Source organism: Pseudophryne corroboree, chromosome 4 (assembly GCF_028390025.1).
Source record: "Pseudophryne corroboree isolate aPseCor3 chromosome 4, aPseCor3.hap2, whole genome shotgun sequence".
NCBI classification, from domain to species: domain Eukaryota; kingdom Metazoa; phylum Chordata; class Amphibia; order Anura; family Myobatrachidae; genus Pseudophryne; species Pseudophryne corroboree.
The window spans coordinates 289,479,966-289,552,054 of NC_086447.1; positions in this window are offsets into that span (position 1 = coordinate 289,479,966).

Genomic DNA, 72,089 nt, shown 5'->3' on the forward strand with positions numbered 1-72,089 from the left:
TTGGACTCCTCTGTATGTGAATGCAAACAAATATTGGCTGTCAGGGTGCAGAGGTACCAAAAAGAAAGCGGAGCAGAGGTCAATAACAGTGAAAAATTTGGCAGTGGGAGGAATTTGCATTAGGATGACAGCTGGATTAGGCACTACGGGGAACTGACTCTCAACTATTTTGTTAATCCCCCTTAGATCCTGCACTAGCCTGTAACCCCTCCCCCCACTCTTTTTAACAGGGAAGATGGGACTATTTGCTGTGCTGGACGTTCTTACTAGAATGCCCTGTTGTAGCAAGCGCTCTATTACGGGAAAAACTCCTAACTCCACCTCTGGCTTCAGAGGATACTGTGGGATTTTTGGAGCTATCCTACCATCTTTTACTTGTACAATTACTGGAGCTACGTTTGCCATTAATCCAGTGTCCTGTCCATCTTTTGTCCAAAGTGACTCTGGTATCTGAGATGTCATCTCTTCTACTTGGGATGGATTCCTATTTGTCATAATGGAATGTGACATTAATTTTGATGGGGAGTCTAACATGTCTCGTACCTCCTGAGCGTGATTCTCAGGAATGTCCAAGAATACACCTTCAGGAGTACAATAAATGACGCAACCCATTTTACATAGTAAGTCTCTACCCAGGAGATTAGTTGGTGCCGATGCAGCCAGCAAAAAGGAATGCTTGGTATGCAAAGGCCCTATTGTAATCTCGGCTGGTTTGCTAACAGGGTAGTGCTGGACTACTCCTGTTACTCCCATGGCTGGAATTGTCCTACCAGTGGTTCTCATGCCCACTGTCGAATTTATCACTGACTTGGCCGCCCCTGTGTCTACAAGAAAGTTTAAAGTTTTACCAGCTACATTGATTGCAATCTCTGGTTCACTTCCAAGACTGGCAATCAACTTAACTGGCTGCAGATTACAGGTATGGCCACACCCCTAGTGGGTATGCTGACCTCCCTGAATCCCGCTGGCAGCGACTACTTGTGAGGGGGTTAGCTGGGAACTACCAGAGGCATGCCAATCTCTGTTCGGGGGATATCTTTTTGTTTCCCCTGTATGTGGCTCGAAACTCCGCCTCTGTGGACCCTGCTCCCAATGTCGTGTGTCGTGTCGTTGTCTAGGGGGTTGAAAAGATCTTTGTACACTCTTTGTTCTACATTCTCGTGCATAGTGTCCCGGTCTGTTACAAGAAAAACATGTTATTACACTTGCCTTACCCACAGGATTCGGTGGTACATACGCAGGCTGCCTTGTGGTCAGCGCCTGTATACTTACTGACATCAACTTATCACTTTGCGACTCCCTGTGCCTAGTGATGTTTCTGTCGTGATCAATAGCAGCCTCTCTCAATGTGGACACTGACAGACCTCGCCAACATGGTTGTGTGGTCTGTACCCTAGCTTTTAATGTTTCTTTCAAACCATCCATCAGTACAGATACTGCTACTTCTCGATGGTTTGGGTTGGTCTTAATGTCTTCTATACCAGTGTACTTTGCCATTTCTAATAGTGCCCGGTGAAAATATTCTGTTGCCGTTTCGGACTCCTTTTGCTTAATGGAGAATATCTTGTTCCATTTAACAACGGCTGGGAAATACTCTTTTAGCTGTAAATTTATCCTTTTTACATTATCCTTGTTGTACACGTCTGTAAGCGGTACATCTTTATCCAATGCGCAGTCAACTAAGAATTGAGTTGCGTCGACATTGGAAGGTAAACAAGCTCTTAGCAGTATCTGCCAATCCTTGTTGTTGGGTTCTACAGTGTTACCTAGATCCCTGATGTATTTTTGGCTAGCAACTAAGTCTTTCCTGGGGTCAGGAAATTCGGACACTATTGTTCTTAATTCCATTCGGGAAAATGGAGTGTACATGGCAATGTTCCTTATGGGAGTGGCTCCAGACACATCTGTTTTTCCATTGGGAACTGCTATTACCCTTACAGGAGCAATTCTAACAGCCTCATTCTGCGTAGATTCTACAACTTGTGGTACAATTGTTTCAGTGTAGTGCATGGTGCCGTACTTACCCGTTGACACGACCTCACCTATCCCTCCGCTAGGGGCTTTCACTAATCTCGTGGGTGTCGCTGTGCCTACTGTGGTCTCTGCTATGGTGGCCGCAAGAGAGAGAGCTGAAATTGTTGCCGAATCTTCTTCTTGATCACACTCCCGAGGAAGGTTCAAAACAGGGTACAACTTGCACGGGTTAATAATTGCATGAGTTACTTGGTTAACATCATTTACATTTACAGGGTTACTAAGTGTTTGTGTTTTACAACCCAGTGCGTTTCTCTCCGCAATCAACTTCTCTCCTGCAATGTATGGTGGAGGAGGGGCTGTGGCTATCAGCTTACTGACTGCCCCAGATCCTGCCGCCAGAGCCAAACCTCTCTGTATCTCACCTTCCTGGTGCCATAACTGTAAATAATCATGATGCTGAATTCGTCTCTTTGTTGATTTTACGAGACATATCCTCCTCCTTAAATTTTGTAACACGTCTGGACTGAAGCTACCTATTCTTGGGAATTTGTCCCTGTCTTGTACAGTCATTCTCTCCCATTCATCACATAAAACCTCTGTGTGACTTCCGTATTTTTCACACATGATGTACCTTGCCGACCCAACGGGTCGGTTCTCTGAATCAACCCGAACCGAGGTTGATCGCCCCCTACCTGAACAACTGGCCCCCATAATCTGCAGGTGTTGCTTATTCCTCCTTGGATCTTTATATCAAGGTTTTCAGCGAACCCTTACAGCAAACCAAATTATTCAAAAATAGGCCGGCGGTGGCGGTTTACCGAGTACCCCACTCACTCGCCCACCTCGACCAATACGACCTGATCACACCGACGTGGTGCTGGCGTACTCGATACAGGGCCCTACCAAAAGAACCTTCGGTTTACTGGAACATATGAGGGTTACCCGCAGGACACTTACTCTTTCCAGTAAAGGTGGGGTTGTTAGATAGTTCCTGAGTGACCAGCGAACTTCCCTTTAAAAATAAAAAATTACACAAATCACGTCAGAATGTACAAATAGCGTTTGTGACCACTTTACTCTAATGGTATTAGGTCAGATTACTAACTACTGCACACAATTACGTGCGGTCCAATCGTTCAGTACATAAGCACTACCTGTTATGTACTGAGAGATTTAATGGAATCGATGTTTCCGGCCGCGATTCCTTCAGCAAGAGCTTATGGCCTATATGGGTTCTGCACCAACACCCCAGGCGTTGTGCCTCTTGTACCTTTATAGCGGACCTCTTTGTCTATTTTACCTGTTACCTTATGACCTCCTGGTCTGTTACCGTCTGTTAATGACCTCCTGGTCTGTTACCTTATGACCTCCTGGTCTGTTACCTTATGGTCCGCTATACTCTAATGCTCAAATATTATTTAACCAAGGATGCCTCCCTAGCCACCGTATATGTCACTTACACGTGTGTCCCTTGACGAGTACCCGACTTTCCTTTTGGTTCAACCTCTAAGTTATATAAACTTATGTGATAAAAACACACTCACTCAACACATGTACACTTTGTTTCTATATCTATTTCTGCGCAGAAATTGTCTTCAGTCCAACTGTGTTACCAATTAGGAGCAGGATCTGTTAAACTAAATTTCAGATTTTTCCAAAAATAGATTTGCGTTATTTACCGCGTCGCGTTATTTACCGCTGTGCGTTAATTATCGCTTTGCGCTAATTCAACTTTTCGTGACTTGAGCTACGTGGGCGTAACCAGACGCTACGTTGCGTAATGTACGCTGCGTGCGTCTGCCGTTTGGATTGCGTACGCAAGTCTTTTGTTAGGGACACGTGTACGCAAAACAAAGATCCACCGTAACACAATTTCTACCTTTATCAATGTAGATGATCCCTGATCATCTACCGCACACCACACTGACTGCCTTATCTCCCAGACAAGCCGTGTGTTGGTCTATACTTTAACTATTACCTCTACTATGAAATAACAGCAAATCTCTTTTAGCACTTTCTATCAACTATAAAACTTGGCAAACAGGAATAGTGATATACGAAATTTGAAAAAGAAATGCAGATAAATGTATGCGTGCGTGTATACGCAAGACAGAAGAGAAATAAAACAGTTTTAAAAGACACAAGCGTTTTGTTCTTACTTCCGGTTCCCGGATTCCTTCAGCACTCTTTATCTAAGCGAAGCAGACGCTTATCCCGTCAGCACTGCGAGACAACCTCCCACCCTTTGCTGGGGGGATAATGTCTGCTGATCTACCTAGTGCAGATATGAGAAGGATAGGACGAGTCCCCAATTGACAATGCTAAATTCCTTTGTCGTATAAACAACCCTTTATGAAGTCTAAGAACACTGTACGCTGTTTGCTTAAGAAGTACCGTAATGGTACGCTAGTTGCGTAACGATCGCTCAGCCGTAGGCGAGACGCTCAAGCGTCACGTTCGCTCACGGCTCAGTGATCACAGGACACGTTATTGGCTATGACTAGAGTAATGATTCGCTATGGCGTAGCTTACGCTCGAGACCACGAGGAGGTCACCAGCGGCGCAGACGCTCACAATGCTATACCTTTATGTCTAAACCTTATACCAGTGGTGGCCAAACAGTCGATCGCGATCGACTGGTCGATCGCGGACATGCGACCAGTCGATCGCGATCCGCCGCCCAGCCACCCGAAGCCGCGCCTCTCCTGCCCTCCGCTCCCGCTCTGTCTCCTCACAGTCTGACGGCCGAGTGTATAGCTCAAATCAGGTGCCGGTTCGTTAGCCAATGAGAGCTCGCGGACCGGCACCTGATTTGAGCCATACACGCTGCCGTCAGACTGAGGAGGCAGAACGGGAGCAGCAGGCAGGAGAGGCGCGCGCTGCGCTCACCACACACCAACGGTGAGCTGTTCTATAATCTATACATGTCTGGCACTGGGGGAATATCTGGCTCTGCAGACACATGGCACTGTGGGGGCATATCTGGTACTGTTGGGGCATATCTGGCACTGTGGGGCATGTCTGGCACTGTGGGGTCATGTGTGGCACTGGGGGCATATCTGGCTCTGCGGGCACATGGCACTGTGGGGGCATATCTGGCACTGGGGGCATATCTGGCACTGTGGGGCATGTCTGGCACTGTGGGGTCATGTGTGGCACTGGGGGAATATCTGGCTCTGCGGGCACATAGCACTGTGGGGGCATATCTGGCACTGGGGGCATATCTGGCACTGGGGCATGTCTGGCACTGCGGGGTCATGTGTGGCACTGGGGGCATATCTGGCTCTGTGGGCACATGGCACTGTGGGGGCATGTCTGGCACTGTGGGGTCATGTGTGGCACTGGGGGAATATCTGTCTCTGCGGGCACATGGCACTGTGGGGGCATATCTGGCACTGTGGGGCATATCTGGCACTGTGGGGCATGTCTGGCACTGTGGGGTCATGTTTGGCACTGGGGGCATATCCGGCTCTGCGGGCACATGGCACTGTGGGGGCATGTGTGGCACTGTGGGGTCATGTGTGGCACTGGGGGAATATCTGGCTCTGCGGGCACATGGCACTGTGGGGGCATATATGGCACTGGGGGCATATCTGGCACTGTGGGGCATGTCTGGCACTGTGGGGTCATGTGTGGCACTGGGGGCATATCTGGCTCTGCGGGCACATGGCACTGTGGGGGCATGTCTGGCACTGTGGGGTCATGTGTGGCACTGGGGGAATATCTGGCTCTGCGGGCACATGGCACTGTGGGGGCATATCTGGCACTGGGGGCATATCTGGCACTGTGGGGCATGTCTGGCACTGTGGGGTCATGTGTGGCACTGGGGGCATATCTGGCTCTGCGGGCACATGGCACTGTGGGGGCATATCTGGTACTGTGGGGGCATGTCTGGCACTGTGGGGTCATGTGTGGCACTGGGGGAATATCTGGCTCTGCGGGCACATGGCACTGTGGGGGCATATCTGGCACTGGGGGCATATCTGGCACTGTGGGGGCATGTCTGGCACTTTGGGGTCGTGTGTGGCACTGGGGGCATATCTGTCTCTGCGGGCACATGACACTGTGGGGGCATGTCTGGCACTGTGGGGTCATGTGTGGCACTGGGGGAATATCTGGCACTGCGGGCACATGGCACTGTGGGGGCATATCTGGCACTGTGGGGGCATATCTGTAATCTGGCGCTGTGGGGGCATATCTGTATCTGGCACTGTGGGGTCATATGTGGCACTGGGCATATCTGGCTCTGTGGGCACATGGCACTGTGGGGGCATATCTGTATCTGGCAGTGTGGGGGCATATCTGGCACTGTGGGGTCATATGTGGCACTGGGCATATCTGGCTCTGCGGGCACATGGCACTGTGGGGGCATATCTGGCACTGTGGGCACATGGCACTGTGGGGGCATGTGTATCTGGCACTGTGGGGGCATATCTGGCACTGTGGGGGCATGTGTATCTGGCACTGGGGGCATATGTGTTTGAGGTTTTTACCTGTGGGGGCCAATGTGTTATTTTGCGTGAGGTAGTCATTACACTCTGCGCAGCAAGGCTACGTCCCTTTTTTTTTGTTATACCACGCCCATTTTTAGTTATAGCACGCCCACTTTTTGTTATGCCACGCCCCTTTTTTTGCGCGCGCGCCTGCGGCGCGCGCTATTATTCCTCCTAGGTAGATCACAAAAGCTTTTTAGCTTTCACAGTAGATCACCGACTCCAAAAGTCTGGCCACCCCTGCCTTATACCAATGAAATACACAGAATACCTTAATGTGAATACAGGGTGTAAGTGCAACCTTGTGTAACCTGACTAACTACAAAGCTGCTTGAGCGTCACCGATGCTCAAGTGAACACTTAACACTATAGGAAATACACAGATACTGGTTTAGGGTCCAAAGCCTATTAACTGTATTATATCTAGTATACTTGTAAAAAGGGGATAACAGTACAAATGATACACTACAATATAACAAAGACTTCCTAACCACAGAACTAAACAATAAATACAAAAAGACAATACTACACTGACCTAAATGCAATACAATACAATACTAGTCTAGTCTAGGGGAGATATGAGAGAAAAGAAAAGGGAGAGAGAGAGAGAGAGAGACGGAGAGAGATGAGAGAAATTGGCTCACAGAAAGACAATGATTACGGAGAGAAAACTTACGCACAAAGGGTATGATCGCATGCGCCTCGATATCCAGCTCCCGGCTATCAGCAGATAACCGTTGATGAGAGAGTGAAGTTGGATATGGTCGGCCTGCCTATTTATGCCCCACACACAATGCAATCTCATAGTCCCTACAATCCCATTGTCCATTGGATGAAGGAATTCGACCCTGTATCACAACAAAAGGTCATAGGTTGATTCATACAGGTGGGCTGTGACGATTTCAAACAGCTCAGGTGGGTGGGGAACTAGGTTTCCCGCCGCATACCTGAGTATGAGTAAATAGTAGAAATGGACATAAACTTCTTATGTCCATAACTATTCGCATGAGCGATTAATACGCTCCAAACCAACACCGGAATATTGCTAATTAAATACTCTTCCGATGGGTACCAAACACTGCTGTATGATTCCTGTTAGACCCTTCGTACAATACAAAGAGGGATTACTTTAAACAGGGACCTTCTATATTAACCAAACTTTCAGAAACTATCAAAGGGATCATGATCTATAAACTACATTAATTGTGAAAATATGTAACGAATGAGTCGCACGCTACGACTACATAAACTCTACCGTAAATACGCATACCGCGCCTGCGAGTGCACGCTATTGCGGATATGCGCCTTCACGGGAGAGCGTACGCATGCGCAGCGCGGACCAGTGTGCGGTGCAAATATGGCAACGTGCATAGAGACATTTTTCTGACTTTGACAGCTGGTTACCAGAGACTGTAGTATAGAAGCCATAACCAGCCTGCTTCAACCGTGCACCTGTTTCCTGCTTACCTGCCACTTGTTAATGCTAACGCTGGTTACCAGAGACTGTAGTATAGAAGCCATAACCAGCCTGCTTCAATGGTGCACCTGTTTCCTGCTTACCTGCCACTTGTATTGCTAATGCTGGTTACCAGAGACTGTAGTATAGAAGCCATAACCAGCCTGCTTCAACGGTGCACCTGTTTCCTGCTTACCTGCCACTTGTATTGCTAATGCTGGTTACCAGAGACTGTAGTATAGAAGCAATAACCAGTCTGCTTCAACGGTGCACCTGTTTCCTGCTTACCTTCCATTTGTATTGCTTACACTGGTTACCTGAGACTGTAGTATAGAAGCCATAACCAGCCTGCTTCAACTGTGCACCTGTTTCCTGCTTACCTGCCACTTGTATTGCTAACGCTGGTTACCTGAGACTGTAGTATAGAAGACATAACCAGCCTGCATCAACTGTGCACCTATTTCCTGCTTACCTGCCACTTGTTGTTGCTAATGCTGGTTACCTGAGACTGTAGTATAGAAGCCATAACCAACCTGCTTCAACTGTGCACCTGTTTCCTGCTTACCTGCCACTTGTATTGCTAACGCTGGTTACCAGAGACTGTAGTATAGAAGCCATAACCAGCCTGCTTCAACTGTGCACCTGTTTCCTGCTTACCTGCCACTTGTATTGCTATCGCTGGTTACCTGAGACTGTAGTATAGAAGCCATATCCAGCCTGCTTCAACTGGGCACCTGTTTCCTGCTTACCTGCCATTTGTATTGCTAACGCTGGTTACCTGAGACTGTAGTATAGAAGCCATAACCAGCCTGCTTCAACTGTGCACCTGTTTCCTGCTTACCTGCCACTTGTTATTGCTAACGCTGGTTACCTGAGACTGTAGTATAGAAGCCATAACCAGCCTGCTTCAATGGTGCACCTGTTTCATGCTTACCTGCCACTTGTATTGCTAACGCTGGTTACCTGAGAGTGTAGTATAGAAGCCATAACCAGCCTGCGTCAACTGTGCACCTGTTTCCTGCTTACCTGCCACTTGTTGTTGCTAACGCTGGTTACCTGATACTGTAGTATAGAAGCCATAACCAGCCTGCGTCAACTGTGCACCTGTTTCCTGCTTACCTGCCACTTGTTGTTGCTAACGCTGGTTACCTGAGACTGTAGTATAGAAGCCATAACCAGCCTGCTTCAACTGTGCACCTGTTTCCTACTTCCCTGCCACTTGTATTGCTAACGCTGGTAACCTGAGACTGTAGTATAGAAGACATAACCAGCCTGCGTCAACTGTGCACCTGTTTCCTGCATACCTGCCACTTGTTGTTGCTAACGCTGGTTACCTGAGACTGTAGTATAGAAGCCATAACCAACCTGCTTCAACTGTGCACCTGTTTCCTTCTTACCTGCCACTTGTATTGCTAACGCTGGTTACCAGAGACTGTAGTATAGAAGCCATAACCAGCCTGCTTCAACTGTGCACCTGTTTCCTGCTTACCTGCCATTTGTATTGCTTACACTGGTTACCTGAGACCAGGGCCGAAACTAGGGTTGCTCTCACCCGGGGCAAGATAGTAAATTTGCGCCCCCCCGCAAAGTAAAAAAAAAAGTATAATTAAAATACAATTTTATATATATATATATATATATATATATATATAAAATCCCACACGTTACACCACAGAGGAGCCTCTGCCACACTACAGCCGCTTATGCACGTTACACCACAGAGGAGCTGCGTATACACATTAGATAGATTATATAGGGGGCACACTATCACACATATGGTGCAGGTCCCAGGGGAACTCTGACACCCACACACAGACCAGGGGCACCCTGACACAAAAACAGATTGTATATGACCACATTGACACACACACGGTATAGGGACCAGATGTACACTGACACACACACAAAATATATAGGGACCAGATGTACACACACACACACACACACACACACACACTGTATAGGGACCAGACGCACACTGACACACACTGTATAGGGACAAGATGTACACTGACACACACAAAATGTGTAGGGACCAGATACACACTGACACAACACACACACACACACTGTATAGGGAATCGGATCAGACGCACACTAACACACACACACTGTATAGGGACCACAGGAACACTGACACACACACACACACACACACACACACACACACACACACACTGTATAGGGACCAGAGGGACAATGACACACACACAAACACATACACATTGTAGAGGGGGAGCTGTCTGCCAGGTAGAGAAACATACCTCATAATAAATCTCTCTCTGTCACAGCTGCCCCTCGTTCACAGTCCACGCTGCTGCGTTGTGTGCCTCCCCCTGTTCCCAGGCATGGGGGAGGGCTGTGGGCTCAGGGCTGCTGGAGACATGCTGTCTCCGTGAAAGCTCCCCTGTCAGAGGAGCCTGCAGAGTCCAGTGCGGAATGCTGCAGCGTCAGTGACAGTGACTCATTCACTGTCACTGACTGACTGCAGCCGCCAGCCAGTGTGCTCTCATCAGTCCCAGGCTCGGCTCTGCTCAACCGCGCCGGCCAGACTACTGTCTCCGTCCTCTCTCCCTCACCTCCGCGGCAACCAGAGATTTTGGCTGCAGAAACAGCCTCCCTAGCGCCCCCACATTCCAGCGCCCGGGGCACGTGACCCCCTAGCCCCCCCTTAGTTACGGCCCTGCCTGAGACTGTAGTATAGAAGCCATAACCAGCCTGCTTCAACTGTGCACCTGTTTCCTGCTTACCTGCCACTTGTATTGCTAACGCTGGTTACCTGAGACTGTAGTATAGAAGATATAACCAGCCTGCGTCAACTGTGCACCTGTTTCCTGCCTACCTGCCACTTGTTGTTGCTAACGCTGGTTACCTGAGACTGTAGTATAGAAGCCATAACCAACCTGCTTCAACTGTGCACCTGTTTCCTGCTTACCTGCCACTTGTATCGCTAACGCTGGTTACCAGAGACTGTAGTATAGAAGCCATAACCAGCCTGCTTCAACTGTGCACCTGTTTCCTGCTTACCTGCCACTTGCTATTGCTAACGCTGGTTACCTGAGACTGTAGTATAGAAGCCATAACCAGCCTGCTTCAACTGTGCACCTGTTTCCTGCTTACCTGCCACTTGTATTGCTAACGCTGGTTACCAGAGACTGTAGTATAGAAGCCATAACCAGCCTGCTTCAACTGTGCACCTGTTTCCTGCTTACCTGCCACTTGTATTGCTATCGCTGGTTACCTGAGACTGTAGTATAGAAGCCATATCCAGCCTGCTTCAACTGGGCACCTGTTTCCTGCTTACCTGCCATTTGTATTGCTAACGCTGGTTACCTGAGACTGTAGTATAGAAGCCATAACCAGCCTGCTTCAACTGTGCACCTGTTTCCTGCTTACCTGCCACTTGTTATTGCTAACGCTGGTTACCTGAGACTGTAGTATAGAAGCCATAACCAGCCTGCTTCAATGGTGCACCTGTTTCATGCTTACCTGCCACTTGTATTGCTAACGCTGGTTACCTGAGACTGTAGTATAGAAGCCATAACCAGCCTGCGTCAACTGTGCACCTGTTTCCTGCTTACCTGCCACTTGTTGTTGCTAACGCTGGTTACCTGATACTGTAGTATAGAAGCCATAACCAGCCTGCGTCAACTGTGCACCTGTTTCCTGCTTACCTGCCACTTGTTGTTGCTAACGCTGGTTACCTGAGACTGTAGTATAGAAGCCATAACCAGCCTGCTTCAACTGTGCACCTGTTTCCTACTTCCCTGCCACTTGTATTGCTAACGCTGGTAACCTGAGACTGTAGTATAGAAGACATAACCAGCCTGCGTCAACTGTGCACCTGTTTCCTGCATACCTGCCACTTGTTGTTGCTAACGCTGGTTACCTGAGACTGTAGTATAGAAGCCATAACCAACCTGCTTCAACTGTGCACCTGTTTCCTTCTTACCTGCCACTTGTATTGCTAACGCTGGTTACCAGAGACTGTAGTATAGAAGCCATAACCAGCCTGCTTCAACTGTGCACCTGTTTCCTGCTTACCTGCCATTTGTATTGCTTACACTGGTTACCTGAGACCAGGGCCGAAACTAGGGTTGCTCTCACCCGGGGCAAGATAGTAAATTTGCGCCCCCCCCCCCCCGCAAAGTAAAAAAAAAAAGTATAATTAAAATACAATTTTATATATATATATATATATATATATATAAAATCCCACACGTTACACCACAGAGGAGCCTCTGCCACACTACAGCCGCTTATGCACGTTACACCACAGAGGAGCTGCGTATACACATTAGATAGATTATATAGGGGGCACACTATCACACATATGGTGCAGGTCCCAGGGGAACTCTGACACCCACACACAGACCAGGGGCACCCTGACACAAAAACAGATTGTATATGACCACATTGACACACACACGGTATAGGGACCAGATGTACACTGACACACACACAAAATATATAGGGACCAGATGTACACACACACACACACACACACACACACACACACACACACACACTGTATAGGGACCAGACGCACACTGACACACACTGTATAGGGACAAGATGTACACTGACACACACAAAATGTGTAGGGACCAGATACACACTGACACAACACACACACACACACACACACACACACACACACTGTATAGGGAATCGGATCAGACGCACACTAACACACACACACTGTATAGGGACCACAGGAACACTGACACACACACACACACACACACACACACACTGTATAGGGACCAGAGGGACAATGACACACACACAAACACATACACATTGTAGAGGGGGAGCTGTCTGCCAGGTAGAGAAACATACCTCATAATAAATCTCTCTCTGTCACAGCTGCCCCTCGTTCACAGTCCACGCTGCTGCGTTGTGTGCCTCCCCCTGTTCCCAGGCATGGGGGAGGGCTGTGGGCTCAGGGCTGCTGGAGACATGCTGTCTCCGTGAAAGCTCCCCTGTCAGAGGAGCCTGCAGAGTCCAGTGCGGAATGCTGCAGCGTCAGTGACAGTGACTCATTCACTGTCACTGACTGACTGCAGCCGCCAGCCAGTGTGCTCTCATCAGTCCCAGGCTCGGCTCTGCTCAACCGCGCCGGCCAGACTACTGTCTCCGTCCTCTCTCCCTCACCTCCGCGGCAACCAGAGATTTTGGCTGCAGAAACAGCCTCCCTAGCGCCCCCACATTCCAGCGCCCGGGGCACGTGACCCCCTAGCCCCCCCTTAGTTACGGCCCTGCCTGAGACTGTAGTATAGAAGCCATAACCAGCCTGCTTCAACTGTGCACCTGTTTCCTGCTTACCTGCCACTTGTATTGCTAACGCTGGTTACCTGAGACTGTAGTATAGAAGATATAACCAGCCTGCGTCAACTGTGCACCTGTTTCCTGCCTACCTGCCACTTGTTGTTGCTAACGCTGGTTACCTGAGACTGTAGTATAGAAGCCATAACCAACCTGCTTCAACTGTGCACCTGTTTCCTGCTTACCTGCCACTTGTATCGCTAACGCTGGTTACCAGAGACTGTAGTATAGAAGCCATAACCAGCCTGCTTCAACTGTGCACCTGTTTCCTGCTTACCTGCCACTTGTTATTGCTAACGCTGGTTACCTGAGACTGTAGTATAGAAGCCATAACCAGCCTGCTTCAACTGTGCACCTGTTTCCTGCTTACCTGCTATTTGTATTGCTAACGCTGGTTACCTGAGACTGTAGTATAGAAGCCATAACCAGCCTGCTTCAATGGTGCACCTGTTTCCTGCTTACCTGCCACTTGTTATCGCTAATGCTGGTTACCTGAGACTGTAGTATAGAAGCCATAACCAGCCTGCTTCAACTGTGCACCTGTTTCCTGCTTACCTGCTATTTGTATTGCTAACGCTGGTTACCTGAGACTGTAGTATAGAAGCCATAACCAGCCTGCTTCAACTGTGCACCTGTTTCCTGCTTACCTGCTATTTGTATTGCTAACGCTGGTTACCTGAGACTGTAGTATAGAAGCCATAACCAGCCTGCTTCAACTGTGCACCTGTTTCCTGCTTACCTGCCACTTGTTGCTAACGCTGGTTACCTGAGACTGTAGTATAGAAGCCATAACCAGCCTGCGTCAACTGTGCACCTGTTTCCTGCTTACCTGCCACTTGTTGTTGCTAACACTGGTTACCTGAGACTGTAGTATAGAAGCCATAACCAGCCTGCTTCAATGGTGCACCTGTTTCCTGCTTACCTGCCATTTGTATTGCTAACGCTGGTTACCTGAGACTGTAGTATAGAAGCCATAACCAGCCTGCTTCAATGGTGCATCTACTTCCTGCTTACCTGCCACTTGTTATTGCTAACGCTGGTTACCTGAGACTGTAGTATAGAAGCCATAACCAACCTGCTTCAACTGTGCACCTGTTTCCTGCTTACCTGCCACTTGTTATTGCTAACGCTGGTTACCTGAGACTGTAGTATAGCAGCCATAACCAGCCTGCTTCAACTGTGCACCTGTTTCCTGCTTACCTGCCATTTGCATTGCTAACGCTGGTTACCTGAGACTGTAGTATAGAAGCCATAACCAGCCTGCTTCAATGGTGCACCTGTTTCCTGCTTACCTGCCACTTGTTATTGCTAACGCTGGTTACCTGAGACTGTAGTATAGAAGCCATAACCAGCCTGCTTCAACTGTGCACCTCTTTCCTGCTTAATATATTTAAACAAGGGAGCGCTAAGAACTTAATTAATTAATTTTTATTATTAGGTTTTCACACCTCCATCATCCACTACAAATATCTCTTCAATAATTCAATAGATACCTGATGATATTTGTATCTCATCATTCCATTGTTATAATGTTAAGAGATTATTCACCTTTTTTTTTTTTTTTTTTTTTTTATTTAAAGTTATAATTAGGGAATTATTGAATCAAGGTAAAACAGAAATATAATTATCACTATCTGCAAACTAAAGTACATTTTAGTATACAGTTTTCTCCTATTGGCAGAGATTTTAACCATAAAGGAGCCGGAGTCTATTGGAACGGAAGAAGGAAAGAGAGGGGAAAAAGGAAGGAGAGGGGAAAAAAATAATAACAATACCCCCAAAAAATTATGCATGGAGTCTAACAGCCTCCAATGTTATTCAATTTGATATTCTCGTTGAGGCCATCTGGGGTGAGGGTCCCCAACGAGAAAATCCAGAATGCCTCTCTTGTGCACAGGCGATTAAATCTATCACCTCCTCTTGTGGTAGGTGCTATAAATTCAATGCCCTGCACCTTAAGTACATTAACGTCCCCAGCATGACAACATACTACATGTTTTGAGAGGCTGTGCTTGTCATTTTTCTTTATTACATTTCTTCTATGTTCAAGGAACCTTGTGTTATCAAGACAGCATGGTTACAATTGGACACAATTAATGCGTACCAGTGGAGATTGTACGGATCTATCTGTGTGAATAGACAATTACTAATTCGAGCTCAGGGCATGGGACTAAATAAAGAGTGCACTATATTGTTTTTATTATCCGGATATTATCCTTGATTTTATTTGCTGTTTATATGTGGATTGTAATAAATGTGTGATTTAAACTGACCCTGTTCTTAGCGCTCCCTTGTTTAAATATATTTTGTGGTTTTTGGTAATTGGTGGAACAGTACCACCGGTGGGAGCAGTAGAGATTAGGTGTGTTTTTTAATAAATTATGGGTCGTAATTAATTAACAGATTTCTTGGTGGTATTATCATAAAGCGCTGTGTATTTTAGAAATATTTAGACTGTTTCCTGCTTACCTGCCACTTGTATTGCTAACGCTGGTTACCTGAGACTGTAGTATAGAAGACATAACCAGCCTGCTTCAATGGTGCACCTGTTTCCTGCTTACCTGCCACTTGTTATTGCTAACGCTGGTTACCTGAGACTGTAGTATAGAAGCCATAACCAGCCTGCTTCAATGGTGCACCTGTTTCCTGCTTACCTGCCACTTATTATTGCTAACGCTGGTTACCTGAGACTGTAGTATAGAAGCCATAACCAGCCTGCTTCAATGGTGCACCTGTTTCATGCTTACCTGCCACTTGTATTGCTAACGCTGGTTACCAGAGACTGTAGTATAGAAGCCATAACCAGCCTGCTTCTACCGTGCACCTGTTTCCTGCTTACCTGCCACTTGTTATTGTTAACGCTGGTTACCAGAGACTGTAGTATAGAAGCCATAACCAGCCTGCTTCAACTGTGCACCTGTTTCCTGCTTACCTGCCACTTGTATTGCTAATGCTGGTTACCAGAGACTGTAGTATAGTAGCCATAACCAGCCTGCTTCAACGGTGCACCTGTTTCCTGCTTACCTGCCATTTGTATTGCTTATGCTGGTTACCTGGGACTGTAGTATAGAAGCCATAACCAACCTGCTTCAACTGTGCACCTGTTTCCTGCTTACCTGCCACTTGTATTGCTAACGCTGGTTACCTGAGACAGTAGTATAGAAGATATAACTAGCCTGCGTCAACTGTGCACCTGTTTCCTTCTTACCTGCCACTTGTTGTTGCTAAAGCTGGTTACCTGAGACTGTAGTATAGAAGCCATAACCAACCTGCTTCAACTGTGCACGTGTTTCCTGCTTACCTGCCACTTGTATTGCTAACACTGGTTACCTGAGACTGTAGTATAGAAACCATAACCAGCCTGCGTCAACTGTGCACCTGTTTCCTGCTTACCTGCCATTTTTATTGCTTACGCTGGTTACCTGAGACTGTAGTATAGAAGCCATAACCAGCCTGCGTCAACTGTGCACCTGTTTCCTGCTTACCTGCCACTTGTTGTTACTAACGCTGGTTACCTGAGACTGTAGTATAGAAGCCATAACCAGCCTGCTTCAACTGTGCACGTGTTTCCTGCTTACCTGCCACTTGTATTGCTAACACTGGTTACCTGAGACTGTAGTATAGAAACCATAACCAGCCTGCGTCAACTGTGCACCTGTTTCCTGCTTACCTGCCACTTGTTATTGCTAACGCTGGTTACCTGAGACTGTAGTATAGAAGCCATAACCAGCCTGCTTCAACTGTGCACCTGTTTCCTGCTTACCTGCCACTTGTATTGCTAACGCTGGTTACCAGAGACTGTAGTATAGAAGCCATAACCAGCCTGCTTCAACCGTGCACCTGTTTCCTGCTTACCTGCCACTTGTTGTTGCTAATTCTGGTTACCTGAGACTGTAGTATAGAAGCCATAACCAACCTGCTTCAACTGTGCACCTGTTTCCTGCTTACCTGCCACTTGTATTGCTAACGCTGGTTACCAGAGACTGTAGTATAGAAGCCATAACCAGCCTGCTTCAATGGTGCACCTGTTTCCTGCTTACCTGCCACTTGTATTGCTAATGCTGGTTACCAGAGACTGTAGTATAGAAGCCATAACCAGCCTGCTTCAACGGTGCACCTGTTTCCTGCTTACCTGCCACTTGTATTGCTAATGCTGGTTACCAGAGACTGTAGTATAGAAGCCATAACCAGCCTGCTTCAACTGTGCACCTGTTTCCTGCTTACCTGCTATTTGTATTGCTAACGCTGGTTACCTGAGACTGTAGTATAGAAGCCATAACCAGCCTGCTTCAACTGTGCACCTGTTTCCTGCTTACCTGCTATTTGTATTGCTAACGCTGGTTACCTGAGACTGTAGTATAGAAGCCATAACCAGCCTGCTTCAACTGTGCACCTGTTTCCTGCTTACCTGCCACTTGTTGCTAACGCTGGTTACCTGAGACTGTAGTATAGAAGCCATAACCAGCCTGCGTCAACTGTGCACCTGTTTCCTGCTTACCTGCCACTTGTTGTTGCTAACACTGGTTACCTGAGACTGTAGTATAGAAGCCATAACCAGCCTGCTTCAATGGTGCACCTGTTTCCTGCTTACCTGCCATTTGTATTGCTAACGCTGGTTACCTGAGACTGTAGTATAGAAGCCATAACCAGCCTGCTTCAATGGTGCATCTACTTCCTGCTTACCTGCCACTTGTTATTGCTAACGCTGGTTACCTGAGACTGTAGTATAGAAGCCATAACCAACCTGCTTCAACTGTGCACCTGTTTCCTGCTTACCTGCCACTTGTTATTGCTAACGCTGGTTACCTGAGACTGTAGTATAGCAGCCATAACCAGCCTGCTTCAACTGTGCACCTGTTTCCTGCTTACCTGCCATTTGCATTGCTAACGCTGGTTACCTGAGACTGTAGTATAGAAGCCATAACCAGCCTGCTTCAATGGTGCACCTGTTTCCTGCTTACCTGCCACTTGTTATTGCTAACGCTGGTTACCTGAGACTGTAGTATAGAAGCCATAACCAGCCTGCTTCAACTGTGCACCTCTTTCCTGCTTAATATATTTAAACAAGGGAGCGCTAAGAACTTAATTAATTAATTTTTATTATTAGGTTTTCACACCTCCATCATCCACTACAAATATCTCTTCAATAATTCAATAGATACCTGATGATATTTGTATCTCATCATTCCATTGTTATAATGTTAAGAGATTATTCACCTTTTTTTTTTTTTTTTTTTTTTTTTTTTTAAAGTTATAATTAGGGAATTATTGAATCAAGGTAAAACAGAAATATAATTATCACTATCTGCAAACTAAAGTACATTTTAGTATACAGTTTTCTCCTATTGGCAGAGATTTTAACCATAAAGGAGCCGGAGTCTATTGGAACGGAAGAAGGAAAGAGAGGGGAAAAAGGAAGGAGAGGGGAAAAAAATAATAACAATACCCCCAAAAAATTATGCATGGAGTCTAACAGCCTCCAATGTTATTCAATTTGATATTCTCGTTGAGGCCATCTGGGGTGAGGGTCCCCAACGAGAAAATCCAGAATGCCTCTCTTGTGCACAGGCGATTAAATCTATCACCTCCTCTTGTGGTAGGTGCTATAAATTCAATGCCCTGCACCTTAAGTACATTAACGTCCCCAGCATGACAACATACTACATGTTTTGAGAGGCTGTGCTTGTCATTTTTCTTTATTACATTTCTTCTATGTTCAAGGAACCTTGTGTTATCAAGACAGCATGGTTACAATTGGACACAATTAATGCGTACCAGTGGAGATTGTACGGATCTATCTGTGTGAATAGACAATTACTAATTCGAGCTCAGGGCATGGGACTAAATAAAGAGTGCACTATATTGTTTTTATTATCCGGATATTATCCTTGATTTTATTTGCTGTTTATATGTGGATTGTAATAAATGTGTGATTTAAACTGACCCTGTTCTTAGCGCTCCCTTGTTTAAATATATTTTGTGGTTTTTGGTAATTGGTGGAACAGTACCACCGGTGGGAGCAGTAGAGATTAGGTGTGTTTTTTAATAAATTATGGGTCGTAATTAATTAACAGATTTCTTGGTGGTATTATCATAAAGCGCTGTGTATTTTAGAAATATTTAGACTGTTTCCTGCTTACCTGCCACTTGTATTGCTAACGCTGGTTACCTGAGACTGTAGTATAGAAGACATAACCAGCCTGCTTCAATGGTGCACCTGTTTCCTGCTTACCTGCCACTTGTTATTGCTAACGCTGGTTACCTGAGACTGTAGTATAGAAGCCATAACCAGCCTGCTTCAATGGTGCACCTGTTTCCTGCTTACCTGCCACTTATTATTGCTAACGCTGGTTACCTGAGACTGTAGTATAGAAGCCATAACCAGCCTGCTTCAATGGTGCACCTGTTTCATGCTTACCTGCCACTTGTATTGCTAACGCTGGTTACCAGAGACTGTAGTATAGAAGCCATAACCAGCCTGCTTCTACCGTGCACCTGTTTCCTGCTTACCTGCCACTTGTTATTGTTAACGCTGGTTACCAGAGACTGTAGTATAGAAGCCATAACCAGCCTGCTTCAACTGTGCACCTGTTTCCTGCTTACCTGCCACTTGTATTGCTAATGCTGGTTACCAGAGACTGTAGTATAGTAGCCATAACCAGCCTGCTTCAACGGTGCACCTGTTTCCTGCTTACCTGCCATTTGTATTGCTTATGCTGGTTACCTGGGACTGTAGTATAGAAGCCATAACCAACCTGCTTCAACTGTGCACCTGTTTCCTGCTTACCTGCCACTTGTATTGCTAACGCTGGTTACCTGAGACAGTAGTATAGAAGATATAACTAGCCTGCGTCAACTGTGCACCTGTTTCCTTCTTACCTGCCACTTGTTGTTGCTAAAGCTGGTTACCTGAGACTGTAGTATAGAAGCCATAACCAACCTGCTTCAACTGTGCACCTGTTTCCTGCTTACCTGCCACTTGTATTGCTAACGCTGGTTACCAGAGACTGTAGTATAGAAGCCATAACCAGCCTGCTTCAATGGTGCACCTGTTTCCTGCTTACCTGCCACTTGTATTGCTAATGCTGGTTACCAGAGACTGTAGTATAGAAGCCATAACCAGCCTGCTTCAACGGTGCACCTGTTTCCTGCTTACCTGCCACTTGTATTGCTAATGCTGGTTACCAGAGACTGTAGTATAGAAGCCATAACCAGCCTGCTTCAACTGTGCACCTGTTTCCTGCTTACCTGCCACTTGTATTGCTAACGCTGGTTACCTGAGACTGTAGTGTAGAAGACATAACCAGCCTGCATCAACTGTGCACCTATTTCCTGCTTACCTGCCACTTGTTGTTGCTAATGCTGGTTACCTGAGACTGTAGTATAGAAGCCATAACCAACCTGCTTCAACTGTGCACCTGTTTCCTGCTTACCTGCCACTTGTATTGCTAACGCTGGTTACCTGAGACTGTAGTATAGAAGCCATAACCAGCCTGCTTCAACTGTGCACCTGTTTCCTGCTTACCTGCCACTTGTATTGCTATCGCTGGTTACCTGAGACTGTAGTATAGAAGCCATAACCAGCCTGCTTCAACTGGGCACCTGTTTCCTGCTTACCTGCCATTTGTATTGCTAACGCTGGTTACCTGAGACTGTAGTATAGAAGCCATAACCAGCCTGCTTCAACTGTGCACCTGTTTCCTGCTTACCTGCCACTTTTTGGTTTTGCTAACGCTGGTTACCTGAGACTGTAGTATAGAAGCCATAACCAGCCTGCTTCAATGGTGCACCTGTTTCATGCTTACCTGCCACTTGTATTGCTAACGCTGGTTACCTGAGATTGTAGTATAGAAGCCATAACCAGCCTGCGTCAACTGTGCACCTGTTTCCTGCTTACCTGCCACTTGTTGTTGCTAACGCTGGTTACCTGATACTGTAGTATAGAAGCCATAACCAGCCTGCGTCAACTGTGCACCTGTTTCCTGCTTACCTGCCACTTGTTGTTGCTAACGCTGGTTACCTGAGACTGTAGTATAGAAGCCATAACCAGCCTGCTTCAACTGTGCACCTGTTTCCTACTTCCCTGCCACTTGTATTGCTAACGCTGGTAACCTGAGACTGTAGTATAGAAGACATAACCAGCCTGCGTCAACTGTGCACCTGTTTCCTGCTTACCTGCCACTTGTTGTTGCTAACGCTGGTTACCTGAGACTGTAGTATAGAAGCCATAACCAACCTGCTTCAACTGTGCACCTGTTTCCTGCTTACCTGCCACTTGTATTGCTAACGCTGGTTACCAGAGACTGTAGTATAGAAGCCATAACCAGCCTGCTTCAACTGTGCACCTGTTTCCTGCTTACCTGCCACTTGTATTGCTAACGCTGGTTACCAGAGACTGTAGTATAGAAGCCATAACCAGCCTGCTTCAACTGTGCACCTGTTTCCTGCTTACCTGCCACTTGTTATTGCTAACGCTGGTTACCTGAGACTGTAGTATAGAAGCCATAACCAGCCTGCTTCAACTGTGCACCTGTTTCCTGCTTACCTGCCATTTGTATTGCTAACGCTGGTTACCTGAGACTGTAGTATAGAAGCCATAACCAGCCTGCTTCAATGGTGCACCTGTTTCCTGCTTACCTGCCACTTGTTATTGCTAACGCTGGTTACCTGAGACTGTAGTATAGAAGCCATAACCAGCCTGCTTCAACTGTGCACCTGTTTCCTGCTTACCTGCCACTTGTATTGCTAACGCTGGTTACCTGAGACTTTAGTATAGAAGCCATAACCAGCCTGCTTCAACGGTGCACCTGTTTCCTGCTTACCTGCCACTTGTTATTGCTAACGCTGGTTACCTGAGACTGTAGTATAGAAGCCATAACCAGCCTGCTTCAACTGTGCACCTGTTTCCTGCTTACCTGCCACTTGTTATTGCTAACGCTGGTTACCTGAGACTGTAGTATAGAAGCCATAACCAGCCTGCTTCAACGGTGCACCTGTTTCCTGCTTACCTGCCACTTGTTATTGCTAACGCTGGTTACCTGAGACTGTAGTATAGAAGCCATAACCAGCCTGCTTCAACCGTGCACCTGTTTCCTGCTTACCTGCCACTTGTTAATGCTAACGCTGGTTACCAGAGACTGTAATTTAGAAGCCATAACCAGCCTGCTTCAACTGTGCACCTGTTTCCTGCTTGCCTGCCACTTGTATTGCTAATGCTGGTTACCAGAGACTGTAGCATAGAAGCCATAACCAGCCTGCTTCAACGGTGCACCTGTTATCTGCTTACCTGTCATTTGTATTGCTTATTCTGGTTTCCTGAGACTGTAGTATAGAAGCCATAACCAGCCTGCTTCAACTGTGCACCTGTTTCCTGCCACTTGTATTGCTAACGCTGGTTACCTGAGACTGTAGTATAGAAGACATAACTAGCCTGCGTCAACTGTGCACCTGTTTCCTGCTTACCTGCCACTTGTTGTTGCTAAAGCTGCTTACCTGAGACTGTAGTATAGAAGCCATAACCAGCCTGCGTCAACTGTGCACCTGTTTCCTGCTTACCTGCCACTTGTTGTTGCTAACGCTGGTTACCTGAGACTGTAGTATAGAAGCCATAACCAGCCTGCTTCAACTGTGCACCTGTTTCCTGCTTACCTGCCATTTGTATTGCTAACGCTGGTTACCTGAGACTGTAGTATAGAAGCCATAACCAGCCTACTTCAACTGTGCACCTGTTTCCTACTTACCTGCCACTTGTTATTGCTAACGCTGGTTACCTGAGACTGTAGTAAAGAAGCCATAACCAGCCTGCTTCAATGTTGAAACTGTTTCCTGCTTACCTGCCACTTGTTATTGCTAATGCTGGTTACCTGAGACTGTAGTATAGAAGCCATAACCAGCCTGCGTCAACTGTGCACCTGTTTCCTGCTTACCTGCCACTTGTTGTTGCCAACGCTGGTTACCTGAGACTGTAGTATAGAAGCCATAACCAGCCTGCGTCAACTGTGCACCTGTTTCCTGCTTACCTGCCACTTGTTGTTGCTAACGCTGGTTACCTGAAACTGTAGTATAGAAGCCATAACCAGCCTGCTTCAACTGTGCACCTGTTTCCTGCTTACCTGACACTTGTATTGCTAACGCTGGTTACCTGAGACTGTAGTATAGAAGACATAACCAGGCTGCGTCAACTGTGCACCTGTTTCCTGCTTACCTGCCACCTGTTGTTGCTAACGCTGGTTACCTGAGACTGTAGTATAGAAGCCATAACCAGCCTGCTTCAATGGTGCACCTGTTTCCTGCTTACCTGCCACTTGTATTGCTAACGCTGGTTACCAGAGACTGTAGTATAGAAGCCATAACCAGCCTGCTTCAACTGTGCACCTGTTCCCTGCTTACCTGCCACTTGTTATTGCTAACGCTGGTTACCTGAGACTGTAGTATAGAAGCCATAACCAGCCTGCTTCAACTGTGCACCTGTTTTCTGCTTACCTGCCATTTGTATTACTAACGCTGGTTACCTGAGACTGTAGTATAGAAGTCATAACCAGCCTGCTTCAATGGTGCACCTGTTTCCTGCTTACCTGCCACTTGTTATTGCTAACGCTGGTTACCTGAGACTGTAGTATAGAAGCCATAACCAGCCTGCTTCAATGGTGCACCTGTTTCCTGCTTACCTGCCACTTGTTATTGCTAACGCTGGTTACCTGAGACTGTAGTATAGAAGCCATAACCAGCCTGCTTCAACTGTGCACCTGTTTCCTGTTTACCTGCCACTTGTAAATTTTGTTAGAATAATAAAATGGAGTTGGATCCTGTAAGTTGTGTTTTGTCTTTGTGTCTGAGGGGTAAAGCAGGTCTGCCGCTCTGATCACACGAACCTGATTCACATTAGAACCCCCCAATTTAGTTCAAGTTTTCGGCACCGTATTTGTGGGTGTTAGTTTGTTACATTACATATACACACAGGGGACTCAAACTGAAGATCTCCTAGGAACTTTTTGTTTTATTAGACTACATGTAAATAAGTTTTCTGAGCACCAAATTGCCTTTATTTGTAAATGAAATCATGTTTGATGGTTTAAGTACCATATGTTTCTTCTCTAGCAGTTCACATGAGGTGCAGCAATCTCAGTATAACCCTGGCTTTTACACAATAACCCACAGCACACAGCCCCCGGCATGGCCAGCCATCTCCCTGCCCTGCACACATACACCCGCTGTGTGGAGGCCCCTGGACCGTTACCTGGATGCAAGGACTGTGGAGCAGTGGAACCAGTGGTTGAGGTCGCACATGGTCTGGTATCCGTGGTCCCTTTCCTTCTCCCTATCCCTGTGTAAGGCGAAGAGAGACAGAACGATGATGCAGACTGAGTACCGGGCCCTGCTCTCCCACCATGGCACAGACACACTCAGCACGGGTGCCATTATCTTACCCCCAGCCTGCTCTCTCTAATCTCGTGCGGGAGGAGCAAGACACACACGCAGCATGCACCCAGCTGCAGCGGTGACATCTACGTTGGCTGATGGAGGTGGTGGACAGAGGGTTGGCCGGAGGAGAGCAAAAAGCAGGTGTCTGGCGGCCACGACAGCGCATGTGCCAGGTCACGCAGAGCAGCCATTACCGGCTTTGACTATGAGTACCTCTGTGCAGTCCGGCGTGTACCCCCGGGGGTACGCGTCCCACCCGTTGGGAACTGCTGTTCTAAACCATAGTAGTGCCCTTTTTCACATTATGTGACATAGTACAGCTACTTTTATGCAACACAGTACCCCCAATTCATATTACAACATACAATGTCTCCAGTTTATATTACCATATTATGCTACGTAATGTAGTGCCTCCAGTTCATATTATATAACATTACAATGCCCCCCAATTCATTTCATACCTCATTACAATGAGCAGGTCCAGGGGAAAACCTAGATATGTTGCAGGCCCCAAGGCAAATGTTCGTAAAGGTCCATATGTATAATAATAATAATTATTATTATTATTATCATACCTCCAGTCCCAACACGACCCTCTCCAGAAGGGACAGAGCGCTCTGCTCCTGGACTTCCCTCTTCATTTTTGAATGCCATCACCTGTGCTGAAACACCTTTCTTATCCACTAACCTGTTCATCACAGGTGTTGGCAATCATACATTAAGAGGAAAGTGCAGAGGCAGAGCATTTTGTCCCTCCTGTAGAGGGTCATGTTGGGAGGTATATTATTATTATTATTATTATTATTATTATTATCCTTTATTTATATGGTTCAAAAATGGATCTGCAGCACCCAATTATAGAGTACATAAATAAGTTAGCAAAACAACAAAACAGTGACTTACAGTTCAAGACAATATAGAACAAGTACAGGGTATATAACATGACAGGGAAGGTGGGCCCCTCTGCTCTGGAACCCAAAGCAGCTGCACTCCCTGCACCCATGGTAGCTATGCCCTTGTCTGCAGCTATTACTGAGTCATAGTACAGTGCTAACCATGACTGGGACATTTATATCAGGTTATACCCTGTTTAAAATAGACATAGTAGTAAAAATGGAGGCACAGTTGCTGTATATGTAAAGAATGAGATAAAGGCAACTTTAGTGCTGGACACTGCAGACAGAATTGAGACTATTTGAGTAAAACTAGAAAAATGGTCATACTTTATAGGTATTTGGAATAGGAACAATATATAAACTACTAGAACAAAATTAGCTATTGGACAGATAATTATTAGAAGAAAACACTGAGAAGCCGTGAAGGGAGAGGTGATAGTCAGTGGGAGATTTTATGATGTATAATGTCGGCTGGAAACTTCCATCTGCTACAACAGCCAGACAAAGTGACATTATGGCTTGCTTACCCAAGGTCACTTTCAGGCAGTAAAGGCACATACCCACTTGCTGATAAATGAGCGACTTTGCTCATTTTCCCACTTCCTGAGGGACGTTGCTCATTTTCTCGGCAAGTGTACATGACGCCAGCGACAATCGATGCGTGGCCCCGCGGGCCAGCAACGATCGTCACTGTCGGCAGTGCATGCATGCTCGATCTGGACTGTCATCCAGGAGCTGCATGCATGGCCAGCGGCTACATGATGTCACTGAGCGATATGAGCGGTCATATCGCTCAGTGTGTACGGGCGGCAGACGACCGCCCGGCCAGGGAGGGGAAACACTAGACGACATCGCTCATAGAGCGATGTCGTCTTGTGTGTATGGACCTTAAGTTAGAGAGTTAGCACACCAGTATATTTACTTCTCACAGATGACGATGTACAGTAATACTGTATCAACGGTGTCTGCATTCAGTATGGCTACTGTACAGGTACATTAGCAGTAAAGCAGAACTGCGCCTATAGTTTAGACTCTTATAACCACTTAACTGGCTAATATTTTTTACACAAAAACACTCAGATATTGATTTTTTATTAGTGATGAGCGGGTTCGGTTTCTCGGAAACCGAACCCCCCCGAACTTCAGCCTTTTTACACGGGTCCGAGGCAGGTTCGAACCTTCCCGCCTTGCTCGGCTAACCCGAGCGCGCCCGAACGTCATCATCCCGCTGTCTGATTCTCGCGAGGCTCGGATTCTATCGCGAGACTCGGATTCTATATAAGGAGCCGCGCGTCGCCGCCATTTTCACACGTGCATTGAGATTGATAGGGAGAGGACGTGGCTGGCGTCCTCTCCATTTATAGAGAAGAGAGTAGAGAGTTAGAGACACTATTTGGTATTTACTAATTTTGGGGAGCATATTAGGACTGGAGTACTACTACTTGCTGATAGTGTGACCATTGACCACCAGTTTAATTAATCCGTTCTCTGCCTGAAAAAAAACGATACACAGTGTGACACAGTCACATACCATATCTGTGCTCAGCCTCAGTGTACTGCATCATCATATGTAATACTGTATATCTGACTGTGCTGAGTGCTCACTGCTCACACAGCTTAATTGTGGGGGAGACTGGGGAGCAGTTAGAGCAGGAGTGCATAAATAAATAATATATTTTAAGTATAGTGCACACTTTTGCTGCCAGAGTGCCACACTGCCAGTGTGACTGACCAGTGACCACACTGACCACCAGTATATTGTGATTGTCTGCTTAGGACGGAGTACTACTTGCTGATAGTGTGACCAGTGACCAGTGACCACCACCAGTTTAATTAATCCGTTCTCTGCCTGAAAAAAAAACGATACACAGTGTGACACAGTCACATACCATATCTGTGCTCAGCCCAGTGTGCTGCATCATATGTAATACTGTATATCATTATCTGACTGTGCTGAGTGCTCACTGCTCACACAGCTTAATTGTGGGGGAGACTGGGGAGCAGTTATAGCAGGAGTACATATTTTAAGTACAGTGCACACTTTTGCTGCCAGAGTGCCACTGCCAGTGTGACTGACCACTGACCACCAGTATATTGTGATTGTCTGCTGACCACCAGTATATTGTGATTGTCTGCCTGAAAAAGTTAAACACTCGTCGTGTGGTGTTTTTATAAACGCATTCTGCAGACAGTGTCCAGCAGGTTCGTCATTACATAATATATATACCTGTCCGGCTGCAGTACTAGTGTGATATATATATATATTTTATTTTTATCTCATTATCATCCAGTCTATATTAGCAGCAGACACAGTACGGTAGTCCACGGCTGTAGCTACCTCTGTGTCGGCAGTCGCTCGTCCATCCATAATTGTATACCACCTACCCGTGGTTTTTTTTTCTATATTCTTGATACTAGTAGCTTACTTTAGGAGTCTGCAGTGCTGACAGACAGTGTCCAGCAGGTCTGTCATTACATAATATATATATACCTGTCCGGCTGCAGTACTAGTGTGATATATATATATTTTTTATTTTTATCTCATTATCATCCAGTCTATATTAGCAGCAGGCACAGTACGGTAGTTCACGGCTGTAGCTACCTCTGTGTCGGCAGTCGCTCGTCCATCCATAATTGTATACCACCCACCCGTGTTTTTTTTTTTCTATCTTCTTGATACTAGTAGCTTACTTTAGGAGTCTGCAGTGCTGACAGACAGTGTCCAGCAGGTCCGTCATTACATAATATATATATACCTGTCCGGCTGCAGTACTAGTGTGATATATATATATATATATATTTTATTTTTATCTCATTATCATCCAGTCTATATTAGCAGCAGACACAGTACGGTAGTCCACGGCTGTAGCTACCTCTGTGTCGGCAGTCGCTGGTCCATCCATAATTGTATACCACCTACCCGTGGTTTTTTTTTTCTATCTTCTTGATACTAGTAGCTTACTTTAGGAGTGTGCAGTGCTGACAGACAGTGTCCAGCAGGTCCGTCATTACATAATATATATATACCTGTCCGGCTGCCGTACTAGTGTGATATATATATATATTTTATTTTTATCTCATTATCATCCAGTCTATATTAGCAGCAGACACAGTACGGTAGTCCACGGCTGTAGCTACCTCTGTGTCGGCAGTCGCTCGTCCATCCATAATTGTTTACCACCTACCCGTGGTTTTTTTTTTCTATCTTCTTGATACTAGTAGCTTACTTTAGGAGTCTGCAGTGCTGACAGACAGTGTCCAGCAGGTCCATCATTACATAATATATATATACCTGTCCGGCTGCAGTACTAGTGTGATATATATATATATTTTATTTTTATCTCATTATCATCCAGTCTATATTAGCAGCAGACACAGTACGGTAGTCCACGGCTGTAGCTACCTCTGTGTCGGCAGTCGCTCGTCCATCCATAATTGTATACCACCTACCCGTGGTTTTTTTTTCTATCTTTTTGATACTAGTAGCTTACTTTAGGAGTCTGCAGTGCTGACAGACAGTGTCCAGCAGGTCCGTCATTACATATTATATATATACCTGTCCGGCTGCAGTACTAGTGTGATATATATATATTTTTTATTTTTATCTCATTATCATCCAGTCTATATTAGCAGCAGACACAGTACGGTAGTCCACGGCTGTAGCTACCTCTGTGTCGGCAGTCGCTGGTCCATCCATAATTGTATACCACCTACCCGTGGTTTTTTTTTCTATCTTCTTGATACTAGTAGCTTACTTTAGGAGTCTGCAGTGCTGACAGACAGTGTCCAGCAGGTCCGTCATTACATAATATATATATACCTGTCCGGCTGCAGTACTAGTGTGATATATATATATATATATATTATTTTTATCTCATTATCATCCAGTCTATATTAGCAGCAGACACAGTACGGTAGTCCACGGCTGTAGCTACCTCTGTGTCGGCAGTCGCTCATCCATCCATAATTGTATACCACCTACCCGTGGTTTTTTTTTCCTATCTTCTTGATACTAGTAGCTTAGGAGTCTGCAGTGCTGACAGACAGTGTCCAGCAGGTCCGTCATTACATAATATATATATACCTGTCCGGCTGCAGTACTAGTGTGATATATATATATATATATTATTTTTATCTCATTATCATCCAGTATATATTAGCAGCAGACACAGTACGGTAGTCCACGGCTGTAGCTACCTCTGTGTCGGCAGTCGCTCGTCCATCCATAATTGTATACCACCTACCCGTGGTTTTTTTTTCTATCTTCTTGATACTAGTAGCTTACTTTAGGAGTCTGCAGTGCTGACAGACAGTGTCCAGCAGGTCCGTCATTACATAATATATATATACCTGTCCGGCTGCAGTACTAGTGTGATATATATATATATATATATTTTTTATTTTTATCTCATTATCATCCAGTCTATATTAGCAGCAGACACAGTACGGAAGTCCACGGCTGTAGCTACCTCTGTGTCGGCAGTCGCTCGTCCATCCATAAGTATACTAGTATCCATCCATCTCCATTGTTTACCTGAGGTGCCTTTTAGTTGTGCCTATTAAAATATGGAGAACAAAAATGTTGAGGTTCCAAAAATAGGGAAAGATCAAGATCGACTTCCACCTCGTGCTGAAGCTGCTGCCACTAGTCATGGCCGAGACGATGAAATGCCAGCAACGTCGTCTGCCAAGGCCGATGCCCAATGTCATAGTACAGAGCATGTAAAATCCAAAACACCAAATATCAGTAAAAAAAGGACTCAAAAATCTAAAATAAAATTGTCGGAGGAGAAGCGTAAACTTGCCAATATGCCATTTACCACACGGAGTGGCAAGGAACGGCTGAGGCCCTGGCCTATGTTCATGGCTAGTGGTTCAGCTTCACATGAGGATGGAAGCACTCAGCCTCTCGCTAGAAAAAAGAAAAGACTCAAGCTGGCAAAAGCACAGCAAAGAACTGTGCGTTCTTCGAAATCCCAAATCCACAAGGAGAGTCCAATTGTGTCGGTTGCGATGCCTGACCTTCCCAACACTGGACGTGAAGAGCATGCGCCTTCCACCATTTGCACGCCCCCTGCAAGTGCTGGAAGGAGCACCCGCAGTCCAGTTCCTGATAGTCAGATTGAAGATGTCAGTGTTGAAGTACACCAGGATGAGGAGGATATGGGTGTTGCTGGCGCTGGGGAGGAAATTGACAAGGAGGATTCTGATGGTGAGGTGGTTTGTTTAAGTCAGGCACCCGGGGAGACACCTGTTGTCCGTGGGAGGAATAGGGCCATTGACATGCCTGGTGAAAATACCAAAAAAATCAGCTCTTCTGTGTGGAAGTATTTCAACAGAAATGCGGACAACATTTGTCAAGCCGTGTGTTGCCTTTGTCAAGCTGTAATAAGTAGGGGTAAGGACGTTAACCACCTCGGAACATCCTCCCTTATACGTCACCTGCAGCGCATTCATCATAAGTCAATGACAAGTTCAAAAACTTTGGGCGACAGCGGAAGCAGTCCACTGACCACTAAATCCCTTCCTCTTGTAACCAAGCTCACGCAAACCACCCCACCAACTCCCTCAGTGTCAATTTCCTCCTTCCCCAGGAATGCCAATAGTCCTGCAGGCCATGCCACTGGCAATTCTGACGAGTCCTCTCCTGCCTGTGATTCCTCCGATGCATCCTTGCGTGTAACGCCTACTGCTGCTGGCGCTGCTGTTGTTGCTGCTGGGAGTCGATGGTCATCCCAGAGGGGAAGTCGTAAGACCACTTTTACTACTTCCACCAAGCAATTGACTGTCCAACAGTCCTTTGCGAGGAAGATGAAATATCACAGCAGTCATCCTGCTGCAAAGCGGATAAATGAGGCCTTGGCTTCCTGGGTGGTGATAAACATGGTTCCGGTATCCATCATTACTGCAGAGCCAACTAGAGACTTGTTGGAGGTACTGTGTCCCCGGTACCAAATACCATCTAGGTTCCATTTCTCTAGGCAGGCGATACCGAAAATGTACACAGACCTCAGAAAAAGACTCACCAGTGTCCTAAAAAATGCAGCTGTACCCAATGTCCACTTAACCACGGACATGTGGACAAGTGGAGCAGGGCAGGGTCAGGACTATATGACTGTGACAGCCCACTGGGTAGATGTATGGACTCCCGCCGCAAGAACAGCAGCGGCGGCACCAGTAGCAGCATCTCGCAAATGCCAACTCTTTCCTAGGCAGGCTACGCTTTGTATCACCGGTTTCCAGAATACGCACACAGCTGAAAACCTCTTACGGCAACTGAGGAAGATCATCGCGGAATTGCTTACCCCAATTGGACTCTCCTGTGGATTTGTGGCATCGGACAACGCCAGCAATATTGTGTGTGCATTAAATATGGGCAAATTCCAGCACGTCCCATGTTTTGCACATACCTTGAATTTGGTGGTGCAGAATTTTTTTTAAAACGACAGGGGCGTGCAAGAGATGCTGTCGGTGGCCAGAAGAATTGCGGGACACTTTCGGAGGACAGGCACCACGTACAGAAGACTGGAGCACCACCAAAAACGCCTGAACCTGCCCTGCCATCATCTGAAGCAAGAAGTGGTAACGAGGTGGAATTCAACCCTATATATGCTTCAGAGGTTGGAGGAGCAGCAAAAGGCCATTCAAGCCTATACAATTGAGCACGATATAGGAGGTGGAATGTACCTGTCTCAAGCGCAGTGGAGAATGATTTCAACGTTGTGCAAGGTTCTGCAACCTTTTGAACTTGCCACACAAGTCTGCTGGGGTTCAAAGACCTGCTGGTGAGAAAATTGTCAAGTCAAGCGGAACGCGACCTGTCAACATCTCCTCCTTCACATTCTCCCGCAACTGGGGGTGCGAGGAAAAGGCTCAGAATTCCGAGCCCACCCGCTGGCGGTGATGCAGGGCAGTCTGGAGCGACTGCTGATGCTGACATCTGGTCCGGACTGAAGGACCTGCCAACGATTACGGACATGTCGTCTACTGGCACTGCATATGATTCTTTCCCCATTGAAAGAATGGTGGAGGATTATATGAGTGACCGCATCCAAGTAGGCACGTCAGACAGTCCGTACTTATACTGGCAGGAAAAAGAGGCAATTTGGAGGCCCTTGCACAAACTGGCTTTATTCTACCTAAGTTGCCCTCCCACAAGTGTGTACTCCGAAAGAGTGTTTAGTGCCGCCGCTCACCTTGTCAGCAATCGGCGTACGAGGTTACTTCTAGAAAATGTGGAGAAGATGATGTTCATTAAAATGAATTATAATCAATTCCTCCGTGGAGACATTGACCAGCAGCAATTGCCTCCACAAAGTACACAGGGACCTGAGATGGTGGATTCCAGTGGGGACAAATTGATAATCTGTGAGGAGGGGGATGTACACGGTGATATATCGGAGGATGATGATGAGGTGGACATCTTGCCTCTGTAGAGCCAGTTTGTGCAAGGAGAGATTAATTGCTTCTTTTTTGGTGGGGGTCCAAACCAACCCGTCATTTCAGTCACAGTCGTGTGGCAGACCCTGTCACTGAAATGATGGGTTGGTTAAAGTGTGCATGTCCTGTTTATACAACATAAGGGTGGGTGGGAGGGCCCAAGGACAATTCCATCTTGCACCTTTTTTTTCTTCATTTTTCTTTGCGTCATGTGCTGTTTGGGGAGTGTTTTTTGGAAGGGCCATCCTGCGTGACACTGCAGTGCCACTCCTAGATGGGCCAGGTGTTTGTGTCGGCCACTAGGGTCGCTTATCTTACTCACACAGCTACCTCATTGCGCCTCTTTTTTTCTTTGCGTCATGTGCTGTTTGGGGAGTGTTTTTTGGAAGGGCCATCCTGCGTGACACTGCAGTGCCACTCCTAGATGGGCCAGGTGTTTGTGTCGGCCACTAGGGTCGCTTATCTTACACAGCTACCTCATTGCGCCTCTTTTTTTCTTTGCGTCATGTGCTGTTTGGGGAGTGTTTTTTGGAAGGGCCATCCTGCGTGACACTGCAGTGCCACTCCTAGATGGGCCAGGTGTTTGTGTCGGCCACTAGGGTCGCTTAGCTTACTCACACAGCTACCTCATTGCACCTCTTTTTTTCTTTGCGTCATGTGCTGTTTGGGGGGTGTTTTTTGGAAGGGCCATCCTGCGTGACACTGCAGTGCCACTCCTAGATGGGCCAGGTGTTTGTGTCGGCCACTAGGGTCGCTTAGCTTACTCACACAGCTACCTCATTGCGCCTCTTTTTTTCTTTGCGTCATGTGCTGTTTGGGGAGTGTTTTTTGGAAGGGCCATCCTGCGTGACACTGCAGTGCCACTCCTAGATGGGCCAGGTGTTTGTGTCGGCCACTAGGGTCGCTTAGCTTACTCACACAGCTACCTCATTGCGCCTTTTTTTTTCTTTGCGTCATGTGCTATTTGGGGAGTGTTTTTTGGAAGGGCCATCCTGCGTGACACTGCAGTGCCACTCCTAGATGGGCCAGGTGTTTGTGTCGGCCACTAGGGTCGCTTAGCTTACTCACACAGCTACCTCATTGCGCCTCTTTTTTTCTTTGCGTCATGTGCTGTTTGGGGAGTGTTTTTTGGAAGGGCCATCCTGCGTGACACTGCAGTGCCACTCCTAGATGGGCCAGGTGTTTGTGTCGGCCACTAGGGTCGCTTAGCTTACTCACACAGCTACCTCATTGCGCCTCTTTTTTTCTTTGCGTCATGTGCTGTTTGGGGAGTGTTTTTTGGAAGGGCCATCCTGCGTGACACTGCAGTGCCACTCCTAGATGGGCCAGGTGTTTGTGTCGGCCACTAGGGTCGCTTAGCTTACTCACACAGCTACCTCATTGTGCCTCTTTTTTTCTTTGCGTCATGTGCTGTTTGGGGAGTGTTTTTTGGAAGGGCCATCCTGCGTGACACTGCAGTGCCACTCCTAGATGGGCCAGGTGTTTGTGTCGGCCACTAGGGTCGCTTAGCTTACTCACACAGCTACCTCATTGCGCCTCTTTTTTTCTTTGCGTCATGTGCTGCTGTTTGGGGAGTGTTTTTTGGAAGGGCCATCCTGTGTGACACTGCAGTGCCACTCCTAGATGGGCCAGGTGTTTGTGTCGGCCACTAGGGTCGCTTAGCTTACTCACACAGCTACCTCATTGCGCCTCTTTTTTTCTTTGCGTCATGTGCTGCTGTTTGGGGAGTGTTTTTTGGAAGGGCCATCCTGCGTGACACTGCAGTGCCACTCCTAGATGGGCCAGGTGTTTGTGTCGGCCACTAGGGTCGCTTATCTTACACAGCTACCTCATTGCGCCTCTTTTTTTCTTTGCGTCATGTGCTGTTTGGGGAGTGTTTTTTGGAAGGGCCATCCTGCGTGACACTGCAGTGCCACTCCTAGATGGGCCAGGTGTTTGTGTCGGCCACTAGGGTCGCTTAGCTTACTCACACAGCTACCTCATTGCACCTCTTTTTTTCTTTGCGTCATGTGCTGTTTGGGGGGTGTTTTTTGGAAGGGCCATCCTGCGTGACACTGCAGTGCCACTCCTAGATGGGCCAGGTGTTTGTGTCGGCCACTAGGGTCGCTTAGCTTACTCACACAGCTACCTCATTGCGCCTCTTTTTTTCTTTGCGTCATGTGCTGTTTGGGGAGTGTTTTTTGGAAGGGCCATCCTGCGTGACACTGCAGTGCCACTCCTAGATGGGCCAGGTGTTTGTGTCGGCCACTAGGGTCGCTTAGCTTACTCACACAGCTACCTCATTGCGCCTTTTTTTTTCTTTGCGTCATGTGCTATTTGGGGAGTGTTTTTTGGAAGGGCCATCCTGCGTGACACTGCAGTGCCACTCCTAGATGGGCCAGGTGTTTGTGTCGGCCACTAGGGTCGCTTAGCTTACTCACACAGCTACCTCATTGCGCCTCTTTTTTTCTTTGCGTCATGTGCTGTTTGGGGAGTGTTTTTTGGAAGGGCCATCCTGCGTGACACTGCAGTGCCACTCCTAGATGGGCCAGGTGTTTGTGTCGGCCACTAGGGTCGCTTAGCTTACTCACACAGCTACCTCATTGCGCCTCTTTTTTTCTTTGCGTCATGTGCTGTTTGGGGAGTGTTTTTTGGAAGGGCCATCCTGCGTGACACTGCAGTGCCACTCCTAGATGGGCCAGGTGTTTGTGTCGGCCACTAGGGTCGCTTAGCTTACTCACACAGCTACCTCATTGTGCCTCTTTTTTTCTTTGCGTCATGTGCTGTTTGGGGAGTGTTTTTTGGAAGGGCCATCCTGCGTGACACTGCAGTGCCACTCCTAGATGGGCCAGGTGTTTGTGTCGGCCACTAGGGTCGCTTAGCTTACTCACACAGCTACCTCATTGCGCCTCTTTTTTTCTTTGCGTCATGTGCTGCTGTTTGGGGAGTGTTTTTTGGAAGGGCCATCCTGTGTGACACTGCAGTGCCACTCCTAGATGGGCCAGGTGTTTGTGTCGGCCACTAGGGTCGCTTAGCTTACTCACACAGCTACCTCATTGCGCCTCTTTTTTTCTTTGCGTCATGTGCTGCTGTTTGGGGAGTGTTTTTTGGAAGGGCCATCCTGCGTGACACTGCAGTGCCACTCCTAGATGGGCCAGGTGTTTGTGTCGGCCACTTGGGTCGCTTAGCTTAGTCATCCAGCGACCTCGGTGCAAATTTTAGGACTAAAAATAATATTGTGAGGTGTGAGGTGTTCAGAATAGACTGAAAATGAGTGGAAATTATGGTTTTTGAGGTTAATAATACTTTGGGATCAAAATGACCCCCAAATTCTATGATTTAAGCTGTTTTTTAGGGTTTTTTGAAAAAAACACCCGAATCCAAAACACACCCGAATCCGACAAAAAAAATTCGGTGAGGTTTTGCCAAAACGCGGTCGAACCCAAAACACGGCCTCGGAACCGAACCCAAAACCAAAACACAAAACCCGAAAAATTTCAAGTGCACATCTCTATTTTATATATGATTGAATTAGATTAAGAAGACTTATTTAAAACATAAAACAAACACAAATCCCTGGCACTAAATATAATCACCTGTTATACTCGGTTAATTAAAATCCTCTAATTTGTTAAGCAGCTCCCAGTGACACCACTGTAGTGTCAAGAAATGAAAACAAAAAATATAAGATATTGAAAATATCAAAAGGAGCGCTAGTAATGGTTAAATTAATAATTTATTAGTTACATCTAAAAGGATATAACCAGTAAAATCAACACAACATAGTACAATATAAAAGTTGACACATATAACATGCAATATTATAGCACACACATAAATGTCTCTGGGTGACCTGTTATATTGCACTTTAGTTAAAACTGTCTTGAATCATCCTTTGTGGTAACTTAAAGGTTATGAAAACTTCAGCAGGTGCACAGTAACAGTTAAAAGTTATGTCCAGTAGTGAACCCAAATTATACTCAGCTCAATTGATCATGTCCTTTAATGCAGTAATATTGTGGAGGTAGGGCATAGAATTATAAAAGAACATTAGCAGCCGTTTAAGCTGTCTCCTCCATTTGTAGTGTATGAATACTGCTCACGGCCGGGGCAGAGGGAGGGCGCTGCGGTTCTTCTATAGCGCGGCAGCGCTGTGCTCAACCTGTGCCCTGTGTGTTCACTGAATGTCCAGGAAGCCGTGTTAGGAGAGTGTGTGTGTATAAATAAATAAATCTAATAATATAATGGTAACGAGCAATTATCTTCACTCTTATATGCATTTATGTGTGTGCTATAATATTGCATGTTATATGTGTCAACTTTTATATTGTACTATGTTGTGTTGATTTTACTGGTTATATCCTTTTAGGTGTAACTAATAAATTATTCATTAAACCATTACTAGTGCTCCTTTTGATATTTTCAATATCTTATATTTTTTATTTAAAACATATCCAGGCTAGCCTGTGCCAGATAAGAGAGCTATGCCACCGCCAACTTTCAACATCTACGTGAACACTACGCAAAATAATGGACAAGACACCAGTATTAATGTTACTAAGGTTTTTCAGTATCTGAACCCCCAAATATGCAATGGCCTTAGTCGCCCATACAATAGAAGTCTCCCTGAAACACACTGGGCGAGCATATCCACTGCGACAGATTAAAGCAGTAGACTTTTCAAAATTAACTATGAAGCCTGATAGTGATCCAATCTCAGTTATTCATGCCATCAAAGATCCAAGGGTGCCCCTCAGGTCCAAGATGTATGAGAGTACATCGTCCGCAAAGGTCAAAATCTTAAAAACCTTAACTCTAATACGAATACCCTGAAACGCTGATCAATTTTGTAAGACTCTGAGTGGGTGATTCAATTGTTTCGGGTGTCTAAACAAATGGATCTATAGGAGCAATTCAATTGTTGCTCCTATCAGAAAAAAAATGTAATCAAGGATTGAAAACATGGACCAAATGCCTGCCTATTCAAAATTTGGTAAATTTGGTAAAGTTAGGACCAGGACACCTTATCAAATGCCTCAGTGGCATCAAGGCTTAAGAGAATACCCCAGAGGCTTGCAGCCATTACTGCTGCAATGGCCATACGAATGCCTTTCACAGAATGTCTGCCCCTAACAAAGACCAATTGATACTCCATTAGCAAGGAAGATAAAACAACTGCAGTCTGTCAGCCAATACTTTAAACATGATCTTAAAATAAACATTAAGCAGAGCAATGATGCATTATGTAAGAAGGCTGAGTTGGGGTTTTAGTATAAGTGTAATAAAGGCTTGGGTACAGTGGAAAAGCTTGCAAACAGCCGAATGTCATGTTTTAAAAGTTAGTAATATTCAGCTGAGTATCCATCAGGACCTAGAGATTTGTTTGATTGTAGGGCCAAAATGGCACTAGCTACAGTATCTCATCATCGATCTTATCGGCTCCCAGGGCATCTCTCTGCATCGGAGAAAGATGGGAAGGGAAGCCTCATCCAACAATTAGTCATTAAGGCAGGGTCATGTGGGGCAGCCATATACAGGAGACGATAATAGTCTCTTTTTGTGTGTATCATGCTTCAATAAGGAAAAAAAAATGAACGTTATGGTAAGAACTTACCGTTGATAACGTGATTTCTCTTATGTCCACAGGTATCCACAGGATAACATTGGGATATTGTCGAACGACAGCGAAAATGGCACCAACACGGTCACGAGCTTTCTGGCCTCCCAGGATGCATTGGGGCCTCCACTATATAGTCCCGCCCACTGACTCAGTCAGATCAGTTCTTTCCACAGCGATTATAGGCAGGAACATTAGGTAGAGACCTGTACAGGCGATAAGAACACACATGCACACCCTTCCATACAAGAAGGAAGAGGTTTAGTGATTGTCTAGATCCTCAAATCAGATGCGTCCGGGTGGGATCCCTGTGGATACCTGTGGACATAAGAGAAATCACGTTATCAACGGTAAGTTCTTACCATAACGTTCATTTCTCTGGCTGGGTCCACAGGATTATCCACAGGATAACATTGGGATTCCCAAAGCCATTTTAGTGGTGGGGACGCTCCTGATTGCACAGGAGGGCCTTTCGCCCGAAGTCTGCGTCATGAGAGGCAAAAGTATCCAAGGCATAATGTCTGATGAATGTGTTTATGGAAGACCATGTGGCTGCCTTACATATCTGTTCTGCTGAAGGACCCTGTTGTGCTGCCCAAGAAGGACCTACCTTACGTGTAGAGTGTGCAGAGACATTAGCCGGAATAGGGAGATCTGCATGAGAATAAGCTTCTGATATTACCATTCGGAGCCATCTCGCCAGCGTCTGTTTACTAGCAGGCCAACCTCTCCTATGGAATCCGTAGAGGATGAAGAGGGAATCTGTTTTCCTGATGGCACTAGTACGATCTATGTAGATTTTTAAAGACCGGACCACGTCCAGTGACGCTTCTCCCGCAGATAGTCCCGATACCTGAAAAGCTGGGACTACAATCTCTTCATTCAGGTGAAACTTTGACACCACCTTTGGAAGATAACTAGATCTCGTTCTGAGAACTGCTCTGTCTGGAAAAAAACTTAGGAAAGGAGACTTACATGATAATGCTCCTAAATCTGACACTCTTCTGGCTGACGCCATTGCCAGTAAAAAAAGAACTTTAACCGTTAACCACTTAAGATCTGCTCTCTCAAGTGGTTCAAACAAAGGACCCTGGAGAAATGTAAGAACTAAATTCAAATCCCAGGGAGCTGCAGGAGGAACAAATGGAGGTTGAATATGTACTACTCCTTGGAAAAAAGTACGTACATCCTGTAGGTCAGCAATCTTCTGCTGAAACCATACAGTCAACGCTGAGACTTGCACCCTCAAGGAAGCAACCTTCAACCCCTTATCCAATCCTGCCTGCAGAAAATCCAAAATTCTAGCTACTTTAAAGGCTCTTGGATTGTAATTTTTTCCAGAACACCAATGAATATAGGCTTGCCATATTCTATGATATACACGGGCCGAAGAAGGCTTTCTTGCTCTAAGCATGGTTTGGATTACTTGCTTTGAAAATCCTTTAGCCTCTAAGATAGAGGTTTCAACAGCCACGCCGTCAAAGACAGGCGATCCAGATGACTGTGACAACAAGGACACTGCATTAACAGATCTGAACGTTGAGGGAGCAGTATCGGTGCTTCCACGGACATTCTCCACAGATCTGTGTACCAATGCCTTCTTGGCCAAGCTGGAGCTATTAGAATGATTGCTCCTTTTGCCTGTTTTATCTTTCTCACTACTCTGGGTAACAGAGATATTGGAGGGAACAGATATGCCAGCTGAAACCTCCATTCTACTGACAGTGCGTCTACCAGGACTGCTCCTGGGTCCCTTGTTCTTGATCCGTACCTCGGAACTTTGTTGTTTAGACGAGACGCCATAAGGTCTATCTCTGGTAGACCCCATCTGTTCACCAGTGTTTGAAACACTTCTGGGTGTAGTGCCCATTCGGTTTCCTGAATGGTGTGCCGACTGAGAAAATCCGCTTCCCAATTTAGTACACCCGGGACAAATACTGCTGACAATGCTGGGAGATGGAGTTCTGCCCACTTTAGAATGGGAGTTACTTCCTCCATCAGACTCTTGCTGTGAGTCCCTCCTTGATGATTTAGGTATGCTACTGCCGTCGCATTGTCTGAGCGGATCTGGACTGGTCTTCCTTGTAGATTGTCCTTTGCCTGAACTAGGGCCAAGTAAATGGCTCTTATTTCTAACAGATTTATCGGCAGGCGACTTTCCCTTGCGGTCCATTTTCCCTGGAACCATAGGCTTCCGAGTACCGCCCCCCAACCTTGCAGGCTGGCATCTGTCGTCAGGACTTGCCACTCTTTTATCCAAAAGGGTCTCCCCTTGTTTAAATGGTCTGTCTGTAGCCACCATGCTAGAGACCTTTTTACATTTACTGGAATCTTTATCAACTGCTTCTTTATTGTTTGATGATTTCCGTTCCATTTTGTCAAAATGAGATGCTGCAATGGTCTGGAGTGGAATTGCGCATATTCCACCATGTCGAACGTTGATACCATCAGACCCAACAGTCGCATTGCTGCATGGACTGACATTGTCTGAGCTTGCAACGCTTCCTGAGCCATGACCTGCACCTTGACTATTTTCTTCTCTGGTAAGAGAACTCTCTGTAGGTCTGAATCCAATATGGCTCCCAAATGAACCATCCGCTGTGATGGATTCAGGGACGACTTCTCCCAATTTATGAGCCACCCGTGTCTCTGTAAACAAACTATCGTCTGTTGGAGATGGCTCAACAGTAAATCTTGCGACTGTGCTAAGATTAATAGGTCGTCTAGGTATGGGAATATCCTTATCCCTTGTTTGCGCAGACAAGCTGCCATAACCACCATGATCTTGGTAAACACCCTGGGTGCTGTAGCTAGCCCAAAGGGCAGAGCTTGGAACTGGAAGTGTTCCTTGAGGATGGCAAACCTGAGGTAACACTGACGTGATAGTGCTATAGGCACATGTAGGTAAGCATCCCGCACATCCAGAGATACCATATAGTCTCCCGGTTCCATAGCCAACATTATGGAGCGTAACGTCTCCATGTGGAGCTTCGGGATCCATATGTAATTGTTCAACATCTTCAGATTTAGAATTGGTCGATATGACCCATTTGGTTTCTGGATTAGAAACAGATTGGAGTAATACCCCTGTCCCTTTTGTGATCGAGGTACTGGGACAATCACACCTGACTGCAGTAATTTTTGGACTGCTTCTTGCAGGGCATTGGCCTTCGACTCTATACGAGACGGGCTGGTGCAAAAAAATCTTTGAGGAGGCTGCCTCCTGAATGGGAACCCATACCCCTGAGATACTACCTTCTGCACCCAGGCATCTGTTGTTGACTGTTGCCATGTGTGTGCAAATTGCAGGAGTCGGCCCCCAACCCTGGAATCCTCCAGGCGGAGGCCCGTCTCTTCAGGCTGAGGGCTTTGTTCAGGTTTGGAAGCTGGCTTTTTGCTAGCCCACTGCTTCTTACCCCTGGATTTAAACTGGGGTTGTTTAGGCTCCTCTTTACCTTTCGCTTTGCTTTGCCAGCGAAATGAGCGAAATTTTAAACCCTTGGACTTAGGGTTGTAGGTAGCCGGAAATCTGACCTTCTTCGATTCAGCCTCTGACTCTAGGATATCCGATAAAGGTTTTCCAAATAATATATTACCCATGAAAGGCAATGCTTCCAATTCATTCTTGGACTCCGCATCTGCCTTCCAGGTCCGTAGCCAGACTGCTCTGCGAGCGACTACTGCCAGGGCTGAAGCTTTAGAAGCAACAGTGCCTACATCAATGGCTGCTTCTTCTAAATACTGGGCAGATTGTCTTAAACGGCAAAGACGATCCTCTTGCTCCCTAGTAGGAGAGGGGATGTCATTCTCTAGTTCCTCTATCCATTCGCCCATTGCCTTTGCTACCCAGGCCGAAGCCATAGCAGGTCTTACCACTGCACCCACAAGAGAAAAAATATTTTTCAATAGGCTCTCTACCCTCCTGTCTGTGACATCATTCAAAGAGGTAGATAACAGTGGCAAAGCAGATTTGTGCACGAGTCGCAGAACATGTGCATCTACTTTTGGAGGAACTTCTCTCTTCGAACAATCTCCAGCAGGAAATGGATAATAAGAATCCCATCTCCTAGGAATCTTATACTTTTTACCGGGCGCTGCCCAAGACTCATCCATCATTTCCGTCAACTCCTCTGACGCTGGAAATTCAGCTTTCACTGACTTTGTTCGTTTGAATACAGGTGCTTTTGCTTTTAACGCTGTCTTGGCTGGTTCCAGAGAAAGCACAGCCTTTACTGCATTAATGAGTTCAGCTACATCATCTGAACTAAAGCTCTGCGACTGATCATCATACGGAGTTGAATCTATTGTTTCCGCATCATCATCCGATGTATCCTCTTGTGTAGTCTGCCATACAGACGTATCTGTCTTAGTCTTACCTACCCCTTGGTTGCTTGTAGAGGCTACTGGAACCAAACCATAGGAAGGGAGCTGCATGTATGGGTTCATAGTGTAACCTAACCCCTGAGGTGGTGCTACTGGAGCTAACCTGTCCGCTATTGAAGACAGAGTCTTTGCGAACATATTCCATGGTGGCTCTACTGGAGGTTGAACTAACTCCTGTTTTTTACTTCGCTGAAAAGCGAAACAGTTTGCACACAAACCCTCATAAGTGACCAATTGAATCATATCAATTACCCCTGACTTACAAGATAAGCATGTTAGGGCTGTAGGAGTGCTTGACAAATTCTCCTCATCACTTTTGCCGCTCACAGACATTTTTTCTGATATTGACTACACAATTTTGTGACTGAACCACACCCTATAATCAGTATATAGAGGTGAAATCAATCTGACCACAGTGCACCTGATTTGAGGGTCAGAACAGGACTGACATTACACAGAAAAGTCAGCACACATACTAGCAGTCAGTCACATGTTAAAGCATTAGACATTGTCATATGAGAATACAACCTCCATAATAACTTATACATAAGTAGGAAATTTGTACTTCTGTTTAACTGGTTCTTTTTCAACATAACATGCAGAAAACACAGTAATATACAGGTCTCATATGCAATAGGTACTAAAAATTAACAGTGCACACTAAGAAGTAGAAGGAATTTTTAGTACTGTATACCCTGCCTCCAGGGAGCGGGATACAGGGAGACTCACCACACTTCCATATCCAAGCAAAGACGCTCGAAAGACGCTGAGTGGATTCAGACGCTACTGGTGTACACTGCCGCTCTTGGTAACTGATAACGGACACGGACGCTCACCAACGGACACGGACGCTGAGCGACTCCACGTGCATGCAGACACTAAAGGCCTGCGACTCGGTCTGGGCGGGTTTATATCCAGTGTACACAACCGCAGCGTCTAAGCTGCGACCGAGTACCCTCGTGGTAGCGTCTGAGCCGGAAGTGAGGTCATTCAGTTCATGAAACGAGAGACCCGCGGGAACTGGCCATGAACTCGGAGGAGGGACGGCCAGGAGAGCGTCTGAAACCCCCTGTTGACTTAAACTCCCAGGATCGCGGCCTCACCTAGTCCTGGCGCCTATGATCCCCGGAGCGTAGCGCTGTCACATTCGAGATGTTCGGTGCATCAACACGCTGTTTGTAGTCTCCACCAAATCAGCGTAGCTGTGTCCTGACCCCTCTAGTAAGAGGAAGTCCATATACTCACTGTCTCCCCATGCTCCGGCCACAGCCTGGTAACGTCTGCTGGACCTGCTAGAACATCCGACACAGACGCCCGTCGAGACAGCACTGTACCGCGAAGGTAAGCGTTGTTGCGACCCGGTGGGTAGTTGCTGGAGCGACTCTTTCTAATACACGTTTAAGACGCTGTTAAGAGAAGTCGCTCAAACAAAAACAGTAAGTCTATAAAAATAAAGTAATGAAAACTTGAGGCTGCTTTCACAGCAGCCCTGTGACCATGCGGCTTCCTGCCGCACCAAGCAAAAAACTGATCTGACTGAGTCAGTGGGCGGGACTATATAGTGGAGGCCCCAATGCATCCTGGGAGGCCAGAAAGCTCGTGACCGTGTTGGTGCCATTTTCGCTGTCGCTCGACAATATCCCAATGTTATCCTGTGGATAATCCTGTGGACCCAGCCAGAGAAAAAGTGTTTAAATAAAAACATATACAGAATGATACTAGTTAAAAAAAAAATGTAAACATTTTTTTATAAACATCGGTTTAAATATCAATGGTCAATATATTGGTCCATAGATCAGATCATTGTGACTTTACATTTTTCCAATGGCTGCTAATCTCTGCACCCACGAGGTTGGAGGTGCCGCCGGACTGCCCGATCAGCAGTGAATGGATGGGGGAACCCGGAAGCTGAAGGGTTGAGAGGTCCCCATGAGATTGGCAGCTGCACAGCGGATGTTTCTGACTGGTGGCATCAAATTCAAATAGCATGTGGTTAAATTACACTCTCATTTGGGGTAAAATTGAAAGGTGGACTGCAGGAATAGGGGGAAAAACTATAAAGTACTGTAGGTTATTAACTGCAACAGAACATTGTGCTAGATATGTTAGTAAAATAAAAAGTAAAACAAAGCAAAAATGGTTCTGCAAGTTAGTGGCAGTTGTTATAAATGCTGAGAAACTGCATATAAGAATTATTGATAGACCCAAAAGTAGGCTGAAAAATAACACATTCTGTACAAAGCTGGTTTAAAAATAAACCCTAGTGTGTAAGTGTGTGCATGAACATGTGTTTAGGACAGACAAGAGGGACCAAGTGGTTCTTATCTGCCGTCACATTCAATGTTTCTGTAACCATATCACCATAGAAGTGTAGTATGGTTTGCCGGCGGTCAGGGTCCTGGCGACCATCATACCGGCGCCGGAATCCTGACCGCCAGCATACCGACAGCTGGGCGAGTGCAAATAAGGCCCTTGCGGGCACGGTGGTGCGCAACACGTGCACGCTATCTATTCTCCCTCCAGGGGGGTCGTGGACCCCCAAGAGGGAGGAAAGATGTCGGTGTGCGGCAGTCGGGATTCCGGCGCCGGTATGGTGGTCGCCGGGAGCCCAGCCGCTGGCAACCTGAAGACCACCCCACCATAGAATACACTACAAATGGAAAAGAAGATTGCCCAGTCAGTTAATAAGGGTAGCAAAATGTTCTTTAACTATTTGGGAAAAATAAAACAAAAGGAGAAATAGACAGCTGAACACTGAAGATGGGTGTTTATGTTGTTGGAAATCATGTAACTTCAGACTCCCAAGCTAACTATGATGGGGTTGGGTACGTGATCCCAACAATGAGGATGCCCGCGGTCATAAAACTGACAGTGACATCCCGACGGTCAGGATCCCGCCTCTTTTTCCAAAATAACCTAAACCTACCCCTATCGCTCAATACCTTTAGCCTAGCCCTAACCCTCCCCTCCCACCGTGTAACCCTACCCTCCTGCAGCCAAACCCTAACCTTCCCGGTAGTACGTAGCCTTCCCCTGCAACCTAACCCTAATCCTCCCAGGTATACTTATGTTCGGGATTCCGACATCAGGATTTTCGTTGTTGTCGGGATTCCAGAGCCGGTATGCTGAACATTAAGATTCCAACTACATCCCGTATTATGCTCTGTATTTACTGCTAACAATTCAAAGAGGTCACGCACAGAGATAGTCATATATACAGTACTCTACAGAATTGTGTACAGAAAAGTATTAAAAGATGTGTTACTTGTACGATCAAAATTCAAAACAGATAAATCAATCGTTACAGCCAAGAAAATTAAAAGATATTATATTCTGCAGTGTCACTAATCCCAAAAAATGTTTGTTGACTGGATAACAAAAGCGAAAGATTATGGCAGTTTAATGGAAATAGATTATTAAAATTCTAGGAAGGCATTTAATACAGTATCCTACAACAATCTAATTTACACCAAATATGCTTGTATTTGACTCAAATATACAGTAGCGCAATTTATAAAATATTTGTATTGTTTTTCAACTGAACCTCCAACAAAAACCTTGCAAGAAGTCTGGAGATAATTTACATTGCACACAGTTGCAGTGGCAACGCTTGGAGATGACATTATCTACTGTACAAATGCCGGAAATGAGGCTCTCCCTATGCTGAGAACAGAACCCAGCTCAGGATGACCCAGTTTACCCATTCACACTACCCCATAACCCGCATTCTTCACGGGACCAACCCTGCAAGCTACCTGGGTTGGCTTCCGTGGTAACTGGACCTGGGTTATTTTTGGGGGGACATTTTAACACTGAGCCATGATCAACTGTAGGTTAACCCAGGTCAAAAGCTCAGTGTTAAAGGGGTAGTAATAAGTTCTATAAAGAGCAGGAGTACCAAGTGTGGGCAACCAAGATGGTGTAACCACACCCCATTCAGCAAAGGATGAGCATTTAAAAAGGGCCCTAGAAATTCCCTCACATGATGCCCACTAGTGATCAGAAGTGATCGGCAGCAGGGCAGCCACTGGGGAAGGGTGCAGGAATGCAGAGAGGTCGGGAGGTCCCTCTGTGATTGGTGGCTGCTAGAAGATTATCATCCAGCAGCCGCCCACTCTGTGTATCTGTATTATTTACAACCAGGTCAGATAAACCACAGCCTGGTATGGTCACAAATGATGCCACGCAAGTGGTTAATACAGAAAATTCAATTTAAACAGTTAAATACAAATTATTGCCAAATCATTAACCTTTTGACCTTATCCTGGAATACTCTGAATTTAGCTTGTTTTGTTTTAGCAGCTCCTTTTAAACTCAGGCAAAGTTATTAGGGCTGTTTTACACCATTTATTGTGTGCTGAAGCAGAAATTTAAAATCACTGAAGATTATGTTGGTTTTCTTCAGACTCGGCCACCCAGAACTCTCAAATTCCTGATTAGGTTTTCATCATGCAGTCTAATAATAGAGCTTTATTATCCTTCGTTATTGATACAAATTTTTTTTCAGGATGAAAGCCAATTCTTCTGTATGGTTTTGACTTCAAATGCCAAGCTTGAAATGCCAAGAGTAGGAAAAGGACTGACAGCATCTGTGCCAATTTTAATGATGATCACACTGTGATCCCTTTCATTTTAAAATGTGTTGATAGCCTTTTTATGTATCTGCTCAGAGTAAAAGGGCAATAACCACCCAAAACTTTTATTGCCAACACTTATATTTCACAAAATGTACCAGACCTGGTGATAAAATTGCTGTCTTCATTGCAGATTATGCAAACACATTTTAGTGTATAATATGTATGATCAGGAATAACAGCCTCTCATAGTCAGGTTAATTCTCTAAGCAGATCAAATTATTATTGCAGAAACTGATTTTTTCCCTACTGCTACAGTAGTTCAATCACAGTTTCTCATAAATGCAAGCAAACATTAAAAGACAAGTTGGACTTTTATGAGAACTTTCCCTAACATACTGTACATGCAAAAGACATTAAAAGAAAATTGTACTGATGCTATAAAGGCAATTAACGCTCTACTGTAACTTTTTAAAGTAAAACAAGGCTACTCACATTTCTGTCAGATGCTTTATTTAAACGTTGTTATGATTTGCCAAAGGCTGAGGAAGGACCTGCCAACTCCAAGAATAATTAGCCGTTATGGTGTACCATTTTCAGCGATATGGCCGCATTCAGAATTAGCAGTAAATCAATGTGACGCATGTGGAGAAATGCAACTTGTGTTTTTTTCATGCAAGGAAAATACTGGCTTCTTTTGCAGATAGCATACACATCAAGCAGGCTTTATTTCAGCACTGTGATTTAGAATTGAGCTAGGGTTTGTCCGCACATTCTGAGGTTGCCCAGGGATGGATTTAGGGTTCATGCCATCCCTAAGCACATTATCCTGATCTCCACCCCCATTACATCACTGCTCCATTCATTTTTGGGCCAGTCTAAATGCCTCAAGACAGTCAGAGCAACCCCAGCCTCACCCGACTACCATCTCTCGGACCACAATTTGCTGCTCATTGTCCCACTCTCACCAGTTGCAAAATAAAAAAAATAAAGAAAATTATACTGACAGACAAAAAAGAATTACCTCATCAGCCCCTCGGCAAGTGTCACTCCTAGGCACGTGTCTCCCATACCTAGTGGGCAATTCACCACTGAGGCTGCCAAGGTGTAAAACTGTTGTTTCTAAATCAAATTTAACTCTAATTAAGACGCAAGTTTTATGGTCAGGAAATATATACGAAAAATGCTTACTTGTGTGCATATTATAGATAAAGTTGTTTAATATTAAAAAATCATTTATTTTTTGGTAAAATACTGGGAATGCCTTTCTGTCTTTTAAAATATTTATTCCCCGCCCAGATTACTACAATTATGCATTATATTACAATTATTGGGTCCCAATGTAAAGTGGAGGGAATTTCGCATAAAAGCTGCATACTAGATTCTCTAGTCCTAACTCTACAATTCACTTATTACTGTACATCTTTTCTTTATCAGTCTTATACTGTTGTTTGTTTGCCACCTATCCAGACCCTGGTGTTTGTTTGAACACAATCTACAGACCTTGTAGGCCTCTTGTGGACACATAGCTTCTCACAAGTCTATTAATAGTGGAGATAAACCAAGTGGTCAAAGTGGGCCAGTATGCAGCGGTATGGCACTTTTTCCACTGATCCGGAAGTGTGTTTTTTGTTTTGTTTTTATTGTAGAAAGAGTGTGCACTGAGCAGCAGGGAAGTGGCCAGTCTGCTACACTTAAAGGATGCTGCTGCTCTCGTCCCTGCCCGACTCATGCAGACTAGGCGGCTGTGTAGTGTGGACCTGTGAGACTCTAGGCTCACAGCCACCCGCCACTCACCGCTGACCATCGCCCACCGCTGACCGCTCACCGCCGCTAAGAAAAAATTGTTGACGGTCAGATGGACCTCACCACTGATGCACCGAAGGCCTCCTTCTCACCACCACCGCTGCCCATGGGCTCCTCCACCGCCGACCACAACCCCTTCCACACCTCCGTTGCTCATCGCATTAGGTAGGGTTCCCCTGAATCCCTATGTCCCTCTTTCACTCTCCCTGTCACTGCTGTCACTCTTCCTGTCCCTGCTGTCCCTGCTGTCACTTTCTCTGTCCCTGTTTTCACTCTCCAAGTCCCTGCTTTCACTCTCCAAGTCCTTGCTGTCACTCTCTCTGTCCCTGCTGTCACTCTCTATGTCCCTGCTGTCATACTCCCTGTCCCTGCTGTCACTCTCTCTGTCCCTGCTGTCACTTTCTCTGCCCTTGCTGTCACTCTCCCTGTCACTGCTGTCACTCTCTCTCCCTGTCCCTGAATTTTGGCTTATACTGTGTGGCATAATGTGAATTTTGGCTCATTCCGTGTAGCATATTGTGAATTTTGGCTCATGCCATATGGCATATAGTGAATTTTGGCTCATATTGTGTGGCATATTGTCAATTTTGGCTCATACTGTGTGGCATATTGTGACATTTGGCTTATATTGTGTGGCATATTGTAAATTTTGGCTCATACTGTGTGGCGTAATGTAACTTTTGGCTCATTCTGTGGGAAATTTGGCTCATTCAGTATGGCATAATGTGAATTTTGGCTCATTCCGTGTGGCATATTGTGAATTTTGGCTCATTCTGTGTGGAATATTGTGAATTTTGGCTCATATTGTGTGGCATATTGTGAATTTTGGCTAATACTGTGTGGCATATTGTGAATTTTGGCTCATTCCATGTGGCGTAATGTGAATTTTGGTTCATTCTGTGAGAATATTGGCTCATTCAGTGTGGCATAATGTATAAGGGGCACCAGTACTAGACAGTATAAGGGGTCCTACTATTGTGGTGCATAATGTGTATATGGTGTGGTACACTACACTTATGGACATGCCCCCTTTTGAGTGGCCATGCCCCCTTCATTAAAACCTTCACTTTTCCATACTCCCACTTCAAAATTTCCACTTCGACCACTGGATAAACCACACAGCTACACAACTACATATTTTTTCTCCATTAGTCAGGACATCAAACGCCATTGGGCAACCATACAGCCTCTGTATGGTGGATTGCGCAGTTTGTATGGAGTTGTAATGTATTGTTGCATCGCCATGACACTGGGTTGCACCGTTGTCAGGTGTGTACCTTGCTTTAGGTAACTTTCATGAAATTTCAATTGGGAAAAACCCAACATTTTGGTTAAATCTTATTTTACGTGTTAGAATGAGCAATATAACTAATGGTATTTTCTGAAAATACAAAGTCTTCTGAAAAAAAGCAATATATCATTTGTGTGGGTTCTGCACAGAAAACTCAGTGATGTTGATGTTGGAATGTAGCAAGTGTAAATACAAAAATCACAGGGGTTAGAAATTCTCAACAGCAAAGGGCTTAAAATCACTAAGTTTTCTTTTTTGCAGCCAAGCTAGCTATAATTGAATATTAGGGAAAGAAGAAAAAAATATGTCTTCCAAATTGAGGGCTTGGAGGACATAGTTTTTTCTTCTTTCCCTAACATGACTACTGTATGTTGGCATGTTAGTTCCTAAATCAAACATATACTTACCTTATATATGAATGGTGTCTCTCATTTAGCAAAGTGTTTCTATATTTGTTGTCCATTACCTATACATTTATTTATTTAATTAAATTTTTTCATATTATTTACATAGTGCACACATATTACTCTTAACAGAGAATATTTGGCCATTTACATCAGCCCTTGTCCTAGTGGTGCTTACTAGAGATGAGCAGGTTCGGTTCTCAGAGAACCGAAACCTCCCCCGGACATCACACCACAAGCCCGGATCCGAGTCAGGCTCGGGTTTTCCCGCCTGACTCGGAAACCAGAACGAGGCAAAATGTCATCATCCCACTGTTGGATTCTTGCAGGGTTTGGATTACATATAAGGAGCCGTGCGTTGCCGCCATTTTCACTCCGGCATGTCTCTGTCCTCAGTGCCCTCAGCGGTAGTGTCTTGTGCTGCATTTGTCCAGTCACAGTGGTGGTGTCCTCTGCTGCCATATGTCCAGTGCTGCTGTATAAGTCCAGTCCATTGCAGTGGTGCTGTGTTGTCCTGCATCAGTCCAGTGGTGGTGTCCCTGTGCTGCCGTATATGTCCAGTGATACTGCCGTATACGGCCAGCGGTACTGCCGTATAAGTCCAGTGATCCTGCCGTATAATTCCAGTGATCCTGCCATATAATTCCAGTGGTACTGGCATATAAGTCCAGTCCAGTGGCACTGCCGTATATGTCCAGTGATACTGCCGTATAAATCCAGTGATCCTGCCGTATAATTCCAGTGATCCTGCCGTATAATTCCAGTGGTGCTGGCGTATAAGTCCAGTCCAGTGATCCTGCCGTATATGTCCAGTGGTACTGACATATAATTCCAGTGATACTGCCGTATATATATATATATATATATATATATATATACTCTGTTGCAAAGCAGATTACTGAGGCCATAACATCTATGCTGGTGTTAGACGTGGATCCAGTATCCGCCATTAGTGCAGTGGGACTGCAGTGCCAACCCTAGATGGGCCAGGTGTTTGTGCCGCACACTTGTGTCGCTTAGCTTAGTCATACAGCTACCTCATTGCCCTCTTTTACTTCTTGGCATGATGTGCTGTTTGGGGCCTTTTTTCTATATCTGCACTCCTGTCTGACACTGACGTGCCACTCCTAGATGGGCCAATTGTTTGTGTCGCTTAGCTTAGTCATACAGCTACCTCATTACACCTATTTTTCTTCTTTGCATGATGTGCTGTTTGGGGCCTAGTTTTTTTAAATGCCATCCTGTCTGCCACTGCAGTGCCACTCCTAGATGGGCCAGGTGTTTGTGCCGCACACTTGTGTCGCTTAGCTTAGTCATACAGCAGCCTTGGAGCACCTCTTTTACATCATTGCATGATGTGCTGATTGGGGCCTATTTTTTTATATCTGCCATCCGGTCAGCCACTGCAATGCCACTCCTAGATGGGCCAGGTGTTTGTGCCGCACACTTGTGTCGCTTAGCTTAGTCATTCAGTAAACTCTTTGCAATTCTTTTTCTTCTTTGCATGATGTGCTGTTTGGGGCCTATTTTTAAAATCTGCCTTCCTGTTTGCCACTGCAGTGCCACTCCTAGATGGGCCAGGTGTTTGTGCCGCACACTTGTGTCGCTTAGCTTAGTCATACAGCAACCTCATTGCACCTCTTTTTTTTTCTTTGCATGATGTGCTGTTTGGGGCCTATTTTTTAAATCTGCCATCCTGTCTGCCACTGCAGTGTCACTCCTAGATGGGCCAGGTGTTTGTGCCGCACACTTGTGTCGCTTAGCTTAGTCATACAGCCACCTCAGTGCAAACTTTTGGCCTAAAAACAATATTGTGAGGTGTTCAGAATAGACTGGAAATGAGTGGAAATGAATGTTATTGAGGTTAATAATACCGTAGGCTCAAACTTACCCCCAAATTCTGTGATTTTAGCTGTTTTTATGGGGGGGTTTTCAAAAATCATCCAGATCCACAACCAAAACCAATACACGAAAGGGTGGTTTTGGCAAAACCAATCCAAAACCAAAATACGATCGGGGAATCAGAACCAAAACCAAAACACAAAATATGAATATTGGCCGCCGCACATCTCTAGTGCTTAAAATCCATATGCCCTACTACATATACACACTATGGTTCAATATCATTAGCCAGTTAGCCTACCAGCATATTTTTGGATTGTGGGAGAAAACTGGAGTATACAAATGCCACACAGTTAGGGCTATGGTAGGAATTGAACCCAGGACCTCAGTGATATGAGGCAGTAATGCTAACCATTACACCAACCATGCTGTAATCTGTTGTAATATATAACATTAATACACGCTGTAAACAGTACATTATTTTCAAAACATTTTTATACAAGATTTAATATTAGAGGAGTATGTTAAACTTAGTTTCCTAATTAATTTTGAATAGTTCTTCAGAATTCAATATATAAGTCCACTTGATTTAGTCTAGTATGCAGCACTTATTAATGTGCCTTATATGAGGCACTTAACAATGCTTCAATAAGCACCTCTTACAATGTGAAACCAAATGAATAACGTTAATGTAATATTATTGCCAGGAGTATTCACGGAGCTTATTGGGAGCCCATTATTATTATTATTATTATTATTATTATTATTATTTTTCACACAATGGACTTTTTCATGTGTACAGTCTTCTCAGTGAGATACAGTAAATATATACTGTTTTTTTGCAAAGAACCTCAGTCTGTGTACATTGTTAGCTTTTAGCCTTTTAGCCTTGATATCCACCTTTTGTATTTTATCATTCATTGTTGAAGCCACTGGGAAATCTTGTTAAGAAATATTTTAGTACTATTTTATTTATTTGTGCACTACCATGTCTATTTTTAAATTCCATGTGAATAATTAATACAGTGTTAATAATGGAATAACATTCACCTACATATATATATATATATATATATATATATATTTTTTTTTTTTTATTTATTTTTTTGCTTGAGTGCTATGTTTATGCCTTACTTTTTAATATTATATATTTTTTTAAGTTTGTTTGCAGATCCACATAATGCCCTCTTTGAAAAATAGAAATATATCAAATTTAGCTCACTCAAGGGACAGATGCATAAACATATTTTCATTGTATTCCTTAATGCAAATAAAATATGTATTAAAAGTTTAAATGAAGATTTCATACGGTTTTAGTTTTTTCTTACATTTGTGTGTCTGAAATGTTCCAGTAATTATCTGGAATGAGCAATTGGAATGTTGAGAAACTTTCTGTTATCAGAATGTTTAAGGGTCAAGATTTACAAAGTGTTGTGTAATTGTTCATGTCAATTTTTTCAAATAATTTCCCTAATATTCAGTAATTACCGTATATTTCACAGTTTATGATGCGTTACTGTCTACAATATTACATATGTATTAGTGATGTTCAAGCAAAACAAAATTATCTAAATAGAAGACAATTTACTGTGTGACACAGTCTGCTAATTAGCTGCCTGATCTCTGCTTGAAAAGAAGTGTCCTTTTCTACTTAATTTCCCACTAGATGTGATGTTATTTCACTGTCACTAATAAAGAAAATGTTCATTCTATCTATTCAATTTACATATTTTAAATGTGTCTCAAACAACATTGAAGAAAATGTAGTTTCAATCACGAAAACTTTATTTCTCTAGTACCTTAGATGACTGATAAATTAATCTTTACAAAAGAGGGAAAAAATAGATGTATTTTTCTTTAACCTGTAGTAGTTCAAACACAATGAATATTAACAGGACAGAGAGTGAATTAGACATATTTTTATTTAATTTATTTTTTGTATTTGAAAAGTATCTTGCCAATGTCATACTTCATCACAATTCCCTTATTCCTAATATGGGTCTGTATTGGGCAACAACTTTCATCTAAGCTAGAAATGTGAAATTTGATAGAAAATGTCATTCAATCTTTAGAAATAATTTGAAATTAACATTGTTTTATTTATGAAACAAAAAAATATGGAGACATGCAATAAAACTGCTCCAAACCCAAATGCAGCTCCAGATAAATCCCCAAAAATTATAAAAAATACCAAAAATCAGAAGATGAAATGATACAACACAAGATAAACCTTAAAGCCAAAATGGTACCAATATAATATAAAATCATACCATCAACCTTTTGATATAAATTAGAGTATTATTATTATTATTATTATTACTATTATTCTATTTTATTTATAGGGCACCACAGTTGGTTTGCAGCGCATTACATACAGCACACATTACTAAAATGGAGAATAAGTTACAGTTACACCACAAATATCAATGCACAATACAGCTGGAATGTAAGGTAAGCGGAAGAGTAATCGGCGTACTACTAGGGGAGTGCAGCCAATGAGAGAGATGAACAGCTATGAGTGAGAGGGAATGTGGGTTGACAGTCATTGGGTAGGTGAGGGCTGTAATAAAGAATAGGGCCCTGTTCCAAAGAGCTTACAATCTAGGGGAAGAATGAAGACAAACAGATGACATGAGACATGAGCAAGCCTGATGGCAGGAAGTAAGGAGGGTAGAGATGACCAAGACACAAGGCAGGGGAAGGGGAGAATGACCTTGAGACATGGTTATGTGGTGGAAGGGTAAGCTTTGATGAACAGGTAGCAGGTAATAAGAGGAATCCATAGTAGTTGTCCAAATAACAATAGCCAAAAACAATGTCTTTTCAATCCTTAATCATGATGTGAACATCGAGATATTTTAAAACATTGATGTCAAAAGTTTTTGAATGTGTGTGCATGCGTAGGTAACAGGAGATGTTGTGATTCTCTTCCATAATAATATGTGAAAAAAAATATATATAAAAGAATACTGAAAGTACGGCGCCACATGCGATGGTGAGAAAGACACAAAATAATAATCGGACTTTTGATTGTCAGATACACTCCCTATTAGAGGGCGTATGCCAGTCCCCAGAGTTTTTTTAGCAGTGGTAAGTTGCTAAGGGCTTTTCGGATGTGTAGATATATACTAATGATTCGGCGACCAATGGTGTATCTTGTGGAATATACTTAGAAGACAACCTAGCTAATTTTCATAAAATATATATACATAAACTAGAGTGATACTTTTGTGCGTATTAAAAGGTAATTGACATGTTTATTTAACATACATTTTAACAGTAGCAATAAAAAATATATGAGGTAACAAATTGTTGTGTCACTGTATACAGACAGTTTTCACAAAAAAAGGGGAACATTTTGCTTAAAAGGTTATATCATAAAAAATTGTAAAGTGCATGCGGATAGTAAGAAAAAAAGTTGATAAAAGGTAAAACATACAGGCAGTATATATGTAATCCTATATCATAAAATTTGTAAAAATAGTAAGAGCAATTTTAAAAGAGTAGAGGCTTATCTCATTATGGAGGACCAAGGCAAGGCTAACCAACGCGTTTCGTCAATCTGAATTCATCAAGGGGTCAGATTGATGAAAGTCAGATTGACGAAACACGTGCATATGATTGACGAAACTGGTGCATATGAATAGATGCAACTTGCTGTATATGCTGCCTTTGCTGTATTTTCCTGACGATGATCCTGAGGGATCGAAACGTTGAACTATCTCTCTGAGAAATCACCCTGATAAGTATATAATAAATCAATGCTTTTTACGTGCAAAACTCTGGTGAGTGCCCCTTTATGCTGGCTTTCTATACATTGATGTCTGGACTCATGCTCTGGACCTTTTGGGAGTCACCCCAGTTGGTGTTCTAATTTCATTGTGCGAGTGCGACCACATCTGGAATTACATATATATATATATATATAATCTCCAATGGTCTATCAGACAATATAGAGGGCACTCACCAAACCGGTAAAAAAATTAAATATTGCTTTATTTGGTCATCAGCATCACAGGTACAGTCGATGTTTCAACCCACACAGGGTCTTTGTCAAGACAGACAAATAGGACATCCTACCACCAAGAGGACCAGAGTCATACAGACAATGCCTCCCAGGCTCCTATAAATACCTCACATCTGTTGCAGTAAATAGTTAATTGATCTGCAGATTGAATCCACAGAGGAACTCATACTGCTTCCAGGGTTTACAATCATACATCAAATATACTATTGAAATACACTGCACATAATCATGTAACCAGAATATTATCAAACTACCATATATAAAAACTCATATCACCCATCAGGGATCAGGGATGGTGGCCACACCTCCTCCTCCTGCTGGTTCGCACACCTGTTAAGAAGGTAGTAGAGGTAACCATAATTACGCCACATACATAGAATTAACACTTAGATATAACAATAAAAACCATTACACAAACAAACATAGCATTAAAAACAATAGAAACACAAGTTCCTATAAGAAATTCTGCTGTTACTTCCCCATCACTAATACTTAGTAACTTGATGAATATTAGATAAGTATTATAGTATGTATATATCATTGCCCTGTACTTATGATACAAGTAATTAATAACTAGTCAGCATAAAATTCTAATCAATACCTATTAATAATCTGATTTTAGAGAAATACTTGCATACCAATGTTCTCATTGAGTCCTCTAGGGGTTAAAGAATCTAAGCATAGTATCCATCCAGCTTCCCTTTGTAGAAGCTTAATCGATCTGTCACCTCCTCTTGACAGTGGAGGCACATGATCTATTATCCAGTAACGCAAAGTGGACAGGTTATGTTTCAATTCCAAGAAATGGCGCTCCACCAGTTGGATACTGGATCCAGTATTAATGGCTGCCCGTATGGCCGTGCAGTGTTGCGCCATTCTTTCACGGAATGTAACTTCAGTTTTCCTAACATAAATTTTGGAACATGGACACGATATAGTATAAACCACAAAGCGGCTAGTACACGTAAGCCGATGTCGTATGTGGTACTTGATTCCTGTGTATGGATGGTGGAACATTAGTCCTGTTTCTAAAAATCTACATGTCGTACAATTAGGGCATTTAAAACAGACGTTTTTTGGTTTAGTAAGGAATGTTTGACTAGTTTTCTTCCCTAGCTGTGACACATCATTGTGTACCAAATAATCTTTGAGGTTTTTACCTCTCTGATAACAAGTCATCAAGGACTTATCGCATAACGCTCCAAGACCCTTGTCAGACATAATCATAGGCCAAAGAGACTTGGCCTTATTATTAGTATAAGTACTCATATTTGTATATTTGCTTACCCAAACGTGTCGATTACTATGGTTTTTCTATCCCTAGCAATCAACAATTGATATACGGGAATAGCTAGAGCTTTCTTCTTAGCCTTAATGAGGTCTTTCTATTTATAACCTCTTTGTAAGAATTTATTAAACATCTCCTCAAGCTGTCAAATTCCCACCTCCTTCTGGTCACTTGTACGTAATGCTTTAATAAATTGTGAATAGTGCGTTCTTTAGCGGTACAGGATGTGCACTGGATGGGATCAGTACTAAATGCCGCCGGACGCAATCCCGGCTTTCGAAATACCGACGCCGGAATCCCGACCACACAATCCCGACAGGGGTGGCGAGCGGAACGCAGCCCCCTGCTGGCTCGCTTCGCTCGCCACGCTGCGGGCACGGTGCCTCGCTATGCTCGGCGGGAGAATATGTCGGGATTGTGGTGGTCGGGATTCCGGCGTCGGTATTTCGACCGCCGGGATTCCGGCTGGCGGCATCTTGACCGCATCCCCACTGGATGCCTGTAATAGATTGTTCCTGTAGGTTTAGAGAATAAGGCAGGTGGCAATCTACCTGCCATCTTTGTGAGACACACTATGAAAGAGAATTTGACCACACTTCTTGCGCCAATATAGCAGCCCGTATTCAAGTGGTATAAAGTGTCACCAACACTTAGAATATAACAGAAATATGAATTACCACAACAGATCACAGGCGCTCTACATAAAGTGGCCTGCTCCAACCCAAAGCGCTATATGTCTACCTTTGTGTAGACCACTGTTCTGGGTATGAGTTCAATCTTCACCCTTTATGTATGTGATTATATATGTAAAACAGTATTATACTAGTTTTATGTTTTTTGTCATCTATTTAAGAGCTCTCAATACCAAAAAATATTGGTTGGGGTATCTCCAGGTGAATTTATGGAACAAGAGCACCTGTGATCTGCTCTGGTAATTTATATTTGTGAGACACACGTCCACAAGTTTGGTGTAAATTGCTCCAGGCCTTCCACAGTTTGGCTTTCTGCTGACATATTCTGTGCTGCTGTCCTACCCCTAGGGGTGTTAGGGGTGTCTAACCCCCACAGTGTTTCTTTCCAGAGTGTAAGTCATATGTGTACCAAGTTTGTTGTAAATTGCTGCAGGCATTCCAGAGTTATGCTGTCTGCTGAAATACTCAGTGCTGCTTCCTCATTCCCTAGGGATGCTAGGGGTGTCTTCCCCACACAGTGTTTGTTGCCAGATTGTAAGGCATATGTGTACCAATTTTTGAGTACATTGCTCCAGCAATTCCGGAGTTATACTGTCTCCTGATATACTCTGTGCTGCTGTCTGCCCCCCTAGGGGTGCTAGGGATTTCAAATTGTTTTAGTTGCCTCCGCCGTGTTTTAATACGCCCATATGTAAAATTTCACGATCTTCGCTTGTAAACTGTGGATTTGTATAGAAAGACATAAGGACAGATGGACAAATTTTCATTTTTATATATTAGATATGAACACATTTTTAAATCTTCTGATAAACTAAGGCACAGGTTCTCAAACTCGGTCCTCAGGACCCCACACAGTGCATGTTTTGCAGGTCTCCTCACAGAATCACAAGTGAAATAATTAGCTCCACCTGTGCACCTTTTAAAATGTGTCAGTGAGTAATTAATACACCTGTGCACCTGCTGGGTTACCTGCAAAACATGCACTGTGTGTGCCCCCGAGGACCGAGTTTGAGAACCACTGAACTAAGGTGTTGAACAAGAGTGTAAGCATAGAAAAAGAAAAGTGATGATGGAGTTATTATAAAAACACATTCCAAAGTATTTTTTCATTAAGTCCCTTAGGGTGGATGCTGTCAAGAGTGTATATCCACTTGGATTCCATTTGAAGAATTCTACGTGCTCGATCTCCACCACGCAAAGAATGTGGGACATGGTTGATAATTTTATAACGTAGTGACGATAAATGATGGCTGACCTGAAAAACGTGTTTAGCTACTGGTTGGTCAGATTCTTTACCCAAAAGTGCTTGTTTAATGGACGATTTATGCATGGCCATCCGTTCTTTAAACATTTGTGTAGTTTGACCAATGTAGCTCAAACTGCAGGGACAGGTAATCATGTATATCACGAAATGTGTTGTACATATCAGAACATGGTTGATTTTATATTTTTTTCCAGAATGCGGATGACTGAAAGTGGATCCAATTTCAAGATGGCTACAGGTTATACAGGAGACACAGCGATAGCAGACAGGTTTTTTATAAATGGTATTTGCTTGTTTTTGTAAAAGTGAAGTGATATCAGTTGTAACAACCATGTTTTTAATATTCCTCCCTCTGCGGTAGGTGATTAAAGGTTTATGATTCTGAAGGCCCGGGAGATCTTTATCGGTTGCAATGATGGGCCATAAAGCTTTGGTGGTTTTGGAAATCACTGGGCTGACTAATGTATATTCAGTCACAAATGGAATTAATGGCTGAGATGTTGATTTTGTTTTAGGCATAAGCAGTTGTTGTCTCTTATATTGCAGTACGTCAGCCTTTTGTTGTAGTAAAAGTTGACGATTATAATCACGTTGTAGAAATTTCTCAATGACAGTATCAATGGCAGGTTCCACCTTCTAAGGGGTATTGGTGTTGCGTGCCACCCGCATCATTTGGGATTTGGCTAACCCTTTTTTGAGAGTGGAAGGGTGAAAGCTATTGGCCATCAATAAAGTATTTCGATCAGTGTCTTTTACATGGACTGAGGTATGTATGGCATTATCTCTGATGGACAATTGAACGTCCAAATAGTTAACTGAAATTTTGTTCATGCTGTAAGTAAATTTGATGGGAGAACCATGAATGTTGATGTTATCAATAATTTGTTTAAGATGATCCTCTTCTCCTCGCCAAATAATCAGAAGGTCGTCAATATAGCGGGTGTACAGCATTAATTGATAATGCTTGATCATAAATAAAGAACTGTTTCTCCTGGTGGAACATGTAGATATTTGCAAAAGATGGTGAGACGTTGGATCCCATGGAACAACCACTTTTCTGTAAATAAAACGATCCATTATGTAGAAAATAATTATGTTTTAGCGTGAGTTCCAAAAGTTGAATGAATAGCTCAATGTTTAAATCATGAAAATCTTGATCCTGTAAAAAATGTTTAACTGCTGCCAATCCATCATCGTGTGGGATGACAGTGTATAAACTGCACATCAAGTGTGCACACTACTGTATCTGATGGAAGATTATTCAAATGCTGTAGTTTGATTAATAGTGAAGTAGTGTCTTTTAAATAAGTGTCCTGCTTGGTTGAAGAAGTGAGTCCAGAAATTGTGCAATCGGTTGAAAAAGGGAGTTGTTGGCTGAAATTATTGGCCTTCCCAGCGGGTTTTCACAATTTTTATGAATTTTGGGTACCGTGTAAATCACTAGTACCCAAGGTGATGGAGTTTCCAATTTTTTGGCGATCCGAGAATCCAAAAGTTTATCCTGTACTGCTTTTAGGAGAATTAAATCTAGTTCATTTTTGTATGTCTCTGTAGGATCACGTGGTAATTTTTCTTAAACCGTAATATTGAAAAGTTGAGCCTCCAATTCAAATTTATAGTCATGGATGTTTTGTGTGACTATAGCTCCGCCCTTATTCGCCAGACGGATGATGATGTCTGTGTAGTTGGATAGGGCTTTTAACATCGTTTGTTCAGGTGGTGACAACTTGTGATAAATTTTTGGTTGGGCCGCATTATATTTCTGAACTGAATTATCCATAAATCTGGAAAACGTTTTAATGGACAGATTAGAAGAAGTGGGATAAAACATGGACATTTTTCTTTTTAATTTTGAAGAAAGAGCATGATATCTGTAATTGAAGGTGATTTGTGTTGAAAAAATTATTTGAGGCATAGTGATCGGGCAAATTTATGATTTTCTACCTTCCACTCAAAACCTCTATGTTTGTTAGTAGGGATGAATGATAATCCCTTGGATAGTACTTTAATCTCCATAGGGGATAATGGGGGTAATTCTGAGTTGATCGCAGCAGGAAATTTGTTAGCAGTTGGGTAAAACCATGTCAACTGCAGGGGAGGCAGATATAACATGTGCAGAGAGAGTTAGATTTGGGTGTGGTGTGTTCAATCTGCAATCTAAATTGCAGTGTAAAGATAAAGCAGCCAGTATTTACCCTGCACAGAAACAAAGTAACCCACACAAATCTAACTCTCTCTGCACATGTTATATCTGCCTCCCCATGTGCACTTCAGGGGGGGCAGATGTAACATGTGCAGAGAGAGTTAGATGTGTGCGGTTTATTTTGTTTCTGTGCAGGGTAAATACTGGCTGCTTTATTTTTACACTGCAATTTAGATTTCAGTTTGAACACACCACACCCAAATCTAACTCTCTCTGCACAAGTTATATCTGCCTCCCCTGCAGTGCACAAGGTTTTGCCCAACTGCTAACAAAGTTCCTGCTGCGATCAACTCAGAATTACCCCCAATGTCCGAGAAGATAAAATGTAGATTAGGTGGTCTTTTTCTTTGTCGCCTTTGTGGATCCTTTTATTTTGTCGCCCCCGGCGGGTTGGCCTGAGGGAGGGATGTTGGCTCTGGCCCTTGTGGTTGCCCCCAAAGGGGCCAACCTGGGAGTAGAAGGGTCGTCGGAATCAGTCACATGAAAATCACCCTCGCTGTTTGAAGAAACTGGATCCCTTCTTTGTCGATATTTTCTATTTCTCCAAGACATTGGATCTGTTCCAGTAATCCACTTATAAACTTGATTGTTGTAATAATCAGTGGTTACTGTTTGTAACTTGCACTATGTGCCAATTCATGATCCCGGGTAATACGTTCCAACACCCGCAGTCTGGCCGTACTTACTACATTAGACACACCCTTACCTGTAGTTCTAGGTTTGTGATATACCAACTTATATGCCCCTGTGGGCTGTCATACATTGGGAAAACAGAGAGAATGTTCAAGGAACGTATGTCAGCCCACAGGTCAGCAATCAAAATGGCCATAGCCAAGGGTATGAGCGAACAGCCAGTGTCAAGGCATTTCCATCGAGCGGGTCATCCTTTGGTATCCCTTCAATACAGAATGATTGACCAGGTTGTGGCATCTAGCAGGGGTGGTTACCGTGGCCAAAGGTTGCTCCAGTTGGAAACTCGCTGAATATACCATTTGGGTACAGTATACCCCAAAGGCTTAAATGAGCATTTGGGTTTATCTAGTCTACTATAAAATGGAATGCTCTTTCTTTTGGATGTTACAGTATATGTTATACTTTATAGTTATGGTGGTTGCTATAATACTCTAAAGTGAGGTGTTTTTTCCATACTGATAGTTTTGTTAGGTTGGTAGTGCTGGGATGTATCTAATTACCATTGATATTTCCCTATGGTTATATTAGTGTGCAGTATTATGTAAGTTGATGTTTGTGTCGATACGTATATGATATTCATTTAAATACACAAGTTCCATCTGTGGCCAGGGGTGCCATCCTATTGTGTTATGGTTGTTATGGTGTATCATATGTATGTTATCGATTAATGTATTCTATTGTACATGCAGCGTATACATCATGAGTGTGGTTGCTATGGTGATGGGCTGCACTTGATGAATCACCACTGATGATGTCAGCGGCTATGTGCACCGGGAGCGGGCGGGTGATCCGTCTTCTGGACGCCGCATATCACTGGGGTGTAATGGTATATAAGGTAAGACTTTATTTTTGTTTATTTGACCTGACGAAATTGCGGGATTAAAGCAATGAAACGTTGTGAACATATGCTGATGTGAGAGTTTACTTGTTCAAGCCATATCTATTGCTACTTGTGTATATATATATATATATATATATATACAGTATATTTTTTATATATATATATATATATATATATATATAGTTATCACAGAAAAGGAATCCGGGAAGTCGCACTGACACTCTCAGAAGTAAGATCCAGGTGTCCGGTCAATAAAGTTAATATAACATCTCATATCCACGTAGCAACATAGACAGGACCAGCACACTGTAATTTTGTCAAAATGCCGTATTTACTCCATATAAGTGAATAAAGATACAAGGCTCGTCATATACTCATCGTTTGGCAAGCACAGGGAAACACAGTAGACCTCCCTAGGTGCTTGCCAAACGATGAGTATATGACGAGCCTTGTATCTTTATTCACTTATATGGAGTAAATACGGCATTTTGACAAAATTACAGTGTGCTGGTCCTGTCTATGTTGCTACGTGGATATGAGATGTTATATATATATATATATATATATATATATACAGTATGAGGAAGATGGAGCGGCACTCTCAGGATTTACAAACAGTCAGATTACCAATTAAATCCCATTCAGTTTAGCGGGACCAGCATAATAAATAGTTATGCTGGTCCCGCTAACCTGAATGGGATTTCATTGTAAATCTGACTGTTTGTAATTCCGCAGTCCTGAGAGTCCCACTCCATCTTCCTTGTGCATTCATCCTATATTGAGGGCACCCAGGCATAATACTGGATCAAGTGTGGGAGTCATTTGTATCACTATATATATATATATATATATCCTATATAATAGCCCAGATCTGTGACTCTGTGACTGTGTGTAATATTGGATATTTGTTTGGAAATCACAAATATCCAATAATAACAACAATATTTTCACCTGCCACATCTTGAACCGTATTTGGTACAACGGCAATCAAGATTTTTATACCATTTTTGTTCACCATTTTTGTTCACCTAGAGTGACTCTATTTATAGCTTAAACAATAAAAGTTAAGTTTTAATAGCACATTACAGTGGAAGGATTCAAACGGGTCCTTCCCTTCATCATTTATCCTTTATCATATCCAATACAAGAGTGCTTCCACACAAGGTTATTTTGCCTTTCTCTTGTTTCTTCCTGTAGGTTTACTACAAAATCCATGGGAGCACCACCAAAACCTAGTACTATTTAGGATTTACTATAATAGTCAGCATTTTGGTCTCTGCATATATTTTCTCATTTATTCATAATCCTTATTTTTAAAGCTGGTGCAGATCCACAACTTTCTTTTTCACTGTGTGTATAACGCTGGGCATGGCTAGGACCTCTCATTGGGAAAGCAGCAGGTCTATCACACCCAGTCCACAGCTGATTGGGCGAGAAACACCCTCCCACACAGGTTATATCCAATGGGAGGCTCTGCCCTTTGGCTGCTGTGTGTTCCCAGAGCAGGATTAACAGTGGGGCTGATGGAGCTGCAGCTCCAGGCTCACACCCCAAAATAGGCCCTCTGCATCTGAAGCAACATACCCTCCAACAATTTACACATAAAAATCGGCACAAATTCGAAAAGGGGCCATGGCCATGGGAAAAACTTTCAATGGAAGTTTGGAGAGCAAAAAATTGGTACAGACCATAAAAAAAAGGTACTGTACCTGCCAAAAAGGTTGGAGGGTAAGGAGCAAGTCTCTGCGCTGTAGATAGGGGGAAAAAATCATTTTACTGCACCGTCTCATGTCCTGCTGGCAGTCCGCAACCTACGGCATCAACATGTCGAAGGTTTTGAGGAAGCAGAGCCTGAGCCCTGTTCCTGTGAATCAGCAGTCGCTGGTTTGCGTGGTTTACCTCTAGCACCTCTGACGGCGGTAGAAGACTAAGAAATCTCAATATGTATAGTGTGGAGCAGAGAAGGGAAAGGGGGGACATGATAGAAACTTTCAAATATATCAAGGGTTTTAACAAAGTCCAGGAGGGAAACATTCTCCAAATGAAGAGAAGCAATAGGACACGAGAACATGCACTGAGACTGGAGGGGGGGAAGTTCTGGGGAAATTTGCGGAAAAATTACTTCACAGAAAGGGTAGTGGACAAGTGGAATAGCCTCCCATCGGAGGTGGTAGAGGCTAAGACAGTAGAGCAATTTAAACATGCATGGGATAGACATAAGGATATCCTTACAAAGAAATAAGGATCAATTAAGGTTAGAGATAAAAAAAAAAAAAAAAGGGGGCAGACTGGATGGGCCAAGTGGTTCTTATCTGCCGACAAATTCTATGTTTCTATGTTTCTATGTAACCTCAGGCCTTGCCCCTAAACTTAGCAGTTCAAAAGGACTGTAGATTAGGTCCTGAGTAGGCCTTCCTTGTTGGCGGAGCTGCAGAAGGTAGGTATGTGGACTTACCCGCAGTAGCTCGGGAGATCCATTTGTCGAGTTCATCTCCAAATAAGGTCTCTCTTGTGAAAGGTAGGCCTTCCACTCCTTTCCTGGAGTCCGCGTTGGCAGTCTACTGACATAGCCATAACCCTCTGCGTGCCGACACTGCCATAGCTAGAGTGTGTGCATTAAGCAAACCTATTTCTTTTATGGCTTCCACCATAACGTTCACAGAGTCTTGTATATATTGCAGGAGCAAAATATTTTCCTCTTGAGGTAAGGTGTCTAACCCCTCAAATAACTTACCAGACCATTTAGCGATGGCTCGTGTAATCCACCCACATGCTATAGTGGGTCTTTGGGCCACCACGGTAGCAGTATACAAAGATTTGAGTGTACTGTATTCTCAATCTTGCAATCAGACGCATCTTTTAGGGAGGCTGCACCAGGCACAGGTTGTACAATTTTACGTGAGAGCCTGGAGACTGACGCTTCCACTATCAGAGGATTTTCCCATTTTTTCCTATCCTCAGGAGGAAAAGGAAAAGATGATAACAACCGCCTGGGAATTTGAAATTTCTTATCTGGATTAACCCACGGTTCTTCAAACAGGGTATTTAGTTCCTTTGACATAGAAAAAGTGGCTGAGGGTTTTTTCTTTATATTAAAGTAAGATTCCTCACTCTCCTCTATTGCCTTATCAGGGATATTTAGAACTTCTCTGACAGCCTCTATGAGAGCCTCTACACCCTGCGACAGAGTACCCTCCCCTACCTCTGTGTTCACCTCCCCTTCCTCCCTTTCTGACCCTTCATCAGCAGAGTCAGAATGCAGTATATGGGCCAAGGTAAGTTTCTGCAGACAAATGGTAGAGGACTGAGATGCTGGTCTCGGTACTGAGTCCTTTTTCATAAACTCATCCATAGACTGCCTTAAGTATTGCATCTCTTTCTCATTATGATATAATTTTGTAGAAATGGTGGATATCATACCCCTAATGGAGTACAGCCATGCTGGTTCTTCCCCACTACACTGTAAACACTCTAGTGAACCCCCTGGAGAAGAGGAACACTGTGCCTTACATAAAACACACTCTTTGCCTGACATACTGCAGTAGTGACAGTACACACACAGGGAAATGTTAAAAGCACAATTAACCCACAAATATCCCTTCGAGACAGACACAGAGAGATCATGGAACCAACAAACGGCGCCCTTATCGCTAATGCCAAGCTTAGCCGGGTCGCAGACTAAGTACCTAGACTAGGGACTTAGTACACTAGTAAATTAGTAAATTACCCCCCCCCCCCCCCCCCGCTATATCCCTCTGGTACCGCTGAGGTAAACTGGAGGCTTTCCGGAGGAGCTCTACGTTCCTGTCAGTCAGCGTCTTTGTCAGCTGTAGTAGCGAAAATGGCGCTGGTGAGCTGCTGGATTCGCTCATAGTGAAGCCCCGCCCCTTCAATGGTGCGCGGTCTTCCTGCTTTTCTTTATACTGGCTGATGTGTCTGGGTGCATAAAATGGAGACATTCCCCTTTTATGGCTGTAGTGCCAGTCTGGGTACTGTGTACACTACAGTGTACTTAGTCAGGAGACTCAGTGCGCCCCGTATAGAAGCCGTGTGTCTCCGTACCCTTATGCTGGACCCTCATGCTGGCTGGCGACCAGCTAACCGGGACGCCGGCTTAGTACTCACCACTCTTCAATCTTCTGGCTATGTTAGGGGTGGCGGCGTGCTGTGGGAATGTACGTTCGCCGTGGTGGGACTTGCGAATAGATCCTGCAGGAGCTAGCGTCCTTTCAGCGAGGAACGGCACCATTAACTCTTACTTGGTTTGGGTCGTCCCCCCCCTCTAAGTCCCACGAAGCAGGCAGGCTGGTGCCATGCAGTCCTGCCTGAAAATAACAAACGTTTAAAAATAAATGCAGAAAACTCTTTAGGACCTCCCAGAGATGTGACCGACTCCTCCGCGCACATTTTCTAAACTGAGTCTGGTAGGAGGGGCATAGATGGAGGAGCCAGCACACACAATTAAACTTCTATAGTGCCCATGGCTCCTAGTGGACCCATATATACTAAATGGATTCCCAGTATCCCCTAGGACTTAAGAGAAAAAATGTAGAGTGTATCACCTTACTTGAAAGAGGAAATGTATTAAACATGCACACAGGGGTATAGCAAGGGATGGAGCTCAAGCTCCAGGCGCCGAAAAAGTCAGAGGGTGCGCTGCCGCTCGCCACCCCACTTCCCAGTGTACTGGTAGCCGCAGAGCAGGAGTAGGAGAAACAGAGGGGGCACACACTTACTCGGAGAATAGGTAGGGAGCAGGGCAAGCTAGAGGTGACAGCAGGAGACAGTGACAGCTGGCACATGCCGGAGCTCTCCCCGTCCACTTTATACTGTATGTCTCATTATCCTTTTGTAGCTGTGTCGCAGGGTTACTTCTGTCCTACAGCACCACTCTCTGCACCTTCTGCTGCAGCACCTCTCACTTTCCTGGAAGCTGCAGCACATGTCTCTACTTCAGATGCTGCAGCAGCTCTCTCTTCCCTAGCTGCTGTAGAACCTCTCTTTGACCTGGCTGTTGAAGCACTTCTCTCTACATTGATGCTACAGCAGCTCTCTTTGCCCCAGCTGCTGCTGCAGCACCTCTCTCTGCATTAGAAGCTGCAGCACCTCACTCTGTCCCTCAGGCTGCTTCAGTGCAGCTCTCTCTGCACCTCTCTGCACCTTGGGCAATTCTGTGACATTATTTTCATTGACGCATAGTGGGATTATAAGGTCTGGGATGGCAGTTCTAGGTTATTATTTTCATTTAGGCATTGAGGGATTATCAAATCTGTAGGGAAGGGCTATTTTGGTGCATTTTTTATTGAGAATTTTGGGAGGGTTTAGGTCTGTGCGGGGGGGCACATTTGGGACATTATTTTCATTGAGGCATTGGGAGATAATCAGATCTGGGGGGGTTAGTTTTGGGGCATTATTTTCATTAAGGAATTGGGGGTTATCAGGTCTGTGGGGGGTCACATTTGGAGCTTTATTTTCATTAAGGAATTGGGGGCTTATGAGGTCAGGTCAGTCAGGGCATACAAACTGTTTTTAATTTATTTGAATTAAAGAAGTAAATAGTTAATTAAAGCTACGTCCATAGCGTCTCTAAAATGGTGTAATGTGTATAAGGGGCTCAACCGTAGTGTAACGTGTATAAGGGGCTCTACTGTGGGGCATAACGCATATAAGGGGCTCTATTGTGTGGCATAACATGTATAAGTTATACTACTGTGTGGTGTAATGTGAATAGCGGACACTACTATGTGAATTGGTACTATTCTGTGGCCACGCACCTTCCCAATGAAGCCATTATTTATTTATTATTACGTTATATACTACCAGTTATTTATATAGCACAGACATATTCCACAGCACTTTAATGAGAATATGTTGCCATCAGTCTCTGCCCCATGGGAGCTTATAATCTATATTCCTTACCACACACACACACAACAGGGTTTTTTGGGGATTGTGAGAGGAAACCGGAGTACCTGGAGGAAACCCACGCAAGCACAGAGTGCATATACAAACTCCACACAGTTAGGGCCATGGTGGGAATCGAACCCATGACCTCAGCGCTGTGAGGCAGTAATGCAAACCATTACACCGTCTATATTGCCATGTCCCTTTATTGTTGTTGCAAGCCTTCAGCATGCACTGACCCTATTTTAAACATGGGAGGGCACCCAAAGGAAACTTTCGCCCTCAGCTCCACAAGGTCTAGAACTGGCGAAGTCACCAATTTAGGATTTTTAAATATTGTTTCTTTTCAAATGTAACATGCCACCACATGTTGGCTAGGCCCCCAATTCAGTACAGGGGAGTGGGGCGCTAAAACATACCCTTGCTCCGGGCACCATGGCACCTAGCTACACCTCTGCATGCACATAAAATCTAAAAAGTATAAAATATACAGGCTGAGTATCCCATATACAAATATTCCGAAATACAGAATATACCGAAATAAAGAATTTTTTAAGTGAGACTGAGATAGTGAAACATTTGTTTCTGCAGCGGGGTACACTGTGTTCCACAGGGAATACATTGGGGTGTAGAGATGGATCTTAAACCAGGCACCAACAGGTTAAAGCTTTAGCTGTCCCATAATGCATTGGGGCCTCCTCTATAACCCCGCCTCCGGGCACTGTGAGCTCAGTTTTCAGTTGGTGTCTGCAGAAGCAGGTCACTTAACAGGTGGGCTGCACTGGACAGCCCTCAAAAAGCTTTTTCTGACAGAAAATTTCTTCAAAACTGGGCTGTCAGCGCTGTATGTCAGGGTGACACTTCAGCACTGCAACTTCATCGCCTCCCGTTGGCTCAGTTCCCGGGTACTTGCGACGGAGACGCTTCGGCTTAGGCACACAGTCGCAGATGCTCTCCTGGTTCACGTGGCTGCTACGGGGAGGAGGTAAAAAGGTCCCCCAGGCAGGACCCGAAATTAAATTGTGCTCCGATTGCAGTCTAGGGAGACGGACTGCGACGCTGGCGTGGACACTGTGACCGAGCAGGGACCCCACTATATCCACCAGGGCAAGGAAGTACAGGTCGGATATACTAACGTCCACTTTTAATAAGACTCCACAGTACTAGGTGGTGAAGTCCAGTATAGGGGAACCGGCGCTTGACCTGTAGCCCAACCCCCAGCCCAGGACGCCATCTACTGCTGGTGTTCCTGCCCTGGACTGCCTCACACTCTCCCTCACTCCCTGACTGAGACGCTGGGCGCCATTTTCTAAAATAGATGCGACTGGTCTCCGGGACTGCAGGGCAAGGTCTCCTTTATAAACTCGCCTGTACATCAGCGCCGTGGTTTTACAAACACTTAAGTATTCTACATGTCGACTCGATATTAAGACAGCATTAGTTAAGAACAAGTGTACCAGTGCCAGAATATATTGTATGAGTATTCTGAATATACATCCGGTCTCAGACCGCGCATTGTTATATATATATATTTTTATATGTGTTCATGTAATAATCCAATGCAATTTTATTATCATGAAAATAATTATCTGCATTGCAAACGTGATTTCACTGCGGTGTATTCCAGATATATCTATCACTATATACTGTACCCTAGGGGACTAGGTGCGTCTGGGTCAATATATAGTGTGTCACAGTATTTACCTATTACGTGTAATCTACTGTGTACTCAGTGACATAATACTGGATTTATTCGCAGGTGTTGTGTACTGGGTACTCAGTCACATGCTAACGGATTTATTTGCAGGTATTGCATTCTGTCTGGCTTCATTGTACTAACCCGCTCTCTGTTGCATTTGTGTATAATGTTTAACATGTAGGGCAGAAAATCTGGGGACGCTCCTGCATCCTGCAGAGCATGCGTAATGGATTTACCTGAGGGGGAAGTTTGTGTGATGGTCTGTGTACTATGTCTCATACATCTCCCAGTCAGTCCGCAGCTCCTGTAATCAATCTGGAGCCAACCTGGGCTGCATTCTCAAACCTACTGGGTACTCTAGTTGAACGCTTTATGCCCCCTATGGGACCACCTGTAATATTACAGTCACTGATGTCCCCATGGTTACTTCGCTTTGGGCGGGAAAATTTTACCTCACGGGTTGTAGTGTATAACTCATTCCTTGGTCAGGATAAACCCTATTCCAAGTCACTCTTGTGTCTCTGGGTCATCTAAGCAGGCTACTCCCTCCTCCCTATACAATAATCTCTCT